The sequence below is a fragment of the Staurois parvus genome, unplaced genomic scaffold (assembly GCF_062004578.1).
Source record: "Staurois parvus isolate SC_StPar_1 unplaced genomic scaffold, SC_StPar_1.0 ptg000454l, whole genome shotgun sequence".
Classification (NCBI taxonomy): domain Eukaryota; kingdom Metazoa; phylum Chordata; class Amphibia; order Anura; family Ranidae; genus Staurois; species Staurois parvus.
This window is the reverse complement of record NW_028318250.1, coordinates 7,161,312-7,233,400: the sequence shown is the minus strand read 5'-3', so window position 1 is coordinate 7,233,400 and position 72,089 is coordinate 7,161,312.

The window sequence follows — 72,089 nt, the reverse complement described above, 5'->3', positions numbered from 1 at the left end:
TCTTTTCATTCTTCTTTTCATTCTTCTCATTCTTCTTTTCATTCTTCTTTTCATTCTTCTTCTCATTCTTCTTTTCATGAAGAAGAAAAGAAGAATGAGAAGAATGAAAAGAAGAATGAAAAGAAGAAGAAGAATGAAAAGAAGAATGAGAAGAAGAATGAAAAGAAGAATGAAATGAAGAATGAGAAGAATGAAAAGAAGAATGAAAAGAAGAAGTATTCCAGTACAGCAAAAAGTGTATCTGCAGAGAGCTCCGCTATTTCGGACAGTTCTCTGACAGTTCCTTCACATTTACAGCGGTTGAAACATTGTATCTGTTTCCGAATAAAAACATCTGTATCCTAAATGGAAACAAATAGATACAATGTTTCAACCGCTGTACATGTGAAGGAACTGTCAGAGAACTGTCAGAAATAGCGGAGCTCTCTGCAGGGACACTTTTGCCGGCTGATCGGGAAAAATCTGATTCGCGCACCCGAAGTATGCTAATATTCGGATTCGCCGCGAATCGAATTTTTCCTGAAATTTGAAACGAATTCCACTTCGCCTGGTTCGATTCGCTCATCTCTAATCATAATAAATAATGACTGTGTGTCCACTGCTGTCCCAGCAACCAATTACCTCATTGGTTGTTAGGATGCAAGTGGCTAGCTCACACAGCATTCTTGGTTGCTAGGATGCAGATGTCCAATTCAGTTTTAGAATACTTTATTAATCCCAGAGGGCAATTATTATTATCACTTACAAAACCACTACACTATAATGCTAAAATAATACAATAATGTCTCTGATAAAAATCTTTCAACATGAAATGTCATGCTTTGTAGCAGAGATCATGACATTTAAACCTAACCTCAGTATTCATGTTCCGCGGAAGAGAACATATACTTTTTAGGAGTGACATAATCTAACTGTAGGACAGCCAGTTGCAAACAATACAGATCATGGTAACTCTACACAAGAAAGAAATGAGTTCACCACCAGAGAAGGTGGTGGGGGAGAGGACGTAGCTTAAAATCCACTGCTACTGGAAGCTTCTACAAAAGAAGCATGCCACTTCTATGATAAGTGTATTAACCGTATTATTTACAGATTAAGTCACTGCTGAAGGTGGGAGGCTAAAAAAACGAGGCCCTAGCCTTATGCTATAGTTTACTTAACCACTTGACCTCCAGAGGATTTACCCCCCTTAATGACCAGGCCTCTTTTTGCTACTCGGCGCTGCACTAATTCAACTGATAATTGCGCGGTCATACAATGCTGCACCCAAACGAAATTTACAACCCTTTTTTCACACAAATAGAGCTTTCTTTCGGTGTAATTTGATCACCTGTGTGCTTTTTATTTTTCACGCTATAAACAAAAAAAGGCCAAAAATTTTGAAGAAAAACAATATTTTTTTACTTTCAGCTATAAAAAATATATAGTAAACTCAAAGTTGGTTATAAATTTAGGCCAAAATGTATTTTGCTACATGTTTTTGGTAAAAAAAATCCCAATAAGTGTATATTGATTGCTCTGTGTGGAAGTTATAGCGTCTACAAACTATGGTATAGATACTGCAATTTACGCCATTTTTCTGCTATACAGCGCTGTGCTAGTTTAACGGACAATTGCGCGGTCATGCAATATGATACATAAATGAAATTTACATCCTTTTTTTACCCACAAATTGAGCTTTCTTTTGGTGGTATTTGATTGCCTGTGCGGTTTTTATTTTTTGCGCTATAAAAAAAAAGGCTGACAATTTTGAGGAAAAAAAAACAATATTTTGGACTTTTTGCTATAAAACATGTCCAGTTAAAAAAAATGCAAAAATCTAATTTAGTCATAAATTTCTGCCAAAATGCATTCTGCGACATGTCTTTTCTAAAAAAAACCCCAATACATGTAAATTAATTGGTTTACGTGAAAGTTATAGCGTTTACAAATGGCGGGAAAGATACTGGGATTTTTAGTTTTTTTTTATACTAATAATGGCGGCGATCAGGGACTTATGGCGGAGATCAGGGACTTATGGCAGCGACCAGCGACTTATGGTGGGACTGCGGGACTGCGGCTGACATTCTGACATTGGGGGGTACTGACTTGGGGTCACTGACATCCCCAAAAACACTAATACAGTGATCAGTGCAAAAAAAAACACTGACACTGTACTAATGGCAATGGGGAGGAAGGGGTTAACTTTATTTTGCTGGGAAGGGTTATAGGAGTGAGGGGAGTGTTTTACTAGGGGGCGGGGGTGTGTACTGGATGGGACAAGGCTGATCGAGAAAGAGAAACTGTTCTTTCTCGATCAGCTCATTCCCGAGCTGACAGGGAAGTGACAGACAGCACAGCTACTGCAGCTGTGCTGTCTGTCACTGTTTACCGCCGATCGCCGGGAGATAGCCACTAAGGACCGGCTGTGACCCGGCGACTCACATCTGCGGCGGTGATCGGCGTGACAGTTAGGGCGGCGGCACGCCCCGCACGCGCCCCCTATTTGTTTACAAAACACATGTTTTAAAACGTGGTTTTGCCTGCCAGTGCCGCCCTGCCACCGTATATCTACAGTGGCTGGGCGGCAAGTGGTTAAAATTGAAAGCAAAGCCTATTAAACAAACAGAGCCCAAAGCAGCCCCAGCAGTTTACTAAAATTTGTTTTAGATATGATAAAGAATGGTACATAAATGGCTATTTGAACTGTGGGAAAAAACAACCCAAGAATGATCTCAGTTGGTTTATGTTGTGCATTGATTCATATTACATGAATTGTTATCTTACGGCTATCTCTTTATACATATTTCCATGTGAGCTGGGAGAAGGAAAGGTTAAATAGAGAAGTAAAGGTATGCAAAGCCAATTGAGGAAGAAGAAGATATGGAAGAAAATCAATGGCATAAAAAGGGATAAAATAAATCTACCCCCACCATACACAGAGTGGTTGCCCCATGTATTATGAGCACAATGAAGACATTCTGTAGTAAGCATTAGAAAATTATTTTTATTTCTGCTAACCAGTCTAACCAGTTAGATGTAGTGCCTGCATAAATTTTCATTTTTTTCAGGCTAAGAACATTTTCACCAAGTACAGAAAATACCTATTGATTTTGCCAAAAATACAGTGTAATTATTATTACTGTGAGCTCACAAGACAGCACACATTTTTATCTTTTCTTGTGTAAACACGAGTCCTATCAATCCATTCTGTAATGGACATGAACAAAGTCCAGCCTGTGTGACCACTGCGATTCCTTTCATATATACAGTACAGATGCAGCCACCTCATCTTAGGACTTGTAAGCAACAATATATAATTTTTTTTTTGTTCTTGCATTTGATATGCCTTAAAAGATACTATATTGCGGTAACTGGAGTTACATGCAGTTTCTTTGCATTTATCCTTATATAAAGGAGCCTTTGCCAGTAACATTCAGTTTCTTGGAAAAACTGCTTTCCCAGTACAGAGTCAATTCAACAATAATGCATAGATGTTGTTATACAACGCTGAGAAATGGAGCTGTAATCCTCTGGGCATGAATTTTTTTCCTTCACTCAGCTAAAAATCAATTTTATGTTTGGAAAAAAAACACCAAACATTATACCCAATGGATTAGCGATCTAAACACATCCAATAAAAGGTTTCACAGCTCAGAAAAAATCCAATCACCCACTTTATAATTCATCTAATTTTATCTTGCTTTATCTGCTGTTTCTCTCCTCTGTCTTATAAATGCATTGCTCTTTTGTCATTTTTAATAGAAGATTGATGTCTTACCTGTACAATGAAATAACCGTTAGGGTTTTGATGTCAACAACCTGCTGAAATCTAATCAGGATATTTTTACACACTAAAGCACAAGCATGTCCATCAGGTGACCATACAAGTGACTGTTTCAGAAAAGAAAGCTAAAAACACATAACTAATATAATATAATGGAACCAGGATGGGTCATTTGTACTAAGGCTACTCCATATTTTCAATCCCAGCATCAAATAAAGGCACTAACATGGCTCTTACATTTTCCGGTGCTTGGGCTGAAAGAAATGTGGAGGACAGCACATAAAATAATTAGTCTTTTACATCCAGCACCTAACAAGCTCTATTTCCTTTTTTAAAGAAGAGTTTCACTATGTAAACCCAATTACTAAAGCTGTGTCAATAACTCCCTTTTGCCTTGTTATGTAGTTGTAAAAGGTTTTTTTCTATTGTTGTGAGTGAATGTTTATTTAATACCTGTTGATCCTATGGTTTCTACTCTTTTTTAGTGCCTTCTTTATTTGGGTGAATAAATTACTACTACTAAAGTTGCGTCAAGAACTGCCTTTTGATTTGTTAGGTCATTGTAAAAGAATTTTTATTTGCGTGACCACCAGCACCCAATGTTGCAAGAGGTGGCCACCCTACTGAGTGAGCTATAGATCTTTCATCCCATAAGTTACAGTCAATGTTGGCTGCTTGACAGCTGCTTTGGCCATTTAATAGCTGAGATTGGGGCTTCCTATAACTGCAAGTTTTGCTAACCAAGGTGACATGTTACAGGGGGGCAAAGCCCCGCTGTCTGTGTCTATGAATGCAGCCAGCTAGGCTCAGGGACAAGCCTGCACGAGTACCCACCCAGCAAGAGGCTTGCAGTACTAAAAGTGGAGCCAGGAGCGCTGGCGCGGACCTGAGAAGAGGGGGACCAAGACTGCTGTGTGCAAAACCGTAGCTACTGAGGAAGCCTTGCTATTGGGCATAATGTGTATAGGAGCAGAGGCCACTGTAAATGAAGATTGTGTATAAGTTATTGGCGAGTTCCTGTATACATTTTGAAGTGCTTACCATAGCACTGGGTGTGCTAATGGAATATAAGAGTTTTTATTGGTGATTTTAATAAAGTGTGGTTTTATATGTAGAACACTATTAGTCCCATTTTTGTGTTCACATGCTACCTTGTCTGTGATTGTCGAGGCACTGAAGGAGGGGAGTGTTTAAGTGGAGTGGAGGAAATACTGCCCTGGATGGAATAATACACGCCTTGGAAAGAATAACGTATGCCAGTTTGACCTTGATTATATTAAGGTCCACAGTGGTAGGTGAGCAGATTAATTGCACTGATTAGCTGCATGCACAGTGGGAATAGCAAGTGCTATGGATGGAGGATTATATAGAAGCTATATACATTTAAGGCTGTCATTGTGAGCGTGTTTTTGGCAACTGCATGAATATATCCTTTTTCACAGATAACACTATTATTTTTATTTTATGTTTGCATGCATCCTTACCTGTGAGTCTGGAGCTGCTGGAGGAGAATACAAAAACATGCTAGAGGAAACATCGCCTTGGCGTGGATAACTTAAGTTTTTATGACCTTGATATGATATTGGTGTCCACATTTGGAACTGAGCAGATATATTGCACTTGGTGGCTGGAGACACAGCATGAAATTTTGGGAAGTTTATATAAATCTTCACATATATAACACAATGCTGATGAACTATTGATCATCAGAAGTTTGGACTTTTGTTTGTTTTTGTACCCTTTAATATTGTTTTGGGGTTTTTTTTGTTTGCGCTACAACACTGTGGTATTTTATGTCTGGCCAATCTGTTGGCTGTTATGTTTTGTTTTTTGGCCTTTTTTGGATTCAGTAAATCCCATTTCTGGACTCTCATCAAGTGTGTCTGGTGCATCCTCTGGCTTACATATAATTAGACTATTCAAGCCGTGTGACTGTTTTTGTGAAGAGCTGATGAACCTGGACTATTCAGCTTTAATTAAAACTAACCTACCACCTACAAAAGTTGGATTCAGTGCCTTGCTCCCACCTATAATTTGTGTCATGAGAAAGGAATGGTGGGTGCCATTGCAGGTCTCTCCTTTGAGAATGTTAGCCATCTGGCTGTCTTTTTGATGCTTTGGTTTCAATGATCTCCTAGATTGTAAGCTCGAAAGAGAAGGGCCCACGAACCCCTCGTGTTTTGTCTTGTTACTGTATTGTCTCATGTACTGTCCCCCACTATAATGTACAGCGCTGAGCAAACCTTTTGGCGCTATATAAATACTGTATAATAATATTAATAATAATAATTTCTGGAACAAATAAAGAGATTAGGGATTCTGACAAACAGCATGTTTCTGACTCAAACATATTGAAGCCAGATACAACCAGTTAACTATAACTTTCAAAATAAAGTTAGCAATGGCAGCCACCATATTTTTGTCATGAAATTGTCACTTTCAAGATAATAAATTTCAAACTAGCTCTCTGCAGTTTACACTAAATAAAGTGCCCTGCATTGATTCACCAGCACTACTATAGATATCCTCTATCAATTAGCTACCAGGCTAGTGGAGTTAGACTCTAACACAAATTCAATGCTGGGTAACAATGTTTCCTCTACACTCACCAGCCACTTTATTAGGTACACCTTACTAGAACCAAGAAAATATCCCCAACACCATTACACCACCAGCCTGAACCATTGATACAAGGCAGGATGGATCCATGTTTTTATGTTGTTTATGCCAAATTTTGACCCTACCATCTGAATGTCACAGCAACCAGTCTGCGCATTCTCCTCTGACCTCTGATATCAACAAGGCATTTTCATCCACACAACTGCCGTTCACTGGATATTTTCTCTTTTCCGGACCATTCTTTGAAAACCCTAGAGATGGTTGTACGTGAAAATCCCAGTAGACCAGCAGTTTTTGAAATACTCAGACAAGCCATTCTACGTTCAAAGTCAAGTATGTACTATTCTAATCACCCTAATTTGGGTATGTCTTGCTGCTGGATCTGAGATGCAAATTCCCATATCTAAAGTGCATGAACCATCCTACTAACTTACAGTTGAGAGATATAGCAGTTCACATGTCAGTCAGTAACTTTTATAGAGGGGTCAGGAAAAGGACATTCTGAGACAGACTTCAATACTGGTAATAAAGTCATAAGTAATGAATGTTGTTTTTATCTTTTAACCACTTGCCTTCCAGAGGATTTACCCCCCTTCTTGACCAGGCCATTCTTTGTGCTACGGCGCTGCGTTACTTTAATTGATAATTGCGTGGTCATGCAATGCTGCACCCAAATTAAATTTACGTCCTTTTTTTCCAACGAATAGAGCTTTCTTTTGGTGTTGTTTGATCACCTGTGCATTTTTAATTTTTTGCACTATTCAAAGACCAACAATTTTCAGGAAAAAAAACAATATTTTTGCTATTAACCACTTGCCTACCGGGCACTTATGCCCCCTTCCTGACCAGGCCAATTTTTAGCTTTCAGCGCTGTCACACTTTGAATGACTATTACGCGGTCTTGCAACACTGTACCCATATGAAATTTTTATAATTTATTTCACACAAATAGAGCTTTCTTTTGGTGGTATGTACTCACTGCTGGGTGTTTTATTGTTTGCACTATAAACAAAAAAAGAGCAAAAAATTTTTAAAAAAAGTTTTCCTTTGTTTCTATTATAACATTTTGCAAACAGGTAATTTTTCTCCTTCACTGATGTGCGTTGATGAGGCTGATAGGCAGAACTGATGGGCACTGATAGGCAGCACTGATGAGCTGGCACTGATGAGGCAGCGCTGATGATGGGCACTGATAGGCAGCACTGATGGACACTGATAGTCAGCACTGATTGGTGGCACTGCTGGGCAGCACTGCTGGGTAGCACTGCTGGGCTGCACTGATGGGCACTGGTGGGTGGCAATGGTGGGCGCTGATGGGCACATATGGTGGCACTGCTGGGCACTGATGGGCACAGGTGGGTGGCACTGATGGGCACTTGTGGGCAGCACTGCTGGGCACTTGTGGGTGGCACTGGTGGGTGGCATTGACGGGCACCAGTCATCAGGGCATTGATCATCCCTCCTCTGACAACTGCCGGCTCTCAGCAGTACTTTCCTGACGCTGTGGCAACATGAGGAAAGTGCAGCCAATAACCGGCAATTGCATTTCCTACTGATCAGTGTGTCATTGGACACGGCTGATCACGTGGTAAAAGGCCGCTGTGATTGGACTTTTACCACATCATGTGATCAGCTGTGCCGCAGTGAAGCCATCATTTGGCTATCTGCGGTAGGCAAGTGGTTAAACATGTCCAGTGAAAAAAAATGTAAAATCAAATTTCGTCATAAATTTAGGCCAAAATGCATTCTGCTACAAGTCTTTGCTAAACAAAAATCCTAACATGTGTAAATTAACTGGTTTACATGAAAGTTACAGCATTTACAAATGGCAGTATATATACTGGAATTTAAAAAAAACATTTTTTTTACTAGTAGACCAGTTTATTTCCAGTGCCCCCTTTGGGGTCCTTATTACAAATATACAATTCAAAATGTCTCACTGCATGTCTATTTCTGTGACTTCAGTTAGACTTTCGAAAAAGAACTTTACTTTGTGGTTTTTAGGATGAATGCAGAGACTCAGGGATTTTGTTGATTGACCTGCCTTGCCTGCAGTTCAAAAGAACCTCAATAGGACAAGCTGCATTCAAAGAAACATAGTGCAATGCTAACTGGTCAAACCGAGGCTCTAATCTACTATGCGTTCCATGTGTTAAGGTCAATAGGTTTTTTTGCCCTATGTTTGATATGTGTTCTACATGCACAACTAATGCAGGGAAATGTCTGTTGATGTGAGAACTTAGTTTGATAATGTTGCTCACTTCTATATCCTCATTGCACTAATGGACCACAATGTAATGTCATACAGTGTCTCTTTTAGTTCAGTTTTCTTCAAGCCCCCTACTTCTTTCTTAAACCTAATCTGCATAAATCCAACATGGCCTCTGTTGAAATTCAGGTGAATGTATTCAAATTATATATTTAGACTAGCAAGACTGCTGCTAGGTGATCATTAAAGATGTCTGCCATTAGTTGGATATTGTACACAGTTCACTGCCTTATTTCTTTGAATGCACCATTAAAGAAATTACAGCAATATTAATTCAACCTGTACAGTGTTTATGAACAGCTGGAGAAAACATTATACAAATCAGCTTATTTTCCTATTCTTTTGGAGTCTGTGGCACCCTGTTGTTTACACCTACATATAAAAAATAATTAGCTTCTCTTAGATTAAGAAAAATTATTGAAAAGAAAGCAAGTTATGGCAAAAAAGAAACATAATAAAAAAGCTGCATCGTTTCTTAGCTTATTGAATTTCACACTTGGATATGTGACTGATTTAATAAAAAACTGTATTATCTTTTCTGAAACTTGCAAAAATGAATCTATTGTGTGCACAGTAATACCACTTATTGCATTTTATTTACAGGACACTTGCCAAGAACAGCCAAGTCATCTCCTGAAGGTAACTACAGTATATATAGGTTGCCCATGGGGCAGATTTGGCCTGCACAGGGGTTGATTTACTAAAGGCAAATGGGCTGTTCACTTAGCAAATTGAATTTTCACTCTGCAAGGGAATTATCCTTTAGCTTAGCGTATGAGGTGAAACTCTGCTGAATTCCATCATCCAAACAAGTGCAAGCAAAAACACAGTTTTTATTTTCCTTGCTCAGGACTGGGTATTCTTTGCAACACGACTTTTCATTACATAAGTGATAATTCTGTTTGCAATGGAATTTAATGACTTGAATCACCCCAACTGACACTAGTTATACTTGGCTATATTTCTCAAGGTGTTTAAAGCAAAATGAGGTTAGACAGTCTGTAGTGCCTCATAGCAAACAGTTAGATATAAGGTAAGTTCACATCAACAGACATCAAAAGTGACACTTTGGACATTTTTTTAATAATAATGTTTATTGATTTTCACAAATATAGAAAACCACTGCACATGGTAATACAAAATCAAAATAGGTGGACATGACAATGAGAAAATGTTTCTACAAAGGTAATTGTATCCATTATACATAAAGCACATAAATCTAAAAAAAAAACTATAGATTTCCCATATTACATCCCAAAGATCAAAGAGACATGGATGGATGAAAGAGCTTCCAGGGGTTGCAGCCAGCCTTGTGGGGTGGTATAGTCCATGGAAGGTCTTTATGAAGCTATACCATGTACAACATAGTCAAAAGAACACCACAAGTGGTGGTGGGTGGGGGGTTTGCGTAAGGGAAGGGAGAAACAAAAGGAGGGCAGGAGGAATAAGAGAGGGTGCAAGCAAGCTAAGTTAACACATGGAAATCTATAAATTTATAACATGGTAGCAGAGACCATAAACTTGAAGGATAATAAACATCAACATCATAGTTGATATAACTTGGAAGAGTGCCAGGACTACCTGAGGAGAAGGGTGGCATAAAATATAAAAAAAATCTTTATCTATTGGGTTGTCTTGCTTTATTGTGGGTTATATTGAGGTAATACTGAAAAATGAAATGAAGTCAGCTAGAAATTAATAGAACAAGGTCAATAAAAGCTTGCCATTTTTGTGTAAATTGGTGAAGGGAGGTAGAATGAAAGAGTTCCATATTGAGCTTATCTCTGTAAAGAAGGATTCTCAGCTCATGATTAATGTTTGAAACAGTTGGTATATTGAAGTCCATTTCTTGAGTAAAGCTTTACTTGCAGGGATATGTTTTAAACTCTGTTGTTATTATCCCCAACCACTGGTTCCAAAATGTGTACTGACTTATACTTCTGGGTTGGCTTCTAAATTGGTTGGCATTGCACCATTCTATTGAGTTACATTGCTTTCTCCATTGTCTGTTTACTGTGTGCCCAGAGCAGAATCTCAATAACAGAGTCTTCAGGTGCTTTTGTGCCAGAGGAACGCATTAGTAAATATTTACTTGGAATGACAGATAGACCTGTGGTGCACTTTATGTTTTATTTTCTGTTGTATTAGTTTAGTTCACTGCAATTTTTTCTTTGCTTTTATGTTTTGTCAAGGTCTTATACTATTTCTTTTCTTACACCATATGTAGTGACGGAATCCAAGAATTACATTTTATTTATACATACATATTGTAAGAAAAGTGGTTTGATGTATCACTATGTCTTAGTCATCACTAAGTCAGTATAATGCCTTTCTATTGTTTCTCCGGGACATTTGTGTGCACTGTTATGTCTTTGAAAACTTTTCAATAAAAACTATTACAATATAAATATTTGCTTTGGTATTGGCTGACCAAGTAGATATTTTAGCAAGAAGATTGGATCTGACAAAGTTCACAGTAATTGTATGGCTACTCTTATTTATGCTTGATTGAAGTTTACATTCAGACAGGACTGCCCATAAAGTGGACATTTCACCTTAATTGCAAGGTCTTCTTCTTCAGTGTGCCCCCCCCCCCTTTATAAGTGTTACATTAAATGGAAAAAAAAACAAACACCTGTGGAAGAAAAAAAAGTTAGATACTCTGCTTGACTTATGCATAGGTGAGGGTGTCATCATGTCATCATCTTGTCACCATCCGTTATGCAAGATCCCAGGGATTGTTGATTAGCCCACATATAATGAAAGGCAATCTTGGACTGTGCTGTAGAGTCTTACTGTGAGATTTGAAGTACACAGCATTCTTCGGCCTATTGTGACGTTATGATTATGTCACCCCTGTACCACTGACACTGGAGGAAGGTAAGGTATATTATCTGACTATTCCCACAGGTGTTTTTAGCATTTATAAAGTGGTTAGCGACACACTAAAAAGTGGATCTTGTAGTGCAAAGCATTACATCACAGTCATAGGTGACATATGAGCACAAACAAACATATTTGATGATAAATAAAAGTCTAAAAATGCAAGCAATGCACTTAGATGGGAAAACTGATAATGACCTTATTCCTGCAACATTTGGCCACTGCCCAGTGATTTATTATAAGTAGAATTAGTTACATGAAATGTTGATCTTTGTCAACCATTATTCATAATCAACACCTATAGACTAATTGATTACTTTGACATCAACTATTTTTGCAAGCTAAGTCGTTTCAAATAACACCTCAGAAAAACATGGCTCTGACACCAAATGTTATATAATATTTTTTTTCCATAACGTGTAGAAAGATTTATCCATAGTACTGTCTTTTCCAAACAACCTAATAGAGAAAATTACATTTTTCAGCTCTTCAGCTTTAGTAAATTACCCCCAGAGTGGGAGATTTACTAAAACTGGTGCACTCAGAATCTGGTGCAGCTGCGCATGGTAGCCATTCAGTTTCTAACTTCAGCTTGTTCAATTGAGCTTTGACAACAAAACCTGGAAGATGATTGATTTCTATGCCCTCCCATGTCAGGGCATGAATGGGTTAAAAATGTACCAATCAAAATAGAAATAATTCAGACTGGCTTTAAACCTGAGCATACCTGTTCCCATTCCCATTTTTTTGGAGCGTTTCTACTCATCGAGCATAGGGAGGCCCAGGGGCGTCCCTAGGGTTGCTGGAACACTTGGTGACACCCCCTATCTCTCTCTCTGCCCTCTTTCTCCCCCCCCACTGCCCTCTTTCTCCCACCCTCTCTCTCTGCCCTCTTTCTCCCAGCTCTCTTTCTCTCTCCCCTCGTTCTCCCCCCTCTCTCTCTGCCCTCTTTCTCCCCCCCCCCTCTCTCTGCCCTCTTTCTCCCCCCCTCTCTCTGCCCTCTTTCTCTCTGCCCTCTTTCTCTCCCCCCTCTCTCTCTGCCCTCTTTCTCCCCCCCTCTCTCTCTGCCCTCTTTCTCCCCCCTCTCTCTCTCTGCCCTCTTTCTCCCCCCTCTCTCTCTCTGCCCTCTTTCTCTCTCCCCTCTCTCTCTGCCCTCTTTCTCCCCCCTCTCCCTCTCTGCCCTCTTTCTCCCCCCTCTCCCTCTCTGCCCTCTTTCTCCCCCCTCTCCCTCTCTGCCCTCTTTCTCCCCCCTCTCTCTCTGCCCTCTTTCTCCCCCCTCTCTCTCTCTGCCCTCTTTCTCCCCCCTCTCTCTCTCTGCCCTCTTTCTCTCTCCCCTCTCTCTCTGCCCTCTTTCTCCCCCCTCTCTCTCTCTGCCCTCTTTCTCCCCCCTCTCCCTCTCTGCCCTCTTTCTCCCCCCTCTCCCTCTCTGCCCTCTTTCTCCCCCCTCTCTCTCTCTGCCCTCTTTCTCCTCCCCCTCTCTCTCTCTGCCCTCTTTCTCCTCCCCCTCTCTCTGCCCTCTTTCTCCTCCCCCTCTCTCTGCCCTCTTTCTCCTCCCCCTCTCTCTGCCCTCTTACTCCTCCCCCTCTCTCTGTCTTCCCTCTTTCTCCCCCTCTCTCTGTCTTCCCTCTTTCTCCCCCTCTCTCTCTCTGCCCTCTTTCTCCTCCCCCCTCTCTCTCTGCCCTCTTTCTCCTCCCCCCTCTCTCTCTGCCCTCTTTCTCCTCCCCCCCTCTCTCTGCCCTCTTTCTCCTCCCCCCCTCTCTCTGCCCTCTTTCTCCTCCCCCCCTCTCTCTGCCCTCTTTCTCCCCCCTCTCTGCCCTCTTTCTCCCCCCTCTCTGCCCTCTTTCTCCCCCCTCTCTCTCTCTGCCCTCTTTCTCCTCCCCTCTCTCTCTCTGCCCTCTTTCTCCCCCCCTCTCTGCCCTCTTTCTCCCCCCCTCTCTGCCCTCTTTCTCCCCCCCTCTCTGCCCTCTTTCTCCCCCCCTCTCTCTCTCTGCCCTCTTTCTCCTCCCCCTCTCTCTCTGCCCTCTTTCTCCCCTTTCTCTCTGCCCTCTTTCTTTCCCCACCTCTCTCCCCCCTACCTACTACATGAAGCTGCAGTGCTGTCACCAGTGTCCGGGGATTACACACTGACCTGCTGCATACTCGGCCCACCCCTCCAGCTCTCTGATTTCAGCACCAGTGGTAGGGATGTGGACCCGCCCCTATGCTGAAACTCTGAGGAGGAGAGGTGTCCGAAGTGCCTGCCTCACTGTCTGTCCCCTCAATCCTTGCTTATTTCAGCAGTGGCACATACAGGGACGGACTGAGCCTCTCATGGGGCCCTGTTGTGACCCCAGGCCTTCGGTCAGTCCGCACTTGGTGCAGCAGGTCCAGTGTCACCCCGTGCAAAAGGTGTCACCCAGTGTGGCACGCACCCCACGCACTTGTCTATGGACACCCCTGGGGAGGCCCATTCACTTGAATGAGCTGCCCTACACATAACAAACACCCCACAGAAACTCAAAAACCTTTTTAGAAGTGGAGTGTGGCACATTTTTTCACCGTGTGTTTGGATCATTTATAGCATGTTTTCCATGTAACAAAACATGTGGCAAATGCTTACCTGCTACTTGTGGTTGGGGTGTCTTAACAATTAATGGCACTGCAAGCATGATGCACATTTGCAGCACGTTTCTGAAACATGCAGCAAAATGCACGTTTTCTGTGTGCTTTGTTGTGTGTTCCAGAAATGCCAGGTGTGAAAGGGAGAATGTTTTAATTTGTAAAGTGCTAAATTAATTAATAGATTAACTAATTAACAAATGTTTCACTTAAAAAGTACAAGTGCTAAATAAACTGTGCAAATGTTGCAATGTGTAAACGAATACAATTCCCTTAAGTGTGAACAAAACACAGAAAATGCACTCTGTACATTGACCTCTTGCTTTACCTTCTATGTACAAGCTACTTCTGGTGTCTGTGTTGTTTGCTAACTTACCTTCATAACTTTAACCCTTCTGTTTTCTACTGTGCAACTGACTACCTCTGTGCCAGAATCTCTCCCCTGTCCTGCCCTGACTTGGCCACTTCTGTCTACAACAGTTTGCTTTCATCCACACTAGACTCACTTGCTCCTCTAACTACATGAAGTATGAGGCCCCGACCATTACAACCTTGGCAGACTGACAACACTAAAAATCTTAAGAGACAGCCGTGAACTGGAGTGATTGTGGCATAAAACCAAAACCCAGCAAGCATTCACCCTATATAAATCTGCTTTCTTAAAATACAATTCCTCCTTCCATGCCGCCAAACAAGCCTACTTCATCACTCTTAATAATACCTTGTCATCCAGTCTTCCTCGTCTCTGCTTTTAACTCTCTACTTTCCCGACCTCCGCCCAGTAACTCACTAACTGCGATTGCCAATCATTTCAAAAACAAGATTGATGCAATTCGAGGGGACATCTCCACTGCACAGACATCTATCCCACTTAGCACACCTTATATTAAACCTCCTTCAACACTTTCCTCTTTTGACCTTGCTACTACCGAAGAGGTCACTGAAGTTTTTTCAGAAGCCTGCCTCACCACCTGCCCCCTGGATCCTGTTCCCTCACAACTACTATGGTCACCCTGTACTTCTATCCTATGGTCCCTCACTCACATCTTCAATCTCTCCCTCTCCATTGGCACCTTCCTCTCCCCTCGAAAGCATGCACAGATCACTCCCATACTTAAAAAGCCCTCACTGGACCCCACCTACCTGAACAATCTCTCTGTTCCTATTTACTTCTAAACTCTTAGAATGACTAGTCTACAATCGCCTGAGCTCCTACCTCACTGACAATAACCTTCTTGACCCTTTACAGTCTGGCTTTAGCTCACTGCACTCCACTGAATCTGCCCTACTAAAACTCACTAATGATTTACTAACTGCTAAAACCAATGGCCACTACTCCGTACTCTTACTACTTGACATTTCTGCGACTTTTTATACTGTTTACCATCCCCTCCTCCTCAAAAAACCCCACTCTCTTGGCCTCAGAGACTCTGTTCTCTCCTGGTTCTCCTCCTACCTGTTGCAGCACTCCTTCAGTGTTACCTCTAACTTGGTCTTCTCCTCTCCACTTCCTCTTTCTGTAGGGGTCTCTCAAGGTTCTGTCCTTGGACACCTTCTCTTCTCCATCTACACCTCCTCTCTTGGTCACTTGATAAACTCCCATGGCTTCAAGTACCATCTCTATGCTGATGACACACAAATCTATCTTTCTACTCCTCACCTCACCCAGTCTCCTCTCGCATTACTAACCTACTAAGTGACATATCAGCATGGATATCACTCCACTTCCTCAAACTCAATCTTTATAAAACTGAGCTCATAATATTCCCTCAAGCCCGTGCCCCCTCCCCTGACTTCTCCATCAAGATAAATAATACAACCATCAGTCCCTTCCCTTATACCAGGGTGCTAGGTGTAATCCTAGACTCCCATCTGTCCTTTCAGCCCCAAATCCAATCAATGTCCAAATCTTTTAGATTTCACCTCTGTAACATATCCAAGATACGCCCACTCTAAACCTCGGAAACTACTAAGCAACTTATTCACTCCCTGGTTATCTCTCGCCTTGACTATTGTAACTCCCTCCTCATCAGCCTACCTAATTGCAGACCCTTATCAGTCGATCATGAATACTGCTACCAAACTCATCCACCTTACCAACCGTTCCATGTCTGCCATCCCAACAAATAAAATTCAAAACATTAACAATAACATATAAAGCCATTTATAACTCTGCCTCAAATTACATCACCAATCCTGTCTCCAAATATCACCCAAACCGTCCTCTCCACTCTTCCCACAACCTCCTGCTCTCTAGCTCCATTGTCTCCTCCTCCCATGCTCATCTCCAGGACTTCTCCAGAGCCTCCCTCTTCCTCTGGAAGTCTTTACTCCAATCTATGCAGTTATCATCTACTCTGTCTACTTTTAGGTGATCTCTGAAAACCTATCTCTTCAGGGAAGCCTATCCTGCCTTCAGCTAATAACTGAATCCTCTATTTCTCCTATCAGTTCATCCCCCACAGTTATTACCTTTTGTACCACCAGCCCCTCCCTCTTAGATTGTAAGCTCGAAGGATCAGGGCCCTCCTAACCCTCTTGTAGTGAACTGTATCGTTGCTTTATTGTCTCCCTTTATATTGTAAAGCGCTGAGCAAATTGTTGGCTCTACAATGGGGATCGAAAGTTTGGGCACCCCAGCTAAAAATTTGTATTAATGTGCATAAAGAAGCCAAGGAAAGATGGAAAAATCTCCAAAAGGCATAAAATTACAGATTAGACATTCTTATAATATGTCAACAAAAGTTAGATTTTATTTCCATCATTTACACTTTCAAAATAACAGAAAACAAAAAATGGCGTCTGCAAAAGTTTGGGCACCCTGCAGAGTTAATATCTTGTACTGCCCCCTTTGGCAAGTATCACAGCTTGTAAACGCTTTTTGTAGCCAGCCAAGAGTCTTTAAATTCTTGTTTGAGGTATCTTTGCCCATTCTTCCTTACAAAAGTCTTCCAGTTCTTTGAGATTTCTGGGCTGTCTGTCACGCACTGCTCTTTTAAGGTCTATCCATAGATTTTCAATTATGTTGAGGTCAGGAGATTGTGAAGGCCATGGCAAAACCTTCAGTTTACGCCTCTTGATGTAATCCCCCGTGGATTTCGAGGTGTGTTTAGGATCATTATCCATTTGTAGAAGCCATCCTCTCTTTAACTTCAGCTTTTTCACAGATGGCATCAAGTTACCATCCAAAATTTGCTGAAATTTTATTGAATCCATTTTTCCTTCTACTCGTGAGATGTTCCCTGTGCCACTGGCTGCAACACAACCCCAAAGCATGATTGATCCAACCCCATGCTTAACAGTTGGACAGAGGTTCTTTTCATTAAATTCTGTGCCCCTTCTTCTCCAAACGTACCTTTGCTCATTCCGGCCAAAAAGTTCAATTTTAACCTCATCGGTCCACAGAACATGTTTCCAAAATGCATCAGGCTTGTCTATATGTTCATTTGCAAAGTTCAAATGATGATTTTTGTGGTGAGGACGTAGAAGAGGTTTTCTTCTGATGACTCTTCCATGAAGACCATATTTGTACAAGTATCTCTTTATAGTGGAATAGTGTACCACAACTCCAGTGTCTGCCAGATCTTTCTGGAGGGATCGTGCAGTCAAACGTGGGTTTTGAATTGTTTTTCTCACAATCCTGCGAGCTGTTCTGTCTGATATTTTTCTTGGTCTTCCAGATCTTGCTTTAACTTCCACTGTTCCTGATGACTGCCATTTCTTAATTACATTCCGAACAGAGGATATTGACATCTGAAAACGCTTTGCTATCTTTTTATAGCCTTCTCCAGCTTTGTGAGCGTCAACTATTTTCAGTTTCAGTTTTCTAGACAACTGCTTAGAAGAACCCATGGTGCTGATTGTTGGGGCAAGGTCAGATGAGTCTGGGCATTTAAAACCTTTGAGATTGACATCACCTGGTCTTCCCAGATGATGATTGAGAACAATCCATGACACTGGCAGGTCTCAGCTTGGCAAAGGGGGCAGTGCATGCTATAAATTCTGCAGGGTGCCCAAACTTTTGCAGATGCCATTTTTTTGTTTTCTGTTATTTTGAAAGTGTAAATGATGGAAATAAAATTAACTTTTGTTGACATATTATAAGAATGTCTAATCTGTAATTTGATGCCTTTTGGAGATTTTTCCATCATCCTTGGCTTCTTTATGCACATTAATACAAATTTTTAGCTGGGGTGCCCAAACGTTCGATCCCCACTGTATATAAATCCAGTGAAGCACACACACACAGAGCCCAAAGTAAAACAGCACAGAGCACACAGCTAAACTTTGATCGCCCCGCATGTTAACCCCTTTCCTGCCCAGTGCCATTAGTACAGTGTCAGTGCTTTTTATTAGCACTGATCACTGTATTGGTGGCACTGGGGATGTCAGTGACACCAAGTCAGTTCCCCGCAGTCCCGCTATAAGTCGCTGATCGCCGCCATTACTAGTTATAGAAAAATCCCAGTATATATACCGCCATTTGTAAACTCTATAACTTTCACGTAAACCAATTAATTTACACATATTGAGATTTTTATTAGCAAAGACGTGGAGCAGAATACATTTTGGCCTAAATGTATGACTAAATTTGATTTTTTAAATTTCTTTACTGGACATGTTTAATAGCGAAAAGTCAAAAATATTGTTTTTTTCTCAAAATTGTCTTTTTGTTATAACTCAATAAATAAAAATCACAGAGGTAATCAAATACCACCAAAAGAAATCTAAATTCATGGGGAAAAGGACGTAAATTTTATTTGGGCGCAGCATTGCATGACCATGCAATTGTCAGTCAAAGTAACAGAACACCGTAACGCAAAAAATGGCCTAGTCAGGAAGGGGGGTAAATCCTTTGGAGAATAAGTGGTTAAACTTGTCCCTTTATTATGCTGCATGAGGTTAAAATGCATGTGAGATTAAACAATGGTAACACTTTGAAAACACTTAAAGAGTATCTCCACTTTTGTTGATACAAAAATATTCCCCTCTGGGTGGTCAATGTACATTGCAAAGATTTTAGCAAACTTTGTTACAGATTCCTAGCTTTTGTTATTATGAAAAAATAGCTGTTTGTTTGTCTGTGTCCATGTTTAAAATGAATGTGAATGGGAGTGACTTTACAATTATCAATTAGCTGCTGCAGTTGCAGAATTCTAATGAGGATATTGTCAGAGTCTGCATATAGACTTGGTTTCCCTTCGGGAGTGTCTCACAAAAAAATAAAATTTTTGTTGCAGGTGATGCCTAAAATATGTTGTCAGGGTTTGGATCTAAACCTGCAACCTCTGTGGTATCTGGCTCTGTGGCTTCTGATCTCACATTCCTTACTTTGGGAATGTGAGTTACTCAAATTGATTTTAACTAGTTTTTGAGTCTATATACACGTATATGGCTGGAAGATAAAAGACCAGATGAGTTCAATCAGGAATTTGAGGGAAAAAGTGCCTGAGGAAAGAGGAGTGTCACTTCCAGGAACTTCAAATTAAATTACGGGTCTCCTTAGACTTGAATGATTCTGCATTTATCTATTTTATCATCTGTAATACTGTACATCTATACACTGAGGTCAGTAAATTCCTTTTATTATTATGTTTTTAAATTGCTTGAATTATTGTACCACATCCACATATCTGAAAGATTAAACATAGGAACCTGGAAATAATAATGTTTATCCCTTAGGACAATTTTGCCTTGTCTCTTGTTTCTGGTGAATTTTGAACTCTTTGCCTCTCCTACGAAAGTCTTGATTTAAGCCATGTCTGTGTACTTCCTGTTTGCCAGATTATTGTGCTCTCTCCAGCCAATAACATGCCTTTTTGCATATCCGCAGCTGTACTTATCTCTACTACGATTTGTTAACGACCTTTAGCTTTTTTCTCCACTATGCTTCCGCTTGATCCCAACCTGCAACCACTTGTCTTGACCTTTGGCTTGTTAATTGACAACTCTTCTGCTTGATCCCTACCTGCTATGTCTGCTACTGAACCCTGGCTTCCTCACCTCCTGGTAGGGCGACCATGAGATCCGCAACTTGGTGCTGTTAAAGGCAAAATGCTTCAGTCTATAGACAAATTCCAGCAGATGCCTCCCACACTTCGGGATTCTCTGGGTAGATAACACAGGTCTGCGACTAAAAAGCTGTTTGATTATTTTAATCTAATTTCCATGTATTTTGGTGTGCTGAAAACAAAAAAAATATTGAAAAAACTCCTAGACTTCACGATTTGCCACAAAATGCAAAACTCTCTTGAAATTTATCAAATTTTTTAAATTTTTGGTATTTTTTTATATTATGGGTTTTTAACCAAATTTAAAGTCCAAATCACTATTAATTCACATAAGTGCATTTAAGATATAAAATGCCAAAAAAAACCTTAAAGGGGTTGTCCGAGTTATGTAAAAAAAAATATAGCACTGTAAATCTGATGGTCAGCAATAGATACATAAGCTAAGCAAATTTTAGGGAAAAAAATTTATATTTCCCTAGTTCTCTTCTGGCCCTTTGTTGTTATTTGCAGGTAAACAATCTCTGTCCCTTCCCCCTGCAAAGGGGGTGAATACAAGTGCTGCTCTGAGTGACATGTCTTACTACTGGGATACTCAGCAGCATGCTGTATGTGTAAGCCTCAGCCCTGAGTCTGTGCTTCTAATGGTAGAAGGGGTTAATCTTTCCTGAAGAATACAGTGGGTGGGATACCAAATACCCTTGTTTTCTGTATCTATGGGACAGTCGAGACCTACAAAATCACTGGACCCAGAAGAGTTGGCAGCCGAGGGTGCTAACAGTCGGTGAAAAAAATGTCCTCTGAGAAACTTTGGTACCTTCCCATAAAGTTGTTCTACCACCTCTCCACATAAAATTGGGATTGATGAAGCAATTCGTAAAATCACTTCCAAGAGATGGAGAATGCTTCAAATACTTGGTCACCAAGTTTCCAGGCCTCTTGGAGGCAAAACTGAAGGAAGGTGTGTTCGTCGGACCAGACATTAGAAGGCTTATAGTTGATCAAGAGTTTGTCAATACCATGACGGATCCTCAAAAAGAAGGGTGGAGTGCATTTAAAGAAGTCGTACAGAAATTTTTAGGCAATAACAAAGATCCTCACTACAAACAGATCGTCGGACGAATGCTGAAAGCATTTCAAGCTTTAGGTTGCCTGATGAGTTTGAAAGTGCATTTCCTCCAGTCCCACCTTTCCTGAAAATTTGGGAGCTGTGAGTGAGGAACAAGGTGAACGATTCCACCAAGACATTATAGAGATGGAAAAGAGATACCAGGGAAAATGGAGCATTACAATGATGGCAGACTACTGTTGGATGCTTCAGAGAGACATTACAGATGCTACTCACAAGCGTAAATGCACCAAGAGGAGCCTCACAGGGAGGAAGAATCAAGTTTAGTGTGTGTAGGTGAGCTCATTTCAGTTCAAAAAAGGATTTTCATGAAAAAATTGTAATAAAACTTTAATTTTATAAGTCTATTTCCATTTATTTAGAGGTATTGCCTTATTTAACATAGTTACCTAAATTGTCAGGAAACGTGATGTCCTATGACAAAATGGAGGTCATTTTCGGATTCAGCGCACCAAAAAACATAAAGATTACGTGGAATAACCAAAACAGCTCTTGAAAAAATGTTTTTGCAGACCTGTGTAATGTTAGAGATGTACACATTGAAAAAATGTTGTTGTTTAGTTTCGGATTAATTTGTTAAGACAGTCATTTTTTTTTGTCAAATTAGTTATGCTAGACTGATTCATTTTTGGAATTCATTTTGTATACATTTGGATTGGTTACATACATTTTGTTTTCCGAATTGATTCATATTTTTGGACATGAACATGCTTTGGTAGACTCAGATTCATTCATTATGACCTTATCTAATTTTGGTGACTTGCTTGCTATTTTGATGCCACTTGCTTGAGACTTCGATTCCATTTGCTTGCGACTTTGATATTTTGCTTGACTTTGGCCAATCTTAATAATGCAGTGTGTGACAATATTATTGAACTTACAAAACCCTGTGAAGTGGCAAACGAATGAAACAAATAAATACCCATCTCCACCATCAGGAGCTTTGGTGAGTATCAGTTAGTGCTTAGACCCCGCACCTTTGGTGAGTCTACATCATCCTCCAGGGTGACCTGCTGGTCGGTGGGAGCCTCTCTATTGCTATAGCTACTGGTCTCCAAGCCTGACTGTGACAACTTGGATCTTAGTGCAGACTTCTGGGAAAATCAGTAAGCTAATCACACAAGCAGGAAATAACATTTCTGGGGGGCATTCCATACACCATCTGTGTACAGAATGCCTTCAGGTAGCCATGTTGCATTGCATTTTACAGAAAATTACAGCACTACAGATTGTAAAGGAAAGGTAATTCTTAACATTTAATTACAATATGACTTGTGTAGCAACTGTATATGCCATATTTTTTGTTTATTTGTTTTTTTTTCCTCACAAAGGTCAAGTTACCCTTTAAGCTGTTAAAGGCAAAATGCTTCAGTCTATAGACAAACTCCAGCAAATGCCTCCTACACTTCGGGATTCCCTGGTAGATAATGTTAGAGATGTACACATTGAAAAAAAATTTTTTGCTTAGTTTCGGATTCATTCGCTAAGACGGTCATTTCTTTTTGTCAAATTAGTTATGCTAGACTGATTCATTTTTGGAATTTGTTTTCTATACATTTGGATTGGTTACATATATTTTTTGTTCCGAATTGATTAATATTTTTGAACATGAATATGGTTTGGAAGACTCAGATTCATTCATTATGTCTAGAGATGAGCGAATCGAACATGGCGAAGTGGAATTCGTTTCAAAGATCAGGAAAAATTCGATTCGCGCCGAATCCGAAAATTAGCAAACTTCGGATGCACGAATCAAATTTTCCCAAAAATGGCGGCGACATGTGTGGCGACGGAGCGGGGATCTCTGGGAAGGCGCGCAGACAAGGCGCGCTGACCCATAATGCATTCATTCATGACATGTGATCGCATTAGCCAATCAGCAGCCAGCCAGCCAGCACTGTGTAATGGTGGAGCTATAAATTGCGGCCATCTTACAATTCTCCATTAGCCTCCGGTCATTCAAGAGAGACAGACCTGTCTGTATTAGGGACAGAGTTAGGGCCAGAGAGACTTTAGGGCCACAGAATCGTTACTTAGGGACACAGAATCGTTACTTAGGGACACAGAATCGTTACTCAGGGACACAGAATTGTTACTCAGGGACACAGAATCGTTACTGAGGGACACAGAATCGTTACTCAGGGACACAGAATCGTTACTCAGGGACACAGAATCGTTACTCAGGGACACAGAATTGTTACTCAGGGACAGACACAGAATTGTTACTCAGGGACACAGAATTGTTACTCAGGGACACAGAATCGTTACTCAGGGACACAGAATCGTTACTCAGGGACACAGAATTGTTACTGAGGGACACAGAATCGTTACTCAGAGACACAGAATCGTTACTCAGGGACACAGAATCGTTACTCAGGGACACAGAATTGTTACTCAGGGACACAGAATCGTTACTGAGGGACACAGAATCGTTACTCAGGGACACAGAATCGTTACACAGGGACACAGAATTGTTACTGAGGGACACAGAATCGTTACTCAGGGACACAGAATTGTTACTCAGGGACACAGAATCGTTACTGAGGGACACAGAATCGTTACTCAGGGACACAGAATTGTTACTGAGGGACACAGAATCGTTACTGAGGGACACAGAATCGTTACTGAGGGACACAGAATTGTTACTCAGGGACACAGAATTGTTACTCAGGGACACAGAATCGTTACTCAGGGACACAGAATTGTTACTCAGGGACAGACACAGAATTGTTACTCAGGGACACAGAATCGTTACTGAGGGACACAGAATCGTTACTGAGGGACACAGAATTGTTACTCAGGGACACAGAATTGTTACTCAGGGACACAGAATTGTTACTCAGGGACAGACACAGAATCGTTACTCAGGGACACAGAATTGTTACTGAGGGACACAGAATCGTTACTCAGGGACACAGAATCGTTACTCAGGGACACAGAATTGTTACTCAGGGACACAGAATCGTTACTGAGGGACACAGAATCGTTACTGAGGGACACAGAATCGTTACTGAGGGACACAGAATCATTACTGAGGGACACAGAATCGTTACTGAGGGACACAGAATTGTTACTCAGGGACACAGAATTGTTACTCAGGGACACAGAATCGTTACTCAGGGACACAGAATTGTTACTCAGGGACACAGAATTGTTACTCAGGGACACAGAATCGTTACTCAGGGACACAGAATCGTTGAATTAAAGAGTATGTCAGACAACACGCAGAGGAGTGGCAGAGGAGGCAATGTTTCAGGAGCGAGCAGACGTGGCAGCAGAGGAAGGGGTCGAGGCAGCACTAGTCGCAGCCAGAGGCCGGTGCTCCCGGTGTCATCCAGCGGTCGTGTCTCCACCGACAACCCTGCCGTCATCGATTGGTTGGCTCGGTCGTCTTCCTCTTCCCAGGTCACCTCTGACACCTACAGCCAACGGTCGGTGGGTATGTCAGACACAACCGTTAGTTGGCATGGCCCGGGAGCAAGCCCACTGAAATCACGTGTCCTCGACCTGCCCCTGTCCTTTGGTGTTCCCTCACCAAGCGAAGTATCGCATGCTGTGGGCTCAGCCCCACTGTACAGTGAGGAAGAGCTAACAGAGGGCGGTCAGGAACGGGGGGAGACATCCGCCTCTTCAGCAGCCAGGCGAAGAAGTACTGGCGAGGAGAGTGGCTCGGTAGCCGGTCTAAAGACAGGTCTGTCTCCTGACCCACACGCAGCCGAGGGGGCTAGTAGTGAGGCGGAGACCCTAATTGATGATGATGAGGCTGATCGCACTTGGCAGCCTCGTCGTCATCTGCCAGGCCCGTAATCTGCCATGGGCCCCCGTACCGACTCCTCATGCTGCTGCCAGGCCCGTAATCTGTCATGGGCCCCTGTACCGCCTCCTCATGCTGCTGCCAGGTCCAGAGTGTCTCATGGGTCCCTGTACGGCCTCCCATTGCTGCTGTCTCCATCGCCACACTCTGCCATGTGCCACTTTCAGGTCTCCTCACACTGCTGGTGGGTTCCATTTTGTCATAGGGTGCTGGCAGATTACGGGCCTCCCATTGCTGCTGCCAGGCCCGTAATCTGCCATGGGCCCCCGTACCGACTCCTCATGCTGCTGTAAGGCCCATAATCTGTCATGGGCCCCTGTACCACCTCCTCATGCTGCTGCCAGGTCCAGAGTGTGTCATGGGTCCCTGTACGGCCTCCCATTGCTGCTGTCTCCATCGCCACACTCTGCCATGTGCCACTTTCAGGTCTCCTCACACTGCTGGTGGGTTCCATTTTTTCATAGGGTGCTGTATGGCCTCCCATTGCTGCTGCCTCCACCGCCACACTGTGGCTCCACACTCTGGTTTTGGCCCCGTGACTGCCCAAATGAGTGAAGTGTGCGGTGATTCTAAGATCGACGGCACTCATCTGCATGTCATACTGACTGACAGTATTATTTCTCTTCCCCAGCAGACTCCAAGGGCATTTAAATTAAAGGTACAGTGTTCTGCACTAATATAAAGGCTCTCTGAAGCCTAGAAACACCCTTTTTATAAGTTAAATTCGCAGCGAATATATTCGACTCGAATCAAATTTATTCCGCGAATTCGCCGAATCAGCCGAATCGAATTTTTGAATAATTCGCTCATCTCTAATTATGTCCTTATGTTATTTTGGTGAAATGTATCAAGTGCTTTCAGGAAAGGAAATCCATCAAACGTGTTTAGTATTACTAGGAGCAATAGGTTTTCAATAAGCCTCCATTGCTGCCCGCTAGGCCATGTGGACGAAATGGCTGCCATGTCTACTGCTGGCAAGAAGCCATGAAGACGGAAGTGTGTGGGCAATTTGCCCTCCCAGTACGCATAGTTTGGTGGCCATCTTTTGGTTTGGTCAAGCCTCCCATCCCAGCATTTAAATCTCCAGGGTACCCTAGGTGACCATCCCAGTGTCCAGAGGAGGGATATCCACATCAGGCTGTATTCCATCCCACCTTAAAGGGGACCTCTGGCTGACTTCTAACCACCCCAGACTCCAGAGGAGGGATATCCATTCCAGGCTGTATTTCATCCCACCTTAAAGGGGACCTCTGGCTGATTACAACATATTAATACACTGTGCATTTAAAATGCACATCTGGTGAGTGTGCCTTTTTACTATACCTCGCATGTCACCAAAATATTTGGTTATATGTCACTGGGATAACAAGATTCGTTTATATCTGGATCACTCACATTTATTGGGACTTTTATATTTTAATTCCTTTATCTGGACACTAATAATCATTTATTCATTAATTGGAATATCTATTATTATTACCTATGGTACTAAGTTACTAAGCACTTTTTCTGGATATTAAGCACTTTATTGTGATATTCTGAAGCACTTTATTTATTTTGGAAATTATCCAGTTATGTATCTACTTCATTATTAGCGCTGCACGTTTACAAATTGTACTTGGCTTTGGTATTTTGCTTGACTTTGGCCAATCTTCAAAATGCAGTGTGTGACAATATTATTGATCTTACAAAACCCTCTGAAGTCGCAAAGAATAAAACAAATAAATACGAATGAATTCCTTGTTTTCATTACACATTTTCTGATTCATTGAAATGTGTTACTATTGTGATTCAGAGATTTGGATACATCTAAATAACAAAAATATCCTCTGAACTTCAATTCATAATGAAACAAATTGCACATGTCTAAATAATGTCACCCTGGTCATGATTCATTCATAATAATGTTTCTACATGTCATTATGGAGTGTCCCAGTTAGACTACTGTGAACTGTGGATGGTTTTGCAACAGAATGCAGTAGCACTTTACAGTACTAGCATGGTTGATTAGTGTAGTGGGGCATGGCTGTGGGTGGGGAGACAATATTTTGACCTTTTTCACGTTCGTGGGGGGTTTGGGGGTATTTTAGTATTGATATTTAATACAACTCATGGGCATAAGAGCATTTCTTTTGACCATTGCTGTATTTCATATTTTTTTTTTTAGCAATGTACATTATGTTTCATTTTCTTGTGAACATAATTCTAAAACATCTTTTAGAACACAAAAAAAAATACATTTTAATATGCTCTAAAGTAAACATTATTTTTATCCTCCAAATCCATTTTATAAATGTAATATAGCATCCCAATGTCACATCAGAAGAGGACATGTATTTTACCTCTGTGTGGGTTTCTACTCTCCTATCTTCAGACATAAAGAGCAATGCTGACCTGTGTCCTTGAAATTTGATGAGATACTTGCTGGAGGACTGATATAAAACACAATCACTCCAACACATTTCCATTTCATATCTTATCTCTTTCATTCAGCTGCCCCCGAGTTTGCATACCCCCACTCTGATTGTTTGGAAATAAAAATCAGTGTGTAGAGAAAATATGTATATAAAAATATTAGATATATATATAACAAATGTATATATATATATTATATTCTATAACAATCATACATTTTCTTTTTTTATGGAGATGGGTGTAGCTTTAAGCAATGTCATTGTCTACTAATAGTAAGACTGAACTGTTGAAATACTACTAACTTTCTGTATGGTTGCCAAAACTTGCTGTGATGTTTTAACTGTGAGCATCTGGCGGTGTTTAAAAAGTTTTGGTGCTCCAGCAGTGTCAGGGTTATAGGTGGGCAAGGAACAAAGAAAAAAAGAGAATAATAGAGAGGGCCAGGAAATTTTCATCATCTTCTAAAAGTCATGTCTTGCTGTGCAGTGCTATCCTATGGGCTCAAATACGTTCATATTAGCCAATTTATACAGCTGTTGTGTGTGAATTAGAAATGAGCAAAACTCTAAAAACATGCTTCATTTGTAGTTTAAAAATATATATACGCATGTTTTAGTCTTTTTACAATAGCACATCCCAGAACACTAGACACATACATTTATATTCTAAGACAAGACAGTTGTGATCATGCACGTCCATGCTGTGCTGATGGTATGCCACATGCTTGTGTTTAAAATGTAAGGAAACAAAAAATGCCTACTTGATGAGATCACTATCCCAGCACTGATAGGATCCAGGTCCTCCTGCTCCTTTTGGATCTAGAAGTAATGCAGGAATATTTTGGTACATGGGATTCAATTCCACTGCGTACCTCTCAATGTCCTTTTTACTACTGTCTTATAACCTAATAAGCAAGTAATAGATTAAGAACAGCAAGTAACAACCTACCTTCACCTAATGGAGTAGGTGAGTTGCACAAACATCTAAAGTCATTATCCTCACAGAATGTATTGTGTGCCTACAATGGTGTGGACACATGGACAGCAGTCACAGCATACATACAGAAAACCCCCTAAAAAGTATGATTTGCTAATGTAATGCCCTCCAGGTTATCTAGATAGGGTTTGTTGATTTCTTTATTAGATAGAGAGTAGCAGTCTGGGATGAGTCAGCCTGGGAGTGAGGCAGGAGTTCACTTCAGGACAGGATGGGAGGTTCTACAGGTCAGGGCTTCTGGAGCCCTCCCACCCTTCCAGAAACTGTAGAAATTTCTTGAACAGGGGAGGAGGCTCAGACCTGCATGTTTGAGGGACCTTGGTCAATCCCCTGGCAGGAGGTTTGGCATAGTGACCAGGGTACCCCTCAAATATGACAGAGCCTAGGGAGAAAGGGGAGTCGGGTGGAAGATGGATTGAGAACAGGCTGGAATGTGGAGCCTGGGAGGGGGCCTCGGGGAAGGGAGCCTACCTATAGGCAGGATGATGGACGGGAGGATCTCTACTGCCTCAATGTCTCCTTGGGAGGACAACCTGTTAGTAGGAAAGGAGCCAGCCGAGCATAAGGCCCGAAGGCAGCCACCAACCCATCATGCTAGCAGGCAAGGATAGTGTGAGTACTCCTACACCCCTTGGGCAGAATAAGGGGAGAGAGCAGTCAGGTGCAATACCCAACTAGTCTTCACCTGGGACTGTTTAATGGTAAGCTCTTGGGATCCCCTTGCTCAAGGATACCCTCAGCACAGCTGGGTGAAGAGGAGGATTTATCTGAGTTCTGAGGAGGTACACCAAGAAAAAGGAACAGTGCTATATCTTTGGCTAGTCCACATTTTTTTGCACATAGTTGCTAAGAAGTTCATCCCCAAGTTCTACCGTTCCTTGAGCATTCCATATACCCCTAGACCCCGTCCAAATTGTTAACCCCTAAATTAAAAACAATTAAAAATCAGCTCAAGAACTGTTTTACTGATGCATGTTGCCTGGCTGTGCAAAGCTTAGGGGCACCCAATTAAATCCAGCTGCCCTTACGAGGGTAGTGCTACATTAAGGCATGTACTCTATAGTGTCCAAAAGTATGCCAGTAAAGTATACTTAGCAAAAGAAGGGGATTTTCTCTAATAGTTTTGGGGATTGTTGACATCAGTTTTGCATGCACATTTCATGCAGGAACAAGACTGCATGAAGGGGACACTGATATCGTAAAAAACTACTAAAAGTAAAACATTCATAGTCCATGTTGTGGAGAGAATACCACGGTATGCATGCACTGTATTTATAAAAAAGGATTTAAAAAGAATACAGTGGCATGATATGTATGGGTTATATGAATAAAGTATGGTAATTAACACTCCATTTAGTATCACGTTAAGTAAAACTCTACACTGGCTAACTTAAGTTTCTTTTTAATTATGCTTTTTATTGCAAGAGACTTTCAGATACAGAGTCAGTAAAGAAGAGATGTACATAAGATGGACAGTAAGATGAACAGAGTGTACAAAAGTGTAAAAAGCAATATACAATCCATGTAGCATACATTAATCAATGGTTACATTGATGGTGAAACCCTCGCTGGGGTAATGATATTGGATGAAGAATAACAATTTCCAGAGAATCATTGATAGTCCATTAAAGGCAAAACTAGCTAGGGGTAAGTGGGGAAAGAACAAGGAAACCCATAGCCTGCTGTGGAAAAGAAACAAGGGCTTAGTATTTGCAATGGATACATAGCACTTTTGTAGGGAAGAGAATAATTGGGTCATCCCCACTCTAACCAATGTCCTGTAAGGGATGAGAATGGTACTCCAATGCAGAGCAGAAATCTCGCAAGTAAAACCAGGTTTTCTCTCTTTTTGGTGATACAAGGAGGGTGTCACCATTTGCATGGTTTTCGAGAGAGCGGAGAGGTGTGCTTCCTTAAAACAAGGATACAAACTCTGACTGTGTTCACTAAATGGAGAAAAAGTGAGTTTTTGTACCTTTTGATAGTGAGGTGGTTAAGGTGCAACAGGAAGGTAAGTGAGGCATTACTCAGCAGAACTTATGTGAGTCTATAGCATATCAATTGGACAGTGGACCAAAAAGGAGTAAGGACTGGACATTCGCAGAATGTATGGAGGAAGGTACCCCTATGTTGATTGCAATGCCAGCACAAGGAAACCCATAGCCTGCTGTGGAAAAGAAACAAGGGCTTAGTATTTGCAATGGATACATAGCACTTTTGTAGGGAAGAGAATAATTGGGTCATCCCCACTCTAACCAATGTCCTGTAAGGGATGAGAATGGTACTCCAATGCAGAGCAGAAATCTCGCAAGTAAAACCAGGTTTTCTCTCTTTTTGGTGATACAAGGAGGGTGTCACCATTTGCATGGTTTTCGAGAGAGCGGAGAGGTGTGCTTCCTGAAAACAAGGATACAAACTCTGACTGTGTTCACTAAATGGAGAAAAAGTGAGTTTTTGTACCTTTTGATAGTGAGGTGGTTAAGGTGCAACAGGAAGGTAAGTGAGGCATTACTCAGCAGAACTTATGTGAGTCTATAGCATATCAATTGGACAGTGGACCAAAAAGGAGTAAGGACTGGACATTCGCAGAATGTATGGAGGAAGGTACCCCTATGTTGATTGCAATGCCAGCACAAGGAAACCCATAGCCTGCTGTGGAAAAGAAACAAGGGCTTAGTATTTGCAATGGATACATAGCACTTTTGTAGGGAAGAGAATAATTGGGTCATCCCCACTCTAACCAATGTCCTGTAAGGGATGAGAATGGTACTCCAATGCAGAGCAGAAATCTCGCAAGTAAAACCAGGTTTTCTCTCTTTTTGGTGATACAAGGAGGGTGTCACCATTTGCATGGTTTTCGAGAGAGCGGAGAGGTGTGCTTCCTTAAAACAAGGATACAAACTCTGACTGTGTTCACTAAATGGAGAAAAAGTGAGTTTTTGTACCTTTTGATAGTGAGGTGGTTAAGGTGCAACAGGAAGGTAAGTGAGGCATTACTCAGCAGAACTTATGTGAGTCTATAGCATATCAATTGGACAGTGGACCAAAAAGGAGTAAGGACTGGACATTCGCAGAATGTATGGAGGAAGGTACCCCTATGTTGAATTCAATGCCAGCACATAGGTTTACTCTGGAGTACATCTTTTGTAAGCTATCAGGGGTTCTGTACCATTTCTGAGAATATGTGAAAAAAAGTCAAGTTCCCGTTCCCAAGCTTTATTATGGGATGAAGGAGAGCTTGCATGTGCTGCTTGCAAAGTTGAGTAAGCTAGAGAAAATATGTATCTGTGGGGGTAGGCTGAATAAACACAGCTCCTCAAATGAAGTATTGTCTCAAAATAACTTGCTATCCTTGGACTAACAAGTTTAAATAGTTCTGAAAGGCAAAACGTGTGTGTGTTTATATATATATATATATATATATATATATATATATACACACACACATAAGAAAACGTTATAATTACTTTTTTCCTTTTTTTTTTTAACTGATCACCTAACCTTTACTATCAACTGAATCAGAGGTGGGGGTGAAGACTGCAGGGAGTATGTCAGCAGAAGGCAGAGAATTAGCAATAAACTGATCTTTCCAGTGGCTGATCATTGGAGGACAGGCAGCCTGTGCTCCCAGCACAGCCAGAAAACTGACCAAACTAGGATGAATGTTCTTCTATGCCTAGCATGGTCAGTTTGAAATAGGAAAGCAGGGGGTAAGTAATACAAGCTCAAGGAAGCAGTATAAAGAAAACAGGATACATTTTAATACAAGTACATGATGCAATAGACACATAAAATGTAAAATGTTGGGGGTAATAAACACTTAAGTTAGTAAAGATGCACTCTCCCCTAATCTACAAAGGGTTTCACTTAAAGTGTTGCTAATCCTACAATAGTAATGTTAGTCTGTATATGAAGTAAATAACGCTTGTTATACTCTGTGGTACTGTGAAACCAAAGGGGTTAATCCTCTGCATTGTGTACAAATGCTGTTTGATCCTGACTTCTCTGATCCTCCCCTTTTTCCAGTGTGTCCCTCTTATCTACTGATGAGACATATCTTGTGGAGTCACTTTACACATGCTCAGTTTGGTGTGTATTGCTAGAGAGGTTTTTTTTTTTTTGGGGGGGGGGGGGAGTGCAGGTGATCAGCAAAGGGCAAATCATCACTGTCCAGGCAGAGATCAGGGGTTCTGCATCTTCCTAGAGCAAAATGAAAACTCCTCCTACAAGCGTTAACCAGTGCTCGGCTGGATACTGAAAGAAGCCACAAGACTGCTCTAACTGCTGATGAGAAAAGGTATTTATCAGTTTGTATTTACTAAAATAATTGAGCTTCCATGTTCTGTGTACTGTGGGAGACCAGATATAGTGAACACAGGGTCCTGGGTTTAGTAACACTTTGAAGTCCAGACTTTTTGTATAACAATTTGTGCAAACACTTACCACTTGTCAGGAACACCTATATCAATGGAATCTCACAATCCGTGGCCGTCTGATTGGGTTGGCAGTGGTGGAGGTGGGGGTTCCAACAGATTTTCTGCAAAGACACCCACCGGTATCAATGTCCACCTTTGTTACTTAAATAATATAACACATAGCACATACAACTTATTTTTATAGCATTTACTAGCTCTGCAAGAGGTTTTGGTTTCAGCTTTTTATTTAAATAATAAAGGATAGAAATGAGGTATTGCATAGCAAGGCCACAAGAAAAGCTTAGATAAGTAAATAAGAGCTTCTCTATTAGTAATGACTTGGACAACACAATTTGTAAATACGGACTGCTTACAGTAAACCCTTTTTGTTTTTTGCTTTAATATATTGAACATACAGCTGCATTTGGCTCACCCAGATTGACCTTTTCTGTCTGCCAACAAAATCAGATTCCAGTTGATAATTGGCACGTGTATATATTTCTTGACATTCAGGGTATCCACTATGAACAGGGTCTATTTGCATTAAATTGATTGTTTGAATGGCAGTGCCAAGAAAACATTGCATTATACCTTAGCCCACATCCAGCAGATAGTGCCAAGCTTTGATTTCGTGACAAGATCTTTTTCTACTTTGACTAATAGGTGATACTTGAGGCTTTAAAGTCACTTCTGTTTTTTCTTATTTTGGTCTTTGGATGTGAACATCTAATGGATTTGGATTTATTATTTAACATGTAATTTGGATCAAGATCTAATGCTATGCAGATTTTCAATGTTAGAATTTATTTTAGGACAGACATATTTTAACGATTGCATGAAGGACATTTAAAGAAGAAGTAGGGTGACAGCTCAGATTCAGCCAACAGCAGACTAAAATCCATTGCAGGCTGACATAAGTCAGCCACTCCAGACTCTGGAGAGTTCCTGACTTTAATGTTGGAACCCACCCAGAAGCCTGGACCGGCAACTGGTTCAGCCTGTAAGCAAGCTGCTGAGAACCTGAACCATCTGCTCCCACCCCCTCCACAGTCTAGAGCTCCAGTGAGAACTGGAGGGGAGAGCAGAGAGCCAGAGACTGAAGACTGAGAACCGACCGATCAGGGGTCTTTGATCACTCAGTTCTCTTCAGATAAATGCTGTTTTTGTTTTTTAAAGTTAATTTTATTATTTAACAAGTTAACCAAGTACAAACAAAGGTAAACAGGGTACCCAATGATGGGTGCAAAATACATTTGCTAGTCAACAAAAGCAACAGTCCCATCAGTGTTACAATAAAACAAAAATTAACTTAGCTGGTGACTAAGATACCAAATATAAAACATAGCACATAATTAAAGGGGAAATAAAAACATTTCTTACTCCTTCTCCCACCTTTTCGTACTGATCCCCCTAAGGGGTAGTAACATAAGTTGCATGAAGTGAAATACATTCTAAATCTCAATATCTCCCAATACTGAGGAGATCCAGGTAGACCAAATTTTATTGAATTTACACGGACAATCTCTAGCAATATAGGTCAATTTATATAGCGGCAAGGATTCATTAACCAGTCTAATCTACATTGATAAATCAGGAGGTTTGGGTTTTTTCCAATGTAGCGTAATACACTTTTTGGCATAGAAAAACAGGAATCGTGTCAATACCTTTTGGGATTCACAGAGATCTTCCCCCCCAAAGTGGCCAATGCTGGAATTTTAAAACCCATACTTCTCTTTTAAAAGGATAAGTAATCAGCCAAATAATCAACAAGGGAGTATCTGTAACTTGCAGTTTACTAAAAGGTGCAAAGATAAAAGCAATAATTCAAAACAGGTTTAGGATGGCAAAGAAATGCATAAACTGCAGAATAATAAAAACTGAACAAACATGGACTCCGCCAGCAATATCTGTATGACTCAAGCAGGGTAACATATGGCTGCATAGCATTTTCTCTATAAGACTCGATAACAACAGTGTCATGAGAATCTCTACTCCAGCAGAACATTTTGGAACACAACTACTTGCTATTATCCTCATAAACAGCATCCTTCACAATGAAGTCCAGGGAAGGCAGGGAGTTGTGGGAAATAGAATTAAAGAGGGTTGCATCTGCATTTGAGCATGGTGAGTGGGCTCAAATGGGCATTTCTCTGCAGATACAGTATATAAGGTCACTAAAGATGAGAAAATCACTCCGTTTGAACTGAGATTCAACCAGGGATGGGGAACTATGAATGAGAAAACTAACTAACCCAGTGGTTCAATCAATTTACTCTTTTGCTGTCAAATAATTACATACTCACATCATAATTAAAATAAACAGAGAATCTCCACTAGCTGTTGCATGATAGCCATGTAAGCCAATGAGTCAACGATGATGGAGGTTGTGTGGGATCTAGCGATGCCAGTACCTACTGCTTCATTAGGAACCATTGACAGTGGGTAGCTATTATTTATAGAAGTGTTAGCAACTGCTTATATATATAATGCTCAGCTCCTGCCAAACAGAAGGCCTAATGGGCTAAAGCTCAAGCGTTCATCTGAAATCCTGAACGGCCAAAGTTCGGTCTGAATCTAGGTTTGGACTAAACCACTGGCTTATCCCAAGTAAGTAAAGTAAAAAGCCTGGCAGGATTGGTTAGGAGTTGCTGAGAGGGAGGAAAGGGAGGAATCTCATATTTAGTCTGAAGTGGGTCTTTATAACATTTAAAAACTTTAACAATTAACTTATCTTTTTGTCTGTTAAACCGCTTACCAACCCCCCACAGCTCTTGTACTGCGTGTAGGCAGCATGTACAGACAGAGTGATGTACTGGTACGTCGCTCTGGTTGTACTAACACAGCAAACTGCAGAATGTGGTTCCTCATAATTGGGACCCGATGATCACATGACCACAATGTTAGCAAAGCTGTTATGAATCAGTCTGAAGCTTTGCTTCCCTTCCTTTTGAGTTGTGATTGGCCCACAGCTCTTACACAGTACATGGGCCAATCACAGCACCCTGTACCATGTGATTAGCTGTAGCCAATCACAGACCAATAGTATTTTGAACTGTCATAAACTTAACCCATTCACAACGCATTGCCTTGCAGGTGAAATGATCTTTATTGCACCTACCCTGCAATGCAAAGTGTAAACAAAAAAAAATCCTTCATCACCCCCTCAGAGTAGTACAATGTTATTATGGTAATAAAATAATGTTAAAAAAGGTAAAATATTGAGAAAAAAGTTTTTTTTAACTGCTTGCAATTGGCGAGTGAGCGGCAGCTCTGGGCAAAGTGATGTACCCCGCTGCCCCCATGTCGGTCCAGGGAGAGAAAAGAGAACACCACACTGTGAGTAAAAGCACTACATTTTACACACACATATTAGATTAATACATGTAACCCTTTGATTGCCCTTATTAACGCAATTGTTGGTCCTGTGTCAGTATGTAAACAGAGATTGCACCATGCATGTGAGGTATCACCGTGAAAGTCAGATTAAGGGCAGTCATTCTAGCACAAAACCCCCTGTGTAAATCTAAAGTGGTAAACTGTAAAGGCTTCTAAAGCGTCACCTATGGATATAAAAAATGTACATTCTGCTGGCGGACGCAAATATAAAGCATGTCATGTTTGATATCTATTTACTTGGCGTAACATCATCTTTTATATGTTATCAAACAATTGGGCAATATATATTGTGTTTTCATGCATTAAAAAAAAGTGTATTTTTTTTTTTTACTTTCGTTCGAAAAATTGCTGGTCAAATACTGTGTGACATAAATAATTGCAAACCCCGCCGTTTTATTCTCTAGGGCCTTTGCTTTAAAAAAATACAGTATTTTCTGGCGTATAAGACTATTTTTTATACTTAAAAATATACCCCAAAATTGGGGGTCATCTTATACGCGGGGTATAAAATGTGAACTTTGAGTTTGTTTGGGTCAAGCTGGCTGGATGTGTGGTAGTACTGTACATACAGTATACCGTGCTGAGCCAAGCTGGCTCAAAACAAATGTCCCTATGACAGATTAATATGTCAGCCCGCTAGATGTGCGGTATATACAGTATACTGCGCTGAGCCAAGCGGTTTCAAAACGTACCGGTACGTCCCTACTGTAATCAGACCGCTGGATGCATGTATGTACGGTATACACTGGGCCAATCACGGCGAGTGATGTATTCTACTAATGAATACAAAGCCTGCTCGGATTGGCCGAGTCAGAGAGGTGGGCTGATGATGTCACAACCTCAGCCAATCCGAGCAAGCTTTGTATTCATTAGTAGAATACATCGCTCGCCGTGATTGGCCCAGTGTATACTGTATGTAGCCGCAGCTACCGTACATACACGCATCCAGCGGGCTGATTACAGTAGGGACGTACCGGTACATTTTGAAACAGCTTGGCTCAGTATACTGTATATACCACAGTGGTATATACTCAGTATACTGTATATACCACACATCCAGCGGGCTGACAGATTAATCTGTCATAGGGACATTTGTTTTGAGCAAGCTTGGCTCAGCGCGATATACTGTATGTACATTACTGTATGTAGCCAAAGCTACCGCATTACCGCACAACCAGCGGTAACCATCTGATTTGGAATTTGATCCATATGATGACTGTCTTACAAATGTATCACAAGATGTCATTCATGAACTTATGATGTCAGAGGATGAACATGAGGATTTTGAAGGATTTTAGATAAGTCATAACCATTTCAATTAAAAAATCTGATCTTTTTAAATGGTATTGCCTCGGAAGGGGGGTAGTCTTATACGGCGAGTATAGCCCAAACCCTATGTTTTAACTGGAAAATTAGGGGGTCGTCTTATACACCCAGTCGCCTTATACGCCGGAAAATGCGGTATATAACGTTTGGGGGTTCAAACTAATTTTCAAGCAAAAAAATCAGTTTTTTCTTGTACACAAAAAGTGTCAGAAAAAGCTTGGCTTCAAGCGGTTAGAAGAATGGGTAATGTGTGACATAAGCATCTAATGTTAGCCCTGAAGTACCAGGATAGTAGAATCACTCTCCAAATGACCACTTCTTGGAAAGTAGACATTCCAAGGCATTTGATAAGAGACATGGTGAGTATTTTGTAGATCTCATTTGTTGCCACAGGTTTTTGGAAAATGAAGAAAGAAAACAAAATTGTATTTTTTCTTTTCTTTTTTCTTTTTCAAAACCTTGCGACAAAAATTATATCTGCAAAAAACTCACCATGCCTGTTATCAAATTTCTTGGGTTGTTTACTTTCCAAAAAGTGTTTTTTTGGGTTTTTTTGTACTGCCCTGGCAATTTAGCACCTCAATCTGATCAGTGGCAGTCAGAAAGTAAAAGCTGCGTAAATTAGAATATATACAGTGGGGCAAAAAAGTATTTAGTCAGCCACCAATTGTGCAAGTTCTCCCACATAAAAAGATGAGAGAGGCCTGTAATTGGCATCATAGGTAGACCTCAACTATGAAAGACAAAATGAGAAAAAAATCCAGACAATCACATTGGCTGATTTGGAAAGAATTTTTTTTGCAAATTATGGTGGAAAATAAGTATTTGGTCACCTACAAACAAGCAAGATTTCTGGCTCTCACAGATTTGTACCTTCTTCTTTAAGAGGCTCCTCTGTCCTGCACTCATTACCTGTATCAATGGCACCTGTTTGAACTTGTTATCAGTATAAAAGACACCTGTCCACAACCTCAAACAGTCACACTCCAAACTCCACTATTTTTGATTGAAAAGATACTTTTATTACAGAAGCATCAAAAACAACATGATACGTGTAATCGGGGTACATCTCACCCTATACTGCGACGCAGCGCACCACATGGCAATATAGTTCCAAGCATACAATAAATACATTCAGAAATAAATACATTCGCTCAGCGGTATGATGCCTGACGTGATGTGCAGAGGATGAATCCCCTGACCGCCACGTCATGCATAACGCCGCTTACCCCAAAAACTGTAACATTCTAATACACATTACGTTTCCTAATAATACTAGTGCATGCGAGAAAACGAAAACCGGATATTACGATTAACAATAGGCATTGGGTGTGTGTGGGAAGGGGAGGGGGGGGGGGAAAGAAACACAGGCCCGAAGCTTTATTGAAAAGACAAAGACACGCAAGGGGGGGTAGGGGGAAGGGGGAAATCTTCAGACGTCCTCTTCCTCCTTAAAGTCCATCAAGGAATAGTCTCTGAGCAGACTGAGGATCAGTCTGCGGCAGTCCTCAATGGACATCCTCTCCCGCTGGTGGATGAGGCGCTTTCTGGCGCACCATAAAGCGTCCTTAAAACAACACAGCACCCGCCAGGCGCCGTCAATGTCTTCCAGAGAAAAGGTTCCACAGAACAGTCCATTCAACACCCCAAAGTGAGTGATGGCTGTCTGTGGTACAAAGTCCTTGAGTTCAGGTTCCAGGGCCCCCAACAGGGCCTGAGCAAATGAGCACTCCCAGAAAACGTGGTAAGACGTTTCCTCGTCGATGATGCAGAAGGGGCAGTGTCTGTATCTGCTCAGGTTCCTGGCATGCATAAATGTCCTGAGAGGCAACCCCCCTTGGATTGCCATCCATGCCAGGTCTTTGTGCCTGTTGGTAAGAATGTTGGAAGAAACATTCCTCCAGACCACCTTGCAGGTGTCTGAAGGCAGGCCTGGAACCGACTCCAAAATGTCGCTGGCTCGGATGAGCTTGTAGATAGTCTTTGGCTTCCACAAGTCAGGCTTGACTCCCTGCAGCCCTTGCTCCCTGATGAACCAAACTCCACTATGGTGAAGACCAAAGAGCTGTCGAAGGACACCAGAAACAAAATTGTAGACCTGCACCAGGCTGGGAAGACTGAATCTGCAATAGGCAAGCAGCTTGGTGTGAACAAATCAACTGTGGGAGCAATAATTAGAAAATGGAAGACATACAAGACCACTGATAATCTCCCTCGATCTGGAGCTCCAATCAAGATCTCACCCCGTGGGGTCAAAATGATCACAAGAACGGTGAGCAAAAATCCCAGGACCACACGGGGGTAGTAGTGAATGTCCTGCAGAGAGCTGGGACCAACGTAACAAAGGCTACCATCAGTAACACACTACGCTGCCAGGGACTCAGATCCTGCAGTGCCAGACGTGTCCCCCTGCTTAAGCCAGTACATGTCTGGGCCCATCTGAAGTTTGCTAGAGAGCATTTGGATAATCCAGAAGAGGATTGGGAGAATGTCATATGGTCAGATGAAACCAAAATAGAACTGTTTGGTTGAAACACAACTCGTCGTGTTTGGAGGAGAGAGAATGCTGAGTTGTATCCAAAGAACACCATACCTACTGTGAAGCATGGGGGTGGCAACATCATGCTTTGGGTCTGTTTCTCCGCAAAGGGACCAGGACGACTGATCCATGTACAGGACAGAATGAATGGGGCCATGTATCGTGAGGTTTTGAGTGCAAACCTCCTTCCATCAGCAAGGGCATTGAAGATGAAACGTCTCTGGGTCTTCCAACATGACAATGATCCCAAACATACTGCCCGGGCAATGAAGGAGTGGCTTTGTAAGAAGCATTTCAAGGTCCTGGAGTGGCCTAGCCAGTCTCCAGATCTCAACCCCATAGAAAACCTTTGGAGGGAGTTAAAAGTCTGTGTTGCCCAGCGACAGCCCCAAAACATCACTGCTCTAGAGGAGATCTGCATGGAGGAATGGGCCAACATACCAGCAACAGTGTGTGTCAACCTTGTGAAGATATACAGGAAACGTTTGACCTCTGTCATTGCCAACAAAGGATATATAACAAAGTATTGAGATGAACTTTTGATATTGATCAAATACTTATTTTCCACCATAATTTGCAAATAAATTCTTTCCAAATCAGCCAATGTGATTGTCTGGATTTTTTTTCTCATTTTGTCTTTCATAGTTGAGGTCTACCTATGATGCCAATTACAGGCCTCTCTCATCTTTTTAAGTGGGAGAACTTGCACAATTGGTGGCTGACTAAATACTTTTTTGCCCCACTGTATACTATAGTTTGTAGATGCTATAACTTTCACACAAATCAATTAATATACATGTCTTGGGATTTTTTTTTACCAAAGACATGTAGCAGAATACATTTTGGCCTAAATTTATGACTAAATTTAAGTTTATTGGATATTTTTATAACAGAAAGTAGAAGATGTTTTTTTTTTTCTTTTATATCACAAAAAATAAAAAAAACAGTGGTGATCAAATACCACCAAAAGAAAACTCTATTTGTGTGAAAAAAGGACATACATTTCATATGGGTACAGTGTTACATGACCGCACAATTACCAGTTGAAATAACACAGTGCTGAATAAGCCTGGTCAGGAAGAGGGGAAAACCTTCCGGGGCTGAAGTAGTTAAATATGTAATTACAAGTGTTTTTGTTGTATTCATTCGACAAATTTACCACTTCAACCCCCAGCCAATTCTGACATTCCTCTTCTACATGTAGCAATCAGCATTTTGTTGCTAGAAAATTACCCCAAGCATTATATATTTTTAAGCAGAGGCCCTAGAGAATAGAATGATGGATGTTGCAATTTGTTATGTCACAGTATATGAGCAGCAGTTTTTCAAATGCAATTTTTGGTTACAAAAATTTAACTTCAAAGAATAAAAACACAATATAATGCCCAGTTGTTACACCGAGTAAATAGATACCTAATATGTCACTCTTTAAAACTGTACATGCTTGTGGAATGGCGACAAACTATGGTACATTAAATAATCCATAGATGATGCTTTAAAAGCCTTAACAAGTTACCAGTTTAGAGTTACATAGGAAGTCTGGTGCTAGAATTATTGCTCTCTCTATAACATTTGCGGCAATACCTCACATGTGGGGTGTGAATATGCATGCGAGCATAGGGGTACTCTAAATTTTTAATTATTTATTTATTTTTACACTGGCTCTTTTTTTTTATTACTTTTATGGCTATCACAAGGGATGAACATCCATTGTGATAGCTGGAACAGTGACAGGTCCTCTTTATGGAGAGATCTATTAGTCCCCAGATCTCTCCTCTGCCTTTCAAAGCAGCATATAAAATTGAGATTGGTTTGATCTGATGCTTCCACAAGCCAGAAATGGCTTGTTTACATCCTGGCAAAACCGAAAGCGACAATATACTTGTCGCTTCTGATATCTTAGACCATAGAGATGATCGGGGACATTCTGGTCCTTGATCACCTCAATGGTCAGTCGGTGGAAGCTCCAGCTTCAGTCCCATCTCCCCAGTGGGATAGGAGAGCTAAGGTGGCAAAAGGCAGAAGGAGGTGGTACCACCTTCTGTCACTTGGAAAAGAGATCCAGTGTGCAATTAGCTGCTAGGATAGTCTTTTCATTAAACTGATGCCTGTAGCTGCAGGTATTATTCCCGTATAAACCCTTAATTAGAGATGAGCGAATCGAACTTGGCGAAGTGGAATTTGTTTCGAATATTAGGAAAAATTCGATTCGCACCGAATCCGAAAATTAGCAAACTTCGGATGCACGAATCAAATTTTTCCCGATCGGCCGATTTTCATCCCTTCTACAGCCGGCAAAAAGTGTCCCTGCAGAGAGCTCCGCTATTTCTGACAGTTCTCTGACAGTTCTTTCACATTTACAGCGGTTGAAACATTGTATCTATTTGTTTCCATTTAGGATACAGATGTTTTTATTCGGAAACAAATAGATACAATGTTTCAACCGCTGTAAATGTGAAGGAACTGTCAGAGAACTGTCAGAAATAGCGGAGCTCTCTGCAGATACACTTTTTGCTGTACTGGAATTCTTCTTCTTTTCATTCTTCTTCTTCTTTTCATTCTTCTTCTTTTCATTCTTCTTCTTCTTCTTTTCATTCTTTTCATTCTTCTTTTCATTCTTCTTCTTCTTTTCATTCTTCTTCTTCTTCTTTTCATTCTTCTTTTCATTCTTCTTCTTCTTTTCATTCTTCTTCTTCTTCTTTTCATTCTTCTTCTTCTTCTTTTCATTCTTCTTTTCATTCTTCTTTTCATTCTACTTCTTCTTCTTTTCATTCTTCTTCTTCTTCTTCTTTTCATTCTTCTTCTTCTCCTTTTCATTCTTCTTCTTCTTTTCATTCTTCTTCTTCTTCTTCTTTTCATTCTTCTTCTTCTTCTTTTCATTCTTCTTCTTCTTTTCATTCTTCTTCTTCTTCTTCTTTTCATTCTTCTTTTCATTCTTCTTTTCATTCTTTTTCTTCTTCTTCTTCTTTTCATTCTTCTTTTCATTCTTCTTTTCATTCTTTTTCTTCTTCTTCTTCTTCTTTTCATTCTTCTTTTCATTCTTCTTTTCATTCTTCTTCTTCTTCTTTTCATTCTTCTTCTTCTTCTTTTCATTCTTCTTCTTCTTTTCATTCTTCTTTTCATTCTTCTTCTTCTTCTTTTCATTCTTATTCTTCTTCTTTTCATTCTTCTTTTCATTCTTCTTCTTCTTTTCATTCTTCTTCTTTTCATTCTTCTTCTTCTTCTTTTCATTCTTCTTTTCATTCTTCTTTTCATTCTTCTTCTTCTTCTTTTCATTCTTCTTCTTCTTTTCATTCTTCTTCTTCTTTTCATTCTTCTTTTTCTTCTTTTCATTCTTCTTCTTCTTCTTTTCATTCTTCTTCTTCTTCTTTTCATTCTTCTTTTCATTCTTCTTCTTCTTCTTCTTCTTCTTCTTCGTGCCCCGTGACTGCCCAAATGAGTGAAGTGTGCGGTGATTCTAAGATCGATGGCACTCATCTGCATGTCATACTGACTGACAGTATTATTTCTCTTCCCCAGCAGACTCCAAGGGCATTTAAATTAAAGGTACAGTGTTCTGCACTAATATAAAGGCTCTCTGAAGCCTAGAAACCCTTTTAATAAGTTAAATTCGCAGCGAATAAATTCGCATCAAATCAAATTTATTCCGCAAATTCGGCGAATCAGCCGAATCGAATTTTTTAATAATTCGCTCATCTCTACCCTTAATCCTGGCAACGTACGGGTATGTCACAAAGGCTGAAGTGGTTAAAAAAATATGGTTGATGCTGCCAGAAATCTTGTGAGCTGATAACTTTCTGAGGTTATTGCCTGTGCTCTACTATTAGGAGCTACATTGTTTCCAGCTTTCTCTGTGCACTTCAAAACACCTCCCCCTGTTTTATGGAAAAGAAGATTCGGGGTGGCATCCTGTAGTTCTATATGGTTCTGTAATACTGTCGGGTGACAATGCTGTTTCTCTATAGATACAGTACTGCGGGTGAGCCTTGTCACTCTAGGACAGGGAGTGTATTATTGGCAGGATCATCAGGTGAAAGTGAAAAGAGATTAATAAACAACAATAAAGAAAACTAATACAGCCACCACATCAATGGATTGTTAAACTGCAATATGTTGCATTACAAATTCCCACGGTCTGTGAATATCCATCTTTATGGATCAGAGGGAAATACCTCATATTTACTAGTCTGTACCAGAGACTGCAGACATAGTACAGAAGACCAGAGACTGTGGGACATAGTACAGAAGACCAGAGACTGTGGGACATAGTACAGAAGACCAGAGACTGCGGACATAGTACAGGAGATGACCAGAGACTGCAAACATAGTACAGAAGACCAGAGACTGCAGACATAGTACAGAAGACCAGAGACTGCAGACATAGTACAGAAGACCAGAGACTGTGGACATAGTACAGGAGATGACCAGAGACTGCGGACATAGTACAGGAGATGACCAGAGACTGCGGACATAGTACAGGAGATGACCAGAGACTGCGGACACAGTACAGGGGATGACCAGAGACTGCGGACATAGTACAGAAGAGCAGAGACTGCGGACATAGTACAGGAGATGACCAGAGACTGCGGACATAGTACAAGAGATGACCAAAGACTGCGGACTGCGTACATAGTACAGAAGACCAGAGACTGCAGACCCTTGGGGAGCAGAGGGGGGGGAGTGGGTACCCAAATTTGACAGGTACCCGCTCCCACTTCCGCGGAGTTGTCCTTCCCCTCCCTCCCCATAATCTTCTGGGACATATGACAGGTCTCAGAAGATTACAGGGCCATTCACAAAGCGTGGCACTTCTCGCGCATGCTCAGTGGGCACCCGGCTGTGAAGCCACAAGCTGTCACAGCCGGGTGCCCATGCCGACACTGGGGAGAGAAGACTGAGGACACAGCTGGACCGAGGAACAGGTAGGACCACTGGAGGTCTGCAGAGAAGAACCGAGCGGCCAGCCTAGTATTCTAACACGGGGGGGAATACCGGGTCGGCCGCTTCATATTCGCTCCATAAGACGCACAGACATTTTCCCCCATTTTCTGGGGGGAAAAAAGTGCGTCTTATGGAGCGAAAAATACGGTAAGCTTTGACAACAAAATCTGGGAGCTTATTGGTTTCTAAGCAGAGCTGCATCAGATTTTGCACCATACAGTTTTAGTAAATAACCCCCAATAATTCAAATGAGGGAAATATTTATCATTTTCCCTGCACATTTGCCAGAAATCACCTTACTTTATGTAGCATTTTGCTAAGCATTCAATGCACATTTGAAGACATTCTTGAACATCTGTTCTTCAATGGGAAAAGCTGCTTAACATTTACATTATTTATAAGAGAAAAAGATTTTATTTGTCAACCGCAATATATATTTTTCACCAGATTTTTGCATCTTCTAATCAAAATTCAATGATTGCCTTTGGAGAACATTGTCTATAGCTTCTGCCACAACTTTAAACAGTATAAATTCAAATCTAAATTGATTTTCCCATCTCTCCCATTAGTTCCCCCTATCACCTGCTTAAAATATTGTCTGCATAATTAACCTATACTGTATATACTATTCACTGTCCTACACTGCACGTTTCCACCTGCCACACTCAAATATTTTTCTTTCACACCATCAACCTTGTGGTACTGCCCCCATTTAGGCTCTCACACTTGTACACCCCCTAAGAACCAGGGCATTTACATTTCTGCTATGGGCTTGTTTATTCGGCAATAATTTTGTTATTACTTAAAGTGGAGCTTTAGACAGAAAATGAAATTCTGATAGATCACTTCAGGCTGGCCCATTTTGCAGGTATATCTATGTAAAACTTTTAAAATAGGTTCCTATACTATCTGAAATCCAGTAATACACTGTCTCAATCTGATCTGCACATGCTCAGTTGCTCTTTATTTTTTGGCACTGTGCTGAAAATATGGAGGTTGATCAGCTGACGGGCTAAAGATTTACTGCTGTTCAGGGGCTCTGGGCTTCAGCAACCTCCAGCAAGAAGAAACAGGAGCAATGCTGGAGGCAATTTACAACACACAGTAATTTCGGTAGCATAATTATTGGTGTGCAATGTATGTTCTTTGCTAAAGAAGATTATTTTTTATTCAAGTTGTTATGGGTAAAGTTCTACTTTATGCTTAGGGATGGTCCGAACGTACCTGGGTTTGGTTAGAGGCAGGTAGCCAAAAGTTAAAAATTAGTTCTGGGCATTTTCTAGGCTAATAGGCAAGGGATTGTCAAACAACTGACATGGAGGAATGAATGCCGCCATGGGGAGTATGTATCAAAGCAAAAAAGGAAAAATTCAAAATTCTGCAGGCAACAGTGATTTTAAAAATGCTTAAAGTGAAATGTGAAGATCAGCAACATACTGGTACATCTCCAAATTGGAAGGATGATATCTGTGATCAAGATAATAATAATATAATAATAATAATGTAATTTTTTTTAGCTGGTGATTCCCTACCATGTAATCCGAGCAGCTACAAAGCCACTGGAATACTTTTCCAGGTAGCGGAAGGGGGAACATTTTAATAACTTAAGGATTGATTGAAATAGAAATAAACAAATTAAAAAATGGCAAGACATTCAAAGGACAATAAAGTGTTAATTAGGGAGGATTAGGGTCCCCTAATATCGCCCCCCCCCTTGTTAATGATTATGAGGTACATAGCCCTTGTTAAGCCTTGTACACACTAGTAGCTTTTTTTCATTCAACCCAAGAAGCTGAACGAAAAAAGTTGCAGAACTCAAGAGAACATATCAATGTTAGTAGAGTGATCTCCCCCCCTGCTGAGCTATTGTGTTCTGACAGGGGGATGGCCATCCCACCAGAACACACTTGTCAGGGCTCAGAGACATTGACTAAGAGTGCAGATCGGATGCCGATGTGCAGACCTTTTTCAGCCTGTTGGACTGGCAGCCATACACACGGGCTAAATGTCATACGTATTTTATTGATCCCGCCAATGATGCCCGACATTCGGCCTGTGTATATAAGGCTTTACTTATTCACAAACGAAAAGGCAAATAATTAATTAAAACATCCCCACAAACCTGATGCATGTAGCCTAATTTTCTACAAGAGGGCCTCCCCTCTTGTATTTCTATGGTCTGTAAAATTTTTCTAACAAAAAATGTGCCTGCACTAGGCCAAAAATAGAAACAAATAAGAATGATATATATGGCTATGAAATAGTATTTGCCCCTTCCTGATTTTTTAAAAAATATTTTTGCATATTTGTCAAACTTAAATGATTCAGATCATCAAGCAAATTTTAATACTACACAAAGATAACTCCGGTAAATACAAAATGCGTTTTTTAAATGATGATTTCATTTATTAAAGAAAAAATGCTGTCCAAACCTGCTGCTCCTATGTGAAAAAATTATTTCCCCCTAAACCTAATAACTGGTTGTGCCACCCGTGGCGGCAACAACTGCAGTCAAGCATTTGCAATAACTAGCAATGAGTGTTTCACATCACTGTGGAGGAATTTTGGCCCACTTTTCTTTGCAGCATGGTTTTAATTCAGACACATTGGAGGGCTTTTGAGCATGAACAGCCTAGGGTCATGCCACAGCACCTCAATCAGATTTAGGTCCAGACTTTGATTAGGCCACTCCAAAACCAATTTTGTTTTTTGAGCCATTCGGAGATGGACTTGCTGGTTTCTTTTGGACCATTATCCTGTTGCATAACTCAAGTGCGCTTGAAATCATAAACTGGCTGGACATTCTCCTTCAGGATTTTCTGGTAGAGTGCAGAATTCATGGTTCCATCGATTATGGCAAGTCTTCCAGGTCCTGAAACTGCAAAGCAGCCCCAGACCACACTACCACCACCATGTTTGACTGTTGGTATATTGTTCTTTTTATAAAATGTTGTGTTACACCAGCGAAACGGGATGCACACCTTCCAAAAAGTTCTGTTGTCTTATCAGTTCACAGAATATTTGCCCAAAAGTCTTGGAGATAATCAAGATTTTTTTTTGGCAAATGTGAGAAGAGCCTTTGTGTTCTTTTTGGTCAGCAATGGCTTTCACCTTGGAACTCTACTATGGATGCCATTTTTGCCCAGTCTCTTTCTCGTTGAATAGTGAACTCTTACCATAACTGAGGCAAGTGAAGCCTGCAGTTCTTTAGATGTTGTCTTGGGTTCTTTTATGACCTCCTGGATCAGTTGTTGTTGTGCTCTTGAAGTAATTTTGGCAGGCCACTCCTGGGAAGGTTCACCACTGTTCCACGTTTTCTCCATTTGTGTATATTGGCTTTCGCTGTGATTTGATGGCATCCTAATGCCTTAGAAATGGCTTTGTAACCCTTTCCAGACTGATACATGTGTGGATTATGCAGCAGGGAAATAGGGGGCAATTCATTTTTCATATAGGGCCAAGCAGGTTTGGACAGCTTTTTACAGGTTATCTTTGTGTAATATTAAAATTTGTTTGATGATCTGAATCATTTAAGTGTGACAAATGTGCAAAAAAAAAAAAATCAAGAAGTGAGGCAAATGCTTTTTCATAGCACTATACATCTAAAGGTACACATTTGTAAACATATATTTGTGTGTGTAAAAATCACATCATGCATTTGATTTAGCTCTGTGCATATTTTTCTATTTACATTAATGATGCCATTCTCTATAAAGCTGGGTATGCACTAGTACAATTTCTTTTGTCATTTTGTGTTGTAAGATAATTCATTTTTCTAATCATTAGTTGCTCAAATCAATGTTCGTTTTTGTGCGCATTGATGAGAAAATTCGAAGGAGCAGGATGGAAATTTTTTTTCAAACTAACAAATTTCGAACAGTGTATGTGGTTTTTATTCAGTAAAGTCCATTTGTTCCAAAATCAAATAGTTAAAGTTATAGAAATCTTGAACTACTTTGGAAAAACATTTGAATGTTCTGAAAATTTTCATACAATGTTTTGTTCAAAATTGTGTGCCCAATTTACCTGTTCAATGAATAGATATACCTTTGCTACTATAATAGAAAAAGTCTGTAAGGATTGTACTACCAGTTTGTTTTTAATAACTAGTAAGGGGACAAATGAAGAGTTTTAGATATCTTCATTGTGCTCCAAATGAGACATCTAATGTGTGGATTATAAGGAATTAAAACATTTTTTTTTTTAATACCTTTGCTCATTCCTGCCCTTAGATTGAAATTCTAGGACTCGAAGCCATGTGATTTTATATAAATAAAAAGGAGGGCACATTAACAGAAAATGTATAGTAAGAGTCAGATTTCAAGGTGAACCCCACTTTAAGCTGCTCCCTTGGGGTCTATTTACAGTTACTGCCGCTCTTTTTACTGCTCCACTGCCCATCCTATTATTCAGAATGTGCTCTTCTCAAAATCTCTCAGGCATTCATTCATACATAGGAACATGTATTTTTAAACTCACGTATTCAATGCACCAATGAGATCGTTCAATCATATAATTATGTGCATAATAAAGACAGTGCTAATGCTATATTACTCTCTTAGTTATTGTAAGACAGAAAAGAGGGTACAGAAAGGATAAACATATTAAAGTTGAAGACAGCAACAAGAGCTGCAGTTCTTGAAGGGAGCATTTTTTTGATAGATTATTTTTATTAAATTTACTGGGGCACTAGTATCTTTTTTTTTTTCAAAGTAAAATATATGTAATGTAATATTTAAAGCAGCAAATAGTGGAGACTTCATTCTACCATACACACACATGCTTTTTTAAATAATGTATAATATTACACCACCTCTGGCTCAGGTTCTTTGTTCCCTACTCACTGCTATCACTTGTAAACACAGGAGTCCAGCTTCTGTATTTACAAGTGACAGGTGGGGGAAGTGGAGGGGTGGGTGCATGCATAGGTCAGAGCTGAAGAGGGGTGAAAGTGAGCTGTGGATGGGGGTTGCAGAGATAAACACTTGTGGAAGAAGGCTGAACTCTGCACTCTGTGCATAGCACACCCCTAAACCCTGCACTCTGTATGTAGCGCACCCCTGAATTTTGCACTCTGTATGCAGCACACCCCTGAACTTTGCACTCTGTATGCAGCACACCCCCTGAACTCTGCACTCTGTACATAATTCACTCCTGGTAATTAATGCCCATTTAAGACCCTCCTACTGTGAAATTTGACGACACCTACTATTTTAGGTGGTTTGGAGGTTGTGTGTGTGAGGGGAGAGGGTTTTTTTCGGGGTCTTGGTTGAGTTCCAGCACCTGTTTTCTTAGCAAAAAAAGCCCCACTTATTGGTCTGTAAGTTATATTTACATAAATATGTGAAAAATACTAGTTTTATCCTTGTTGATATAAATAATTACACATATCTAAAAATACAAATACAGGTGCATCTCAATAAATTAGAATATCACCAAAAAGTTCATTTGTTTTAGTAATCCAATTCAAAAAGTGAAAATCATATATTATATAGATGCATTACACAGAGTGATATATTTCAAGCATTTCTTTCTTTTAATTTTGATGATTATGGCTTACACCTAGTGAAAACCCAAAATTCAGTATCTCAGAAAATTAGAATATTGTACAAAAGTTTAATATTGTAGACTCACGGGGGTTTATTTACTAAAGCTGGAGAGTCCAAAATCAGACTCCCTTCTGCATAGAAACCAATCAGCTTCTAACCTCAGCTTGTTCAATGAAGCTTTGGCAATGAAACCTGGAAGCCGATTGGTTTCTATGCAGAAGTGAGTCTGATTTTGCACTCTCCAGCTTTAGTAAATAAACCCCATGGTGTCACACTCTAATCAGCTAATTAACTCAAAACACCTGTCCTCACAGGAGGACTTCCCGCCCCTTCCCCCTGTCACCCCTGTCAGCAACTCTGCGACGGGGTACAGGAAGCGGAAGAAGGAGCAGGCCAGCCCGGCGGCGGAGGACCCCTCCTCTGCCACCAAGCGGCCTGCCGTCCTCCAGAATGTCGCAGGTCCCGACCCCGTGGGGGAAGACCTCGACACGCTGGAGGAAGAAGAGGTGGAAGAAGAGATGGCTCTGACCCAGTCGGACCCAGATCTCTCCACCGACTTCGATGAGGTCCTCAACGAGGTCCTCAATCAGATTGGTCTGGGCCAGGACATTGGTCAGGCTGCAGAAGTCACAGAGGTCGCCCCCCCCTCTCCAGGGGAGGTAAGCACAGCCCCTGCCGACTAACCCCTTCATCTCTTTCCCATGATGGCTGAGATATCTATCTTTTCCATTAATGTGAGGAGCATCAAGGATGTGTCTAGGAGGCAGACTGTGCTGACCTTTCTTTCCACACAGCAGAGTGATGTGTACATGCTTCAGGAGTGCGCACTTCCCCCTCTGAGGAGGTACACTCATTTGTCCTCCCAGTGGACCCACGGTCCCTCCTACTGGTCTGGGGGTGGCGATTGCAAGTCCGCAGGGGTTGCGGTTCTTATCAGGGGAGGACGTTTCACTGTTGACTCCGTCCATGAGCTCGTCTGTGGCCGCCTTCTGGTCATAGACGGTTCGTGGGCGGGGGAGCCCGTTAGGCTCATCAACGTGTACGCCCCCCCGGAAAAGAACACGCGGCTGGAACTTTTCCAAACCCTGCGGACGCAACTCGCCACAACGAGAACAGTAGTAATCGGCGGTGATTTTAACTGTCCGATAGAGGAGGATGGGCGCAGCTCCAGCATGTACGCAAAACTCGACGCCACCTCGAAGCTGCTCCGGGAGATGATTGCGGAGGCTTCCCTGCGAGACGCAGTGGGATCCGTGGGGCGCGGTTCCGTGAACTACTCATGGAGCCGCCCCGATGGATCTGTGCGCTCCAGGATTGACTTTGTGCTCACCTCCAGGGCAGTCAGGCACCGCGGGTTCTCCATGGTTCCCTGCTTTTTCTCTGACCACAGGGCCATTCACTTTCAAGGTGATCTGGGAGAGGGCTTTGCCCCGGGCCCAGGCTCCTGGAAGCTGAATTGCACCCTGCTGGACGATGAGGAACTGCTAGAGGAGCTCAGGGAAACCTACGGTGCCTGGCGAGAGGAGAAGTCTTTCTTTCCTAAGGTAAGCGACTGGTGGGAGTTCGTGAAAGTCAAGCTGCGCAGCTTCTTTCAGGCCAGGGGACGCCAGCAAGTGTGTGCCAGGAGGAAGGAACTCAGGAGACTGCAGCGTTAGCTGCAGTCCCTGCAGGACCTTCATCACTGTGGCTGGGACGTGAGGCAAGACCTGGAGGACACCAAGAAGTGCTTGAAAAAGCACTTTGAGGAAGAATCCAGGCACATTGTCTTCCGTGCCAAGGTGGAGCATCTCGAGAAAGGTGAGAAGTGTAACTCTTTCTTTTTCAGGAAACTCCACTCAGGACACACACCCCTGTCGGAACTGCGCGACAAGACTGGAACGCTCCAGAAGGGGAAGGAGGCCGTGATGGAAGTGGTCAGCGACTACTACTCCGACCTCTACTCCCCCAAAGAAACAAACTCGGAAGCGGCCGACAGGTTCTTGTCAGGTATCTCTAACGCTATTGATCCTGCAGGTTTGTCGGCCACCAACGCCCCCTTGACGTTGGAGGAACTGCACTCTGCCGCTAAATCCTTTAGGCAAGGCAGGACCCCGGGCTGCGACGGTCTCCCAGCGGAGCTCTATGTAGCGCTGTGGGACCTCGTGGGCCCGGACCTGCTCGAGCTGTACGAGGAGATGGTGGTGGAGGGCAAGATGCCTCCTTCGTTGAGGGAGGGGATGATCACGATCCTGTACAAGCGTAAGGGGGAGAGATGTGATCTGAAAAATTGGCGTCCCATCTCTCTCCTGAACGTGGACTACAAGATCCTCGCCAAAGTCATGGCGAACAGGCTGAAGGCTGTCATCGGACAGATCATCAACCCGGATCAGACTTGTGGCATTCCTGGCCGCAGGATTGCGGACAGCCTAGCGCTTGTCCGGGACACGGTCCAATACATAAAGGACCGCCGTGTGCACGCGGCCCTGGTCAGTCTTGATCAGGAAAAGGCCTTTGACCGTGTCTCCCATGGGTTTATGTGCAGAGCCCTGCGCAGGTTTGGTCTCGGGGAAATGTTTTGTTCATATGTTGACATCATGTATAATGACATTTGTAGTTCCGTGCAGGTGAACGGCTGGAAGACTGACCCCTTCCCGGTCCTCTCCGGGGTCAGACAAGGCTGTCCTCTCTCACCTCTGCTTTTTGTTTGCTGTATAGAGCTCTTCGCCGAATGCATCAGACGGAATCCAGAGATCGGGGGAATCACCGCACCGGGACCAGACAGACGGGAAGTGAAGTGCTCGCTCTACATGGACGACGTGACGGTGTTCTGTGCCAACCAGCGCTCCATCGACCTGCTCGTCCAGACCTGCGAGGACTTCGGCCAAGCTTCGGGGGCAAAGGTCAACTGCGGGAAGTCGGAAGTCATGCTCTTCGGAAAGTGGTTCCTGCCTTCTTCTGCATCCATGCCCTTTGGCATCAAGACAGACTTCATGAAGGTTTTGGGAGTTTGGTTTGGTGCCGAGGGCGCAGCCCTGAAGTCTTGGGAGGAGAGACTGGCCAAGATGCGCCAAAAGTTTGGACTCTGGAGCCTCAGAGACCTCACCATCGAAGGGAAGACACTGGTACTCCGCAGCGAGATTCTCCCTGTGTTGCAGTACCTCGCCCAGGCCTGGCCCCCTCGGGTCAACACCTGCAAGGCCATCACCAGGGCGGTGTTTCACTTCATCTGGGGCTCCAAGATGGACAGAGTGAAGTGGGCAGTCATGTTCAAGGAACCCCTCAAGGGCGGTAAGGGCGTGCCCGACATCGCCACCCAGCTGAGGGTGTTCTTTGCTTGCAACTGCATCCGCAGAACTTTGCCAAGACGGACTATGGACTCTGGCGGGAACGCAATGTCTCGCTTCTTCCTGTTGCCTCTCTGGAGGTCCCTGGGGTGGGACACTTGTGATAGTTCCATCCCCTACAACTGGGACACTCCTTGGTACTACTTGGACACCTTCAAGTTCATCAGGGAGCAAGGGCTGCAGGGAGTCAAGCCTGACTTGTGGAAGCCAAAGACAATCTACAAGCTCATCCGAGCCAGCGACATTTTGGAGTCGGTTCCAGGCCTGCCTTCAGACACCTGCAAGGTGGTCTGGAGGAATGTTTCATCCAACATTCTTACCAACAGGCACAAAGACCTGGCATGGATGGCAATCCAAGGGGGGTTGCCTCTCAGGACATTTATGCATGCCAGGAACCTGAGCAGATACAGACACTGCCCCTTCTGCATCATCCATGAGGAAACGTCTTACCACGTTTTCTGGGAGTGCTCATTTGCTCAGGCCCTGTTGGGGGCCCTGGAACCTGAACTCAAGGACTTTGTGCCACAGACAGCCATCACTCACTTTGGGGTGTTGAATGGACTGTTCTGTGGAACTTTCTCTCTGGAGGACATTGACAGCGCCTGGAGGGTGCTGTGTTGCTTTAAGGACGCTTTATGGTGCGCCAGGAAGCGCCTCATCCACCAGCGGGAGAGGATGTCCATTGAGGACTGCCGCAGACTGATCCTCAGTCTGCTCAGAGACTATTCCTTGATGGACTTTAAGGAGGAAGAGGACGTCTGAAGATTTCCCCCTTCCCCCTACTCCCCCTTGCGTGTCTTTGTCTTTTCAATAAAGCTTCGGGCCTGTGTTTCCCCCTCCCCCTCCCCTTCCCCCCCCCGCACACCCGATGCCTATTGTGAATCGTGATTTTCAGTTTATCGTTTCTCTGCATGACATAGTGACTAGGAAATGTATATTGTATTAGGATGCTACAGTTTTTGGGGTAAGCGGCGTCATGCAGGACGTGGTGGTCCGGGGGATTCATCCTCCGCGCACATCACGTCAGGCATCATACCGCTGAGCGAATGTATTTATTTCTGAATGTATTTATCGTATGCTTGGAACTGTATTGCAATGTGGTGCGCTGCGCCGCAGTACAGGGTGAGATGTACCCCGATTACACGTAACATGTTGTTTTTGATGCTTCTGCAATAAAAGTATCTTTTCAATCAAAATTAACTCAAAACACCTGTAAAGGTTTCCTGAGCCTTTAAATGATCTCTCAGTCTGGTTCAGTAGGTTACACAATCATGGGGAGGACTGCTTACTTGACAGTTGACCAGAAGACATTGACAGCCTCCACAAGCAGGGTAAGTCACAAAAGGCCATTGCTAAAGAAGCTGGCTGTTCACAGAGTTCTGTATCCAAGCATATTAATGGAAAGTGGAGTGGAAGGAAAAATTTTGGTAGAAAAAGGTTCACAAGCAACAGGGATAACCACAGCCTTGAGAGGATTGTGAAGCAAAGGCCATTCAAGAATGTTGGGGAGAGTCACAAGGAGTAAACTATGGCTGGTGTCAGTGCTTCCAGAGCCACCACACAAAGATGTATTCAAGACATGGGCTACAACTGTTGCATTCCTTATGTCAAGCCACTCCAGAGACAACGCCAGAAGCGTCGTACCTGGGCTAAGAAGAAAAAGGACTGGACTGTTGCTAAGTGGTCCAAAGTCCTCTTTTCGGATTAAAGTAAATTGTGCATTTCATTTGGAAATCAAGGTCCCAGAGTCTGAGGAAAATGTGGAGAAGCACAGAATCAAAGTTGCATGAGGTCCAGAGTGAAGTTTCCACAGTCAGTGATAATTTGGGGAGTCATGTCATTTGCTGGTGTTGGTCTACTGTGTTTTATCAAGTCTAAAGTCAGCGCAGCCCTCTACCAGGAAATTCAAGAGCATTTCATGCTTCCCTCTGCTGACCAGCTTTATGGAGATGCTGATTTCAATTTCCAGCAGGATGTGGCACCTGCCCACATTGCCAAAAGTACCAATACCTGGTTTAATGATCATGGTATCACTGTGCTTGATTGGCCAACAAACTTGCCTGCACTAAACCCCAGATAGAATCTGTGGGGTATTGTCAAGATGAAGATGAGAGACACAAGGCCCAACAATGCAGACGACCTGAAGGCTGCTATCAAAGCAACCTGGGCTGCCATAACATCTCAGCAGTGCCCCAGGATGATCTCCTCCATGCCACGCCACATTGATACAGTAGTTCTTATAAAAGGAGCCCTGATCAAGTATTTAGTGCATACTATAGTGTACATGGACATACTTTTCAGTAAGCCAACATTTCTGTATCAAAGATCCTTTTTTTTATTGGTCTTATATAATATTCTAGTTTTCTGAGTTACTGAATTTTGGAGTTTCACTAGCTGTAATCATCAAAATTGAAATAAATAAATCCTTGAAATATATCACTCTGTATGTAATGAATCTATATAATATATGAGTTTAACTTTTTGAATTGAATTACTGAAATAAATTAACTTTTTGTGATATTCTTATTTATTAAGATGCAGCTGTACATGCTTTCATATTTATTTTTGTATTTTGTATTTAAGCCTCACTCGGGGCAGCATTATAAAAAAAAACTACCCTTGCAGTGAGGCTTCCCTGCACTGCAATGTTTTAATTACTCGTTAAGTCCAGGGGTAGGAGAATAGGCTATAATACTTACCCTGGCATGTGGACACAGAAGCTTTTCAGCTGCAATTCAGCTCTGCTAGACTTCTGGTGTGTCCCTATGCCTTTAACCACTTGCCCTCCAAAAGATCTACCCCCTTCCTGACCAGGCCATTTTTTGCTATTCAGCACTGCGCTATTACAACTAGTAATTGCACGGTCATGCAACACTGTGCCCAATTTAAATTAATGTCCTTTTTTCACACAAATAGAGCTTTCTTTTAGTGGCATTTGATCACCACTGGGTTTTTTATTTTTTGTGATATGAATGAAAAAATACTGAAAATTTTGAAAAAAAACTTATTTTCTACTTTCAGTTACAAAAAATATCCAATAAACTCAAAGTTAGTCATAAATTTAAGCCAACATGTATTCTGCCACATGTCTTTGATAAAACAAATTCCAATACTGTGTATATAAATTAGTTTGTGTGAAAGTTATAGCATTTACAAAATATGGTATATATACTGGAGTTTACACAGCTTTTACTTTCTGACTGCCACAGTCCTTGAGGTGCTAAAATGCCAGGACAGTGTGAAGACCCCTGAAATGACTGCTTTTTGAAAAGTAGATACCCCAAGAATTTGTTGAGTTTCATGTTGAGTCCATGGAAGATTTTTTTTTGCCACAATTTTCTGATAAATGACAATTTAAAAAAAAAAAAAAATACAATTTTGTTTTCTTTCTTCATTTTCTACAAACTTGTGGCTACAAATTAGATCTGCAAAATACTCACCATGTCCCTTAGCAATTACCTTGGAGTGTCTACTTTCCAAAAAGGTATCATTTGATGGGGGGGGGGAGCTTCTACTATCCTGGCATTTCAGGGCTGACATTAGAAGCTTATGCCACACATCACCCACTCTTCTAACCACTTGAAGTCTTTTCTGACACTTTTTGTTTACATGAAAGACCATGCTAGAAAATTACTTTGAACCCCCAAACATTATATATTTTTTTAAAGCAATAGCTCTAGAGAATGCAATGGTGGGTGTTGCAATTTTTTTTGTCACACAGTATGTGCGTAGCGATTTTTCAAATGCTAATTTTTTGGAAAAATTTAACTTTTTTGAATCTTAATGCACAAAAACATAATATATTGCCCAATTGTTTGATAAAATATAAGACAGGATGTTACACCTAATAAATAGATACCAAACTAGACATACTGGAAAATTGCACATGACTGTGCAACGGCAGCAAACTAAGTAAATTTTTATTATAACGATATGTGACACTTTAAAAGTCTTTAGAGGTCACGATTTTAGATTTACGGAGTTCTAGTGCTAGAATTACTGCCCTCGATCTGATGTTCACGGTGATACGTTATATGCATGATGCAATCTCTGTTTACATACTGACAAGGGACCGACACTTGCATTCGCCTTTGCACATGAGCACGGGAAGGGAGGCAGGGCAGGGTGAGTTTTTTTTAAATTTTTAAATAAAATTTTTACTCTCTCCCTTTCTTTTCTTTTTGTAATCACTTTTATTGTTATCACAGGAAATGTAAATATCCCCTGTGATAGCAATAGGCAATGATAGGTATTCTGTTCTGAAAAATTTGGTGTCTATTAGACTTTAGATATCTCCTCTGCCCTTAAAGCATCTAATCACACCAAGATCGGTATGATCAGATGCTTTCTCAATTTAAAAATGGTGCTGTTAATATCCAGCAAACCGGAAACGATGAAATTCTTGTAGCTTTCGGTTTCTTAGACCATAGAGGTGACTGTAGCCATTCTGGTCTCAGATTGCATTCTTGGATACCTCTTTGGGACGGGAGAGCCCAAGAAAGCCATGGAAGGCATCGGGGGGGGGGCATAGGCATGTTCATAATCCAAAATAGAAAGCAAAGTAAGGTTACGTTGCTTTGTCCAGGGTCGCTGCTAGCCCACACAATGCAGGCAGGCGGCCAGCAAGTGGTTAAAAATGAAAAATGTAATTCTCAATACAGTAATATTTATTTTATTTTTATTTTGTTTACATTTTTTTTTTTTAATTTTTTTTTATAAATACTTTTATCAGAGTAGTGCAATGCTACCATAGTAACATTGTACTACTCTGGGGGGTGGGTGATCAGGATTTTTTTTTTCCCACTTTGCTTTGCAAGAGCAAATGATTATTGCTATGCAATGCAAAGCTTGTTTTGAACTGTCATGAATGAGTTAAGTTCATGAAAGTTCAATATAATAGTGATCGGGTTTGACTAGAGCTGGTCACATGGTACAGGGTGCTGTGATTGGCCACATGTATCATGAGAGAGCTGTGGGTCAATCACAGCTCACTAGGAAGAGAAGCAGAGCTGTTATGAATGAGACTAATTCATAACAGCTTTGATAACATCACCGGGTCCCGTTCACCGGCATCTTCATTCAGCTGTGTCACAGCGGTTGCGGGTGGGGAGCGATGCACACCCGTTTTCCCCATTTTTTGGTACAGCCAGAGCAATGTTCCCATATCCTGTTCTCTTTGTATTGCTTCCTTTGTGTGAAATACCTGGTGTTCCTTACAGTCCCACTGCTTTCCTATTAAAACTGACTACACTAGGCATGAGAGTACAGCATGGTCAGTTTTATGGCTTTCATTTCCTCCAGTGATCAAACTTTTGCTGACAGGTCCTCTCCCCCATTCAGTGGAAAGATCATTGCGCTGCTGATTCTCCTTCCTCAGCTCTCTGGGCTCCTCATGCAGCTGAGAACAGAGGGTATGTGATCACTTATAAAAAGGGGTAAAAAGATATTTATAATGTATTATATGTATACACAAATATTTGCCTTTCATTTCTGTTTTAAGCTGAACAAGTTGCTATTCAAGGTGTGTGTTTGTATGGGGGGGTTGGGGAGACGCAATGCAAGGGTATTTTTCTTTAAATATAAACCGTAAGCTTTAAGAATTACCAGTATATTTATGACAATGACAAAATCTGTGTATTTAAGTCTAACTTTCTAAAATGTACTCTGACGACAAGTTAGCTGACACATTCTTTTAAACCTTTTACAGGAAAATGCAAATGCATAGCACTTAAGACACTTTCCTGAAATCTATAGGTTTTACAACGGGAGATTGCTAAAGTGTTGTCATCATATGTATATTTCACATTTGAACCAGAAGTGCCTTTCTCTACTACCTGATAATACTTCATCAGAAAGAAAAGTACAAACAATTCCTACTGTATTGCTATACTTTAAAGAAAACCTCAAATGCACTCTTGTCAATGTGTAGAGAGATCTTGTCACCAGACCATATATTATTATATTCACATTTAACAAACTTGTTAAATGTGTTATTAACAAATGTGGCAATACATACATGAAAGACCTATTTCACTTGAATTCTGACGTACTGATTGACTTCCTGTCATGTACCTTAGACAGTGAGCCTGATGTGAAGAGGCAGGCCTCCCGTACAGCTCCAGGACAAGGGTCACTGGTAGTGGGACAGAAGCCACAGGAGCACAATGAGGTATGAGCGCCTGTGATCAGTCCAGTAGTAGGTGTGTGAGTGGAAGTCCACAGACAGGTGAAGAAGCAGGAGGTTGAAGGTGGACAGCTAGGTACGGATCTTCCTTGACGGCAGCTTATAGGTAACAGCAGGAAGCAGAATCCAGATGCAGACTTGCTGGACTGATGAACTGTAGCCAACAAGAAGGCAGATGCGAAGTCAGATGAGCCGGGTTGGTAAAAATTGGGCAGATCAAGCATAGATGGCAGACGGCAGAGAAGTCAGGTCACAGGCCAAGTCAGCAGCAGAGGTACAATCAGACAAGATCAGGAGGCAGAAGAGTAGTCAAGACAATCCAGGGTCGGGGCAGGTATCAGACAAGCGAAGATCAGGAACAAGCCGAGTAATATCAGAGGTCGGGCACAAGGATCAGGAACACATTCAGAATCTGCAGACCAAACAGCAATGAGACAACACTGCAGCCAGTTTAAATAGCCCTTTTGGCACCAGCATTAGTGACATGCGCATGCGCTTATTTATGCACTGCGAACCCTGACTTGCACTATGGACCAACCTTTCCTGACACTTCCTTTGTAAACTCCTCTGCAGAAGGGTCCCTTCTTTTGTGAAATGGAGTCTTAACTTTTCACTCCATCCTGGTATCCCCCCTATGAACTCATCTGAAAGGGCCCTTTTCAATACCATGAACTTAAGATATAATTTGCTAGTCTATTTTGGTATGATACACTTTGTAAATGGTAGGTAAGGATCAGCTTTAGGTTCACGATGACCATGAGTTGGACCCCGAACCCAGGTTGTTTGCTCAGGAAAATGGCAAACTATAGCAGACATTTCCCCCCATAGCAACTAATTACCAACAATGCACTTCCTGGCATTTGAACTAAGGTCATGTGGCTTGGATAGGCCAATCATGGTGAGGGTGCCAGCCCCCTCCTTATAAAAGTTAAGTAGCCCATAGATGATTCATTTTTTTCATTCAACCAGCAAGTTGAGAGCAGGGGGCAGGCCCAAACCTCATTGTCTGTTTCTATAGACAAAGGCAGGGTGGCTGGGGATTGAGCTTGCTGGTGTGTCACAATAGGAAGCACACCGAGAAGAAGAGGAGCCAGAAGCGCCAGGGGTTACCGGAGAAGAGTAAGATCAGGGATGCTCTGTGGAAAACCATTGCAAAGAGCAAGTAAGTATATATTTGTTTTTTAAAAATACAACTTACAATCACTTTAAGCTAGTTACCCACGTTCAGTGATTTTGTTTTGTTCAGTCAGCATGTTAAAAAAAAACCTGACAGATCCCTGCATTAACACAAATGATGAAAGCACTGATTGAATGCTTGTTTTCCTGCAGAAGCCTGCTAAGCTGGCAGATTTATGGTCCATATATACCCTGCTTTGGTCTAATGAACACGGTGAAAATTCACTTTGCAAAGAATACCCGATCATGTGCAAGTACAAATACACTATAATGCAGTTTTTTTCTATTAAATGCTGGCTGGTGTGAGTTGTGTTGGGAAACTGGCCTAGTAAATGTGTTTAAACATGTATTCACTACAGTATTTGGGGGATTTTTTTTAGCAAAGCAAATACACTATAATGCTAATCTTTTATTAAAAGCTGGCTGGTGTTGGTCCTAATCACAAAGCAGCCTAGTCAAAATGTTTAACGACTATGCACAGGCTCACTATAATTGTATAATAAAATAAATACACTTTCATTCTGATTTTTATTAAAAGCTGGATGATGTGGATACTGTTTAAAATGGGGCCTAGTAAAAGTGATTAAATACTGTGCACATGCACACTACAATATTTTGAGGACTTTTCAGAAAGGCCCTCAATGCAGTGGGATGAATTTATGATTTTTAATAACCAGAAGTGAGCGTGTGTGGTTTATTAAGTTCACATTGTTTTACTGGTCACATTTATTTACTTGTTGGACTACTGGCTAGAGATAGTCCTACATGCTATTTACGTACCAGCCTGCCCTTCTGCACATGTCATGTCAGAGATGACCTTCAATGAGATAGGGGGGAATTTGGGCATTTCAATAACCTGGGGTGATATGCACATTTTTTGGGTGCATGCTATTTTGGTGATCGCATTTAATAAATTTTGAGTATCCACTGCACTTTTTTAAATCTTAATTTGGTAACAATACACATACCAATGGCAGTGCTAAGCTCCCCTTGCCCTTTGTTTTACATCCCCTTGTTTATTAGCCTTCATAATGACCAAAACTGATTTTAAAACTTTTACCCCCAATCAGGGTCAGGATTTAACTTTAAAATTTTTGACATTTACGATGGGTGCAACTTGCATTCACTTTTCCCTAATGGCAGGTGGGATGGATCATCCATCCACCAGTTAATATTGACTGCTCCTGCTGCATGAAAAAATCTAGCTAACCCATAGATTACAGGATCATAGTTGTCACCACTCATCCCTAATCGATACCAGCAGTAGCTGCTGACACAGAAAAATGCTTAATTGTCCATTGTCTCAACTGCTACCAGCAGTAGTACTACTTGTGGCTGCTCTTCTATGCATTCACCATCATTGTTCCATTTTGCCTTAAAGCGGTTGTAAACCTCAGATATAAAATATGAATAAAGCATACCCCACTATAGTGTGTGTTTGTCTCTATCCAGCATACTGCCATTTTTGATGGAGAAAATGTTTAATTCCTTACTCTTTTCAGCAGGTTTTTTTCTCTGTTCAATTTTTTAAGTTAAAGTTTGGAGCTCTACCAGTGTCTGGATCATAGCCAATTTTTGAAATCATCCAGCGGGTGCTTTTATTCATCTACCATTGGGGGCCAGTTTGATCCTTTGACATTATTAAGTGTCCAGGTCCATGGCATGCATTTAGATTCTGCATTGTGCAATTTTACCCAACCTTAACTGGGGGTCAATTTTATCTGTTAAGAGGCAGAATTTTTCAGGTGTTGGTGATGGTGGATTCTCTTTATCTTCTTGACCAGATTTGAAGTATTCATGACAACATGATGTTCCAATAAAGGGGCTTATTCTATCCCATATTTCCTTCGCATGTGTGGACTTTTTATTTACTTTTTGTGTTTGCACTAATTTTTGTTTTGGTTATATTTAGTGCCGCACTTTTATGTTTTATAATTTCTTACACTTGCCTTAGGGTAAAAAATCTGCATGATAGAATTCCAATAAGTCAGGATACTGCAGATCAGCCTGTGGAAGAGAAGATTATGGAACCACACAAAATAGATGCAAAACAGAGAGAAACTGCAATACAACAAACAGATGGAGGGATTTTCTTATATTTCCAAGTAGCTTTGAACTAGATGTTTGCCCTATTAAATGTATAAAATACATATACCAATTCTTTAAAAAGTAGATATTTATACGGTACGATAAGAAAAGTTTGAACACACAAACTATATATATTTGTTCATATATAAAACACAAGAACAGGCTTTAGGAATGCAGAGAATAAATAGCACATATTTACAAAACTCTATAGCTGTTTTGCCATAATTATGTTTCATGAATAGTATAAAAACTGATAATAACTGAAACTAATTAGTAATATAAAAACATCTTTTTACTATTTAATATATAGTGTGGTGCAAAGATGCACACAAACTAAGCACTTTTTTACGAATAAACATTCTGAATCTTCAGCAACTGTGAAGGGCAAGTGTTCTATATGAATATATTATGACAATCTCCAAAGAAAAGAAGAGCTAAGAATAATTTAGAAGAATTCCATTTGATGACCTTTAACTTTCAGAGTTGTCAGATACAAGCTTGTTTCTTTAAATGATTTTTAACGCCCTCTTACAGTATAGCAATGTCACCTTGTAAAGTATAGCAAGGAAAAGACTGTTACAATGAGAAACAGCAGCATGTGCATTTTTATTTCTCAAAGCGTAGCTTGACTCTTTCAAGATCAACCTTCCTTGTAAAGTTTGCATAAATTCATTTGTCTTTTCTTTTCTCTTTTACCATTCTCCAATGGACACGTATACATAGGGAAATTATCATTACTATATACGTACAGTGTTTATTTTGGAAGAAATAGGTTTCTTAATTGTATGACTAGCACCAAAAGAGCCGCTAGTTGTTTTTGGTCCTGTCCTACTCCATTGATGACCTGCACTGTACCTTGTACACTGACACATTTGGAAAAATTAAACAGACTTTATTTAAAAAAAGAGCCTTACAAAAGAAAAATGTTTAGAAAATACATTTCAGAGCCGATCATAAAGATGGTATTTATGATCATTCCTCAAAACTGCCTGACAGTTTAACATTCCTAGACACATTAGACCAAGGAAAAATACTAATACATACACAAAGGCTAGCACCAAATAATGAATGATTTTAGGATCTTCTTAAGGTCATCTAAGTATTATAGGTGTGCATATAGATATGACTGAGGTGTCTATCGCACATCAAGCAACAAGTTTAAATTTCACTTGTCTATCACACATCAAGCAACAAGTTTCAATTTCACTTATAATATGATAGATATGATATTGGTTAAAGGAGAATTCAAAGAATATTAAAATATAAAGTTAACAAATATTTCTTCTGGTTTATAGAGACCAAAAAGGTAACCTGTCAAAGTAAGCAAAACCAATGAATTTGTTCTCCTATTCCCATTCTCTCATACATCCAGTATAAAAATATAAATAAATGAAGCTTATTAGAATAACACAAATGTAGCCATTTTTTTATTATCAGTTTTTTTTATTAGATTTTTTGGCATTTTGTTTTTAAACAAACAAACGCACAATTTGTGCGTGATAAACTACAAACAAATCAAATAACATTGGTCAAACAGTGACAAAGCAGCAATCAGTAAATTAGACATACATCCCAGTCCATAAGCATATGGGCAGTGCCACAGTATCATTTCCAGGACCAATCATCAGTATTCCTGTCATTGTCTTTCAATTGGCATTGTATATAAAATATAGAGTAACTTTCCAATCAAAAATGTACACCATATGAACATATACTCACTGGCCACTTTATTAGGTACACCTGTTCAATTGCTTGGTAACACAAATTGCTAATTAGTCAATCACATGGCAGCAACATGCATTTAGGCATGTATTTGTGGTGAAGACAACTTGTTGAAGTTGAAATCGAGCATCAGAATGGGGAAGAAAGGAGATGTAAGTGACTTTGTTTGTGGCATGGTTGTTGGTATCATGACGGACTAGTCTGAGTATTTCAAAACCTGCTGATCTACTGGGATTTTTATGCACAACCATCTCTAGGGCTTATAAAGAATGGTCCAAAAAAGAGAAAATACCCAGTGAGTGGCAGTTGTGTGGAAGAAAATGCCTTTTTGATGTCAGAGGTCAGAGGAGAATGGGCAGACTAGTTACTGCGACATTCAGATGGTAGAGTCAGAAATTGGCGTAAACAACATGAAAGCATGGATCCAGGGGCAGACTGACCATTTGGAAACTCGGGCACTGCCCGAGGGCCCGGGGTCAGTAGGGGGCCCAATGAGATGCCCTGGTACCTTTTTCATAGGCTTTTTTGAGTTTGGGCAAGGACACAGGGGCCCCATGATCCACTATTGCCCGGGGGCCCCATGAGTTGTCAGTCTGCCCCTGCATGGATCCATCCTGCCTTGTATCTTTGGTTCAGGTTGGTGGTGTAATGATGTAAGGGATATTTTCTTGGCACTAGCAAGGTGTACCTAGTAAAGTGGCTGGTGAGTGTGTATCCTAAGACAATAAAACTGCTAAACCAGCACAAGTTGAGTCTGGGCCTCTTCCAATAATGTCAAGCTGCATGTGTCTATCTGCATGTGTGTAAATTTCAACAGTTATAATATAGAACATCCCTCACATTTAAAGAGAGAGCAGACTACCTGCAATCATATAGAATTGAGCCAAACCAGTTGATGCCAACCTGGGGTTCCATATAGCTTCAAATTTTCTAATACAGTTTCTATGTTGAAATATCAGTTTGTCTCTGGAGATTACATTATTAACTTGATTTTTCCACTCTGTTACTGAAGGAGGGTTGGACAACATCCATTTTTGTGCTATCAATTTCTGTGCTACAGGTGAAGCTCGAAAAATTAGAATATTGTGCAAAAGTTCATTTATTTCAGTAATGCAACTTAAAAGGTAAAACTAATATATGAGATAGACTCATTACATGCAAAGCAAGATAGTTCAAGCAATGATTTGTCATAATTGTGATGATTATGGCTTACAGCTCATGAAAACCCCAAATCCACAATATTGTGAAAAGGTGCAATATTCTAGGCTCAAAGTGTCCCACTCTAATCAGCTAATTAAGCCATAACACCTGCAAAGGGTTCCTGAGCCTTTAAATGGTCTCTCAGTTTGGTTCTGTAGGAATCACAATCATGGAAAAGACGGCTGACCTGACAGTTGTGCAGAAAACCATCATTGACACCCTCCATAAGGAGGGAAAGCCTCAAAAGGTAATTGCAAAAGAAGAAGTTGGATGTTCCCAAAGTGCTGTATCAAAGCACATTAATAGAAAGTTATGTGGAAGGGAAAAGTGTGGAAGAAAAAAGGTGCACAAGCAGCAGGGATGACTGTAGCCTGGAGAGGATTGTCAGGAAAAGGCCATTCAAAATGTTGGGGACTTTCACAAGGAGTGGACTGAGGCTAGAGTCAGGGCATCAAGAGCCACCACACACAGACGGATACTGGACATGGGCTTGAAATGTTGTATTCCTCTTGTTAAGCCGCTCCTGAACAACAAACAACGTCAGAAGCGTCCTACCTGGGCTAAAGAAAAACAGAACTTGTCTGTTGCTCAGTAGTCCAGAGTCCTCTTTTCTGATGAGAGCAACTTTTGCATCTCATTTGGAAACCAAGGACCCAGAGTATGGAGGAAGAATGGAAAGGAACACACTGCAAGATGCTTGAAGTCCAGTGTGAAGTTTCCACAGTCTGTGTTGATTTGGGGAGCCATGTCACCTGCTGGTGTTGGTCCACTGTGCTTCATTAAGTCCAGGGTCAACGCAGCCGTCTACCAGGAGATTTTGGAGCACTTCATGCTTCCTTCCGCAGACAAGCTTTATGGGGATGCTGACTTCATTATTCCAGCAGGACTTGGCACCTGCCCGCACTGCCAAAAGCACCAAAACCTGGTTCAATGACTGTGGGATTACTGTGCTTGATTGGCCAGCAAACACACCTGACCTGAACCCCATTGAGAATCTACGGGCATTGCCAAGAGAAAGATGAGAGACATGAGACCGAACAATGCAGAAGAGCTGAAGGCAGCTATTGAAGCATCCTGGTCTTCCATAACACCTCAGCAGTGCCACAGGCTGATAGCTTCCATGCCATGCCGCATTGAGGCAGTAATTGCTGCAAAAGGGGCCCAAACCAAGTACTGAGTACATATGCATGCTTATACTTTTCAGAGGTCCGATATTGTTCTATGTACAATCCTTGTTTTATTGATTGCATGTAATATTCTAATTTTCTGAGATTGTGGATTTGGGGTTTTCATGAGCTGTAAGCCATAATCATCACAATTATGACAAATCACGGCTTGAACTATCTTGCTTTGCATGTAATGAGTCTATCTCATATATTAGTTTCATCTTTTAAGTTGCATTACTGAAATAAATGAACTTTTGCACAATATTCTTATTTTTCGAGTTTCACCTGTATATAAAGCAATCTGGTGACAGGAGGTAAAATTAATATTTTGTGCAACTACTTTTTCCTTGCTCAGGAGTTAATGTGGTCCTTGAATCATAATGCCTAGTAGCATCTTTTAGTGAGAATTTGGATTCTCTGCTTTCCCAGAATCTTGCTGAAAGACCGGCGACGTCATGCTCTCCTAGATGCTATGGGTGCAAGCCTGGGTATAAACTAAGCATATTTTTGCTTTTTATCATAAAGGAAGGCCAGGAGTAAAAAGGAAGAAGACCTGAACAAAGGGCCGGCATGACAGGGGTTAAAGGGGGTTGGGAGAGGAGAGTCCCATTAGCTAAGGGGGGAGTCTAAATGGTTTTAAGGAGGGAGCAGGTGGAGCTACAAGGGGTGGTCTGACAGGGTGTGGCAGGGGGTCTTAAGTCAGAAGAGAGTTTTCACAAGGCAAACTTCCCTCCTGCCCGCCCGTTGTTTTATGGTTTGTTTTGGTGGTGGTGGTTGTGCCAGTTTCTGCTGGGGGACGACTGGCGGGGTGCAAGATCCTTGTTGGTTACTGTGGGCACAAGAAAGGCACTTTGTAGGAACCCATCTGAGGTATGGCTTCCAGTTGTTCTGGTGGTGGTATCTGCGGTGATGTCTCCGAGTCGGTGGTGTTGCAGCTGGAGGCCTAGTTAAGCAGGACGCAGGTATTCGTTTTCTTCTTGATGCCTATTGGGACCTTGGAAAACATATGTTATACTGTGTTTTTGTTATTTAAATGTTATTAAGTGTTCTTGCATGGCAAGACCACTTACTGTTAGCTCACATACAGTGGGGATCGAATGTTTGGGCACTCCAGCTAAAAATTTGTATTAATGTGCATAAAGAAGCCTAGGAAAGATGGAAAAATCTCCAAAAGGCATCAAATTACAGATTAGACATTCTTATAATATGTCAACAAAAGTTAGATTTTATTTCCATCATTTACACTTTAAAAATAACCGAAAACAAAAAAATGGCGTCTGCAAAAGTTTGGGCACCCTGCAGAGTTTATATCTTGTACTGCCCCCTTTGGCAAGTATCACAGCTTGTAAACGCTTTTTGTAGCCAGCCAAGAGTCTTTCAATTCTTGTTTGAGGTATCTTTGCCCATTCCTCCTTACAAAAGTCTTCCAGTTCTTTGAGATTTCTGGGCTGTCTGTCACGCACTGCTCTTTTAAGGTCTATCCATAGATTTTCAATTATGTTGAGGTCAGGAGATTGTGAAGGCCATGGCAAAACCTTCAGTTTACGCCTCTTGATGTAATCCCCCGTGGATTTCGAGGTGTGTTTAGGATCATTATCCATTTGTAGAAGCCATCCTCTCTTTAACTTCAGCTTTTTCACAGATGGTATCAAGTTACCATCCAAAATTTGCTGAAATTTTATTGAATCCATTTTTCCTTCTACTCGTGAGATGTTCCCTGTGCCACGGGCTGCAACACAACCCCAAAGCATGATTGATCCAACCCCATGCTTAACAGTTGGACAGAGGTTCTTTTCATTAAATTCTGTGCCCCTTCTTCTCCAAACGTACCTTTGCTCATTCTGGCCAAAAAGTTCAATTTTAACCTCATCGGTCCACAGAACTTGTTTCCAAAATGCATCAGGCTTGTCTATATGTTCATTTGCAAAGTTCAAACGATGATTTTTGTGGTGAGGACGTAGAAGAGGTTTTCTTCTGATGACATTTCCATGAAGACCATATTTGTACAAGTATCTCTTTATAGTGGAATAGTGTACCACAACTCCAGTGTCTGCCAGATCTTTCTGGAGGGATCGTGCAGTCAAACGTGGGTTTTGAATTGTTTTTCTCACAATCCTGCGAGCTGTTCTGTCTGATATTTTTCTTGGTCTTCCAGATCTTGCTTTAACTTCCACTGTTCCTGATGACTGCCATTTCTTAATTACATTCCGAACAGAGGATATTGACATTTGAAAACGCTTTGCTATCTTCTTATAGCCTTCTCCAGCTTTGTGAGCGTCAACTATTTTCAGTTTCAGTTTTCTAGACAATTGCTTAGAAGAACCCATGGCGCTGATTATTGGGGCAAGGTCAGATGAGTCTGGGCATTTAAAACCTTGGAGATTGACATCACCTGGTCTTCCCAGACGATGATTGAGAACAATCCATGACACTGACAGGTCTCAGCTTGGCAAAGGGGGCAGTGCATGCTATAAATTCTGCAGGGTGCCGCCCAAACTTTTGCAGACGCCATTTTTTTGTTTTCTGTTATTTTGAAAGTGTAAATGATGGAAATAAAATCTAACTTTTGTCGACATATTATAAGAATGTCTAATCTGTAATTTGATGCCTTTTGGAGATTTTTCCATCTTTCCTTGGCTTCTTTATGCACATTAATACAAATTTTTAGCTGGGGTGCCCAAACTTTTGATCCCCACTGTATATATTCTTATTCTTATTATTATAGCCAAATTTACCACCCTAACTCCTCCCACAGTTTTTACACTACATAGACAGTAATATACCGAAACGTGCGGATTGTTCCTGATTGGTGTGCTATTACTTTGTGAAACGTTTCGCCGAATGGTTCACGAAATATCGGTGTTTTTGTGGTGAAAGTGGTCCCATAGGAATGAATGGCGGAATGTTCAAAACTAGAGTGGGGGCTGACAAAAGCTAGAGTGTGAGCTTAAAAATCAGGACATGATTTTTAAACTGCCATCACTCCCTCATTTTCAAGCCCACCTACACAAATCTTATATTAAAACGTTCAGCTATTCCTGCTGCCACTAAAAATGTCCACGGCTAAGCCATAGTCCTGATAGTTTTCACAATATGACAATTTGTTTGCAACTCACGCCGCCTATTGACATTCATTGAAACTCCACTCTAGCCACCTCAAATTTGAAGGACATTTTCTAAACTGCGACTGTGCCTTCATTTTTAATATTTCGGAGACATACTATGCATCAAAATGTAGGTCTGGGTCTTGTGATTCTCGCAGTATAAAGCTCTTCGGTGTAGGATTTATAGTTTTTAAACTACAATCAATTGAAGATGGCAACCGCCAGTGAAGTGAGCAAGTTGGAGCAGTTTGTTTTTAACCGCTCTTCTCTGCCCTTGCTGTAGAGTGAGTTGCCATAGGAACCCAGGTGTGTGAGCAGGCAGCAGAGTGACAAAAGCTAGTGTCCTGGAATGGACTTGCCAGTGGTGGTGGGACTCACCTGCCTTGTGGGCTGCAGTACCAGGGCTGGCCAGCAGGTGCTCTCAGCAACCAGAGGTTCACTCCTGCATCGAGCCATCACCTGAGGCTGATTACAGCAGGTGTATTTAAGGAATGGCCAGGCCTATGATCAGGGCCTTGGGGTATGTTTCCCATGAGCCCCTGTACCTGCATCCTGTCTGCTTCCTGCCTGATCCTAATTCTGCTTTAATCCTGACTCTGCATGAACTCTGCCTGTCCTGACCTCGGCTATTCCTGACTACGCTTCTGCCTGCTCCTTGTACCTTGCCTGCCCGTTTGCTACCGACTACGTTTAGTATTGTTCTTATTGTTATCTGTTGGAGGTTTGGTTGCACTGTGTTTATGTTTAGTCTTGCACTGCGTTTATGTACTGTTTAGTCTTTAATAAATTGTATTGTTTATACTATACCTGGAGCCTGTGTTTCCCTGTGTCAGTCCACACATTTCTGGTCATACCCGGATCCCTAACAGCTAGAGTGTGAGCTGAAAAATCAGGACATGATTTCTAAACTGCCACCACTCCCTTATTTTCAAGCCCACCTACACAAATATTATATCAAAACATTCAGCTATCCCTGCTGCCACTAACAATGTCCATGGCTAAGCCATAGTCCTGATAGTTTTCACAATATGACCATTTGTTTGCAACTCACGCCGCCCATTGACATTCATTGAAACTGCACTCTAGCCACCTCAAATTTGAAGGGCAATTTCTAAACTGCGACTGTGCCTTCATTTTTAACATTTCAGAGACATACTATGCATCAAAATATAGGTCTGGGTCTTGTGATTTTCACAATATAAAGCTCTTCGCTGTAGGATTTATAGTTTTTAAAACTATGACCATTTGAAGACACCAGTGAAGTGAGCAATTTGGAGCAGTTTGTTTTTAACCGCTCTTCTCTGCCCTATTTGAAATCTAATTTTGAATTCGTGACAGTTTGGCCGGCTTCTAGTTAAAGGTTTGGAAATAAGTTTTCTACAGTAGAGAGTATTTGAGGTGATAATGCTGCTAATGTTTTTATAAATGTATGTTTTAATGTAACTGTGAAGCACTTTGGGCAA